General features: G+C 40.0%; 2 protein-coding genes across 6 annotated transcripts in view; one reads left to right on the forward strand and one right to left on the reverse strand.

Annotated features, from left to right (window-relative positions):
* The first annotated feature begins 4,226 nt into the window (after positions 1–4,226).
* LOC122840763 (2-lysophosphatidate phosphatase PLPPR4-like) lies at positions 4,227–40,911 on the forward strand. Its single transcript, XM_044133384.1, has 11 exons — positions 4,227–4,871; positions 11,379–11,564; positions 13,784–13,913; positions 14,139–14,334; positions 15,628–15,685; positions 15,796–15,969; positions 20,166–20,301; positions 26,379–26,607; positions 26,854–27,469; positions 29,848–29,983; positions 30,186–40,911. Exons 1-11 carry the CDS (start codon positions 4,788–4,790, stop codon positions 31,085–31,087), a joined length of 2,847 nt encoding a protein of 948 aa, XP_043989319.1. The 5' UTR covers positions 4,227–4,787; the 3' UTR covers positions 31,088–40,911.
* Positions 40,912–48,686: 7,775 nt separating this feature from the next.
* The window catches only part of asph (aspartate beta-hydroxylase), a 35,771-nt gene continuing 12,368 nt past the window's right edge, over positions 48,687–72,089 (reverse strand). For 3 of the 5 annotated variants that reach the window (XM_044133387.1, XM_044133389.1, XM_044133386.1), the window contains exons 2-11: positions 71,210–71,371; positions 69,339–69,383; positions 67,587–67,655; positions 55,472–55,561; positions 54,700–54,792; positions 54,122–54,198; positions 53,428–53,496; positions 52,059–52,812; positions 51,896–51,919; positions 48,687–50,985 (exon numbers count right to left, since the gene is read on the reverse strand). In XM_044133387.1, coding sequence (XP_043989322.1) covers positions 50,975–50,985; positions 51,896–51,919; positions 52,059–52,812; positions 53,428–53,496; positions 54,122–54,198; positions 54,700–54,792; positions 55,472–55,561; positions 67,587–67,655; positions 69,339–69,383; positions 71,210–71,371 — 1,394 coding nt within the window. In that variant the 3' untranslated portion in view covers positions 48,687–50,974. The remainder of the gene's footprint in view (positions 50,986–51,895; positions 51,920–52,058; positions 52,813–53,427; positions 53,497–54,121; positions 54,199–54,699; positions 54,793–55,471; positions 55,562–67,586; positions 67,656–69,338; positions 69,384–71,209; positions 71,372–72,089) is intronic. The other 2 variants (XM_044133390.1, XM_044133388.1) reach the window with 1 other exon arrangement.

Raw genomic sequence — 72,089 nt, forward strand, 5'->3', positions numbered from 1 at the left:
TGCAGTCCTTTTGTTGTTCCTGTAACATTAGTTTCTTATGTACATGTTAGAAGTAGAGCAAGTAGTTTATTGTCACTAATTGATGTAATGAAATGAGTCTTTGTTTATCCTGAGAGGGCTGACATTTTGGACCCTGTTTTCTGCTGTAGAAGTTCAATGTATTGAAAACAGTACTGTAAAGACAATACTCTGAGTATTTTGTCTACTGACCTTGCTGTCAGAGGTACACGGTTTATTAAGACATGATTTATTCCAACATTAATGACTTCATAAACAGAAACATTTTCTCATTCATGCCCTGCTGCTGACGCCAGATGGCAGCCTCGAGTCAGATTCTGAGCAGAAGCTTTCATCTCTCCTCAGAGCTTTCAGAAGCAGGATTTGATAAGATGAGTTTATATGGAAATAAAACATTTCAAATTTCTTTAGCAGGTAATTTATGGAATTATTCTAACTGAGCGCAGCATTGATTACTGATTGAAAACTAATATCTTTGACATCATTTGGTTGTATTCATTGTTGCTTCTGCTTTGCAGTCCATTAGGTTTGTTCAATAAGAGCTATTATTGTTTGGAGCACAAACATTTGATGTGACATCAAAAATGTTCACTGTTGTATTTATGTGACACACAGAGTTGTATATTTCAAGCAATTATTTTGTTAACTTTGGCCTCAGAATTTTCTTCAGATTAGAAGATCACATTAGCTTTTTCATGTGCTGCTCTGCCTTTCCTGCAGTTGTCTTTCTTCCCAATGTTGAGTGGAATAGAGTGGTAGTGGTCTGTCACAGCATAGATGGCATATTGCAGGCTCTTTCCTGAGGGCGGACCTTCTCCTGAGAGCCTGTCCCACATATTATTACAAACATGATTCTGTTGTTCTACAAGTGGGGCATTTGTAGTCATGTATGCTAACCTTTAACAGTAGGTTATTATGACAAGTTTATTGAACCTTGCATCAATAAATTACACCTTACACCGCACGATGAAATATCTTACAAGGTTGTTTACATTTTTGAATTGAGGTTCTGTCAACTTATTGGTACCTTTGTGTCCCATGCCATGTTTATAGTTGGCAAAGACCCAACAGCTAAAGTATAATAAAAAAATAAAGAACCTTCAGAAATGGTTGGATGAAAAATGAAATATAGAACATGTGAACATGTCCAAAAAATCCATACAGAGGGCATGGATTTTAATATGGCACCACTTCTGTGGTGCCATAGTAACTTGTTGGGACTGTAGCTGTTTCTAAGTTGTCCCCACATCCTGTTCAGGTCCTGTCTGGACCTCTGTTTTAAAAAAATAAAAAATAAATCAACATCTTCTTACGTACCTCCTGCCTGGAAAGGCAATCCAGCTCTTAGCTGAAGAGGATGGTGCCACCAGCAGCTGGAGCACCATCCTCTTTGCCCCTGATTTTCATTGAAACTTCCAACTTCAAGGGTTGAGAACAGATACAATTTCTTTTCGCCTGTTTGTTTTTCCCCAAAGCCTGCTGTGTTTGCTTCAGATTAAAAATAGTTTTACTGCCATATGAATGCACAAACAAAGATAAATGTTACACAAGACCCCGATGACAAACGGCAACTTTGGATTTTGTGTTTCCTCACCTGGATGCTGGTTACCGGGGCCCCAGTCTGGAGCCAGGCCTGGAGGGCTCCCAGTGGCTGGGCTTTTTACCATGGAGCCCGGCCGGGCTCAGCCTGAAGAGGAAACATGCCCCCCCCCACCCTCGGGTGCAGAAGCTGGCTATTGGGACGTGGAAGGTCACCTCTCTGGTGACGTTGGGGTTTACCCCGGTGAACGAGAGGGTAGCCTCCCTCCGCCTACGGGTTGGGGGACGGGTCCTGACTGTCGTTTGTGCTTACGGGCCGACCGACAGCTCAGGTTACCCACCCTTTTTAGGAGTCCCTAGAGGGGGTACTGGAGAGTGCTCCACCTGAACTGGCCCACAAGTTGTCAATGGGTTTTAGGTCTGGTGAGGAAGGGAACCACTTCATTATTCTTTCATTTTTAAGGCCTTTACTAACTGCAATCGGGTTCTGCTTCACTCCACTGTACCAGGCCGGCCCAAGTAACCCCTCGACTGCGTTGTGTAGATTTTTTGAATGAAGACAAGGAGTTTCTGGCTGGTCAGCCAGTTTATTTCCTGAATGAGAACATATCAGGGTTTGAATCAGTGCAACGGCTCAGCTTCATTCAGCACACTACAACAGATCATTATATTAGCTTTTAACTTTAGCACATATAGTATTAAAGAAAGTAAAAGTACAAAAATTGGTGCACATCTAGACAATATTAATTACACTCTGTTTACCTAAATTCATAAAAAAAAATGGTGTTTTATGTGTTGCTAGCACTTTTCTGTGCTTTGTGCTGAAGAATGCAACTGATCTCTATTGCAGCTTTTACAGACTGGCACTGAGTACAGGGACCAGCAACATGTAAGCCACAAAGAGAGGGGGCGCTATTTCCCTATTGCAGTGATACATAAAAAGCAAGTGGGATTCTACAACCTAAACACTATTACATAACTGGCCACATAGTTGAGTTGATGCTTGTTGGAGCATAAAAATCATGGTTTTCATGAAAGATGCAGACTTTTCCCTGTATCATTGCTTGAAGAAAGTGTTTCCTAAAAACTGGCTGTAGGTTCAGGAGTTGATTTTGAATCCATCTTCAACCCAAAAAATCTTTAGAACACCAGTCCATACCAGTACCCTACTGTGTGCCCATTACCCATCCAGCCATGGGCCCGTCCATCTGGTCCATCAAGAGTCACTCTCATCTCATCAGTGCTTAAAGCCTTTGAAAACTCTGTCTTCAGGTCTGTGTTGGCCCAGCCTTGGGGTCTCAACGTATGTGTCTTGTTCAGTGGTGGTCAGGTTGAAACCTGACCACCTTGGCCTTGGTTCCTTACCTTGGCCATGTCTCTACACTCTGAACAGCTTGTCCTTCTGGGATCTCCAGGGAGGCTGCTGTTCTGGGATATAGCAGCAAGATGATGGGTTCCTGTAGCTTCATGTTTGATTCTTTTTAAAACTTTGATAGTTAATTTACATCTTTTTTTTGCAACACATTTCTTGCAACCCTGTTGACTATTAGCAGCAAAAAGGTTTGATGGTTCTGTGATCAGGCCCCAATATCTTAGCAATTTCAAGAGTGCTGCATCCCTCTGAAAGACATTTTACAATTTTGTACATTTCAGAGTCAGCTAAAGCTCTTTTTTGGCCAATTTTGCCTGAGGAAAAGAAGCTGCCTAATAATGATGCACACTTTAATATAGAGTGTTGATCTCCTTAGGACCCACTGTCCCTCATTAAGCAAATATAAATGAGAAGATATGTTTATAAACATATTATTATTATTGCTGCTGCTTGTTGAATATAAGAATTCTATAAGGATTCAAGTTTATACATCTTGGAGTTGGAAAATATGCATAAAAATATTGATGTGGTCAAAGCTAAAACTTGTCTAATAATTGTGCACACAGTGTAGACCTCGTGATGTGCATAAACTCTTGTGTCATGTAATTGTGTTCTCTGGACTTCTATTCAAAAGGGAGAGTACTTTATGCCTTTTTTATCAGTGGTTTGTGTTGGCAGATCTGAGTATCTCAGAAAATGTTGATCTTCTGAAAAGAGAAAATAATACTGTAGCATACCAAGACATTTTTGACAATCTCTGCTCAAGGTGGAAACAGCTTCACAAAGTGAGGGCCGTTAGTGACGCTGGCTTAGATCAGTGGTCTCCAAACTTTGAGGGCCAAAATAAAAGCATTTGGTAGAAGCGGGCCGGGAGGCACATTTTAAAAAATGTATCTTTTCTTTTCAATAATGAACTAATGTGAAAGATTGTACTGAAACTAACTAAATAGACCTTTGTAGAAAATGGATCTGTAAATCATTTAGAAATTTTAGAGGGTCTTGAACAGATGTGTTTAGAATTTAGCCTGGTCAGCAATAAGAATGGGACATGGGTCACTTATACAAAGTGCATGCATATTAAGGGGTGAGTGATTATTAAGAAGAATGCAGAAGCCTGGATAAAAAGTTCAAAGTATTTTTTTATTGAGTTTAAAGGACAGATTTGCTTTATTCTAAAATTGTGTTGAGGCCACACAAAATCACTTAGAGAACCAAAAATGGATACCTCTGGTTCAGATGGACCTGACTGGCCTATATCCTATTCTCTCTCTCTCTCTTTTATCGGTATATAGATGTATTGAATCGAATTGAACTCAACATGGGTGGTAATAGGTGCTGTGCGTCATACGTTGCGCAGCCCGCTGCGCTGCTCTCTGTGTTTTTTGTGCTTAAGACAGACGGTGGAGGAGAAGCTGATTTTGAAATCCTCGGCAGGATTTGTGTCTTGTTTTGGCTGAGGTAGAGCGGTCCACCTGCTGCAGCCGAAGGAGGCAGACCTGGTGACTGAATGACCGGAGCTGCGGTGGGACTTCAACTCTGCTCTGCTTCGAAGACGCCGCACGTTTCTGAACGAGACAATTTTTCCTCTGACATGTGTGGAGGACACAGCGACTGGATTCCTGCGCTGACGCTTTCTTTATCGAAGAGCAGAAACTGAGCCGGAGGTGCGACAGCGGACACATCAGCGACCCTTCATGTCCACCCCGTCAGGTGATGGAGGCTGGCCTGTAAGGATCTAATTCCACTCGGTCCAGGTGTGGGCGGACAGGGATTTGGCAGGAATTTCGCCAAAATTACGACGGGAATCAAGTACAGTTCACTGTCTCCCGGTACCGGGGGAGACCATCGGCCGCTCGTCATGTCTCGCGTCAAGGAGCGACTGAAAGCCGGGAAGGAGACGAAGGACAGTGTCACTCTGCTGCCGTGCTTTTATTTTGTGGAGGTAATCTATCTATCTATCTATCTATCTATCTATCTATCTATCTATCTATCTATCTATCTATCTATCTATCTATCTATCTATCTATCTATCTATCTATCTATCTATCTATCTATCTATCTATCTATCTATCTATCTATCTATCTATCTATCTATCTATCTATCTATCTATCTATCTATCTATCAATCATCAGGTGAGCTCAGTGGTGTGTAGGAGCTGCTGATGCTTTCCATCCCATCCCCCTCTGTAGTTATTCTGTAGTTATTCTGTAGTTATTCTGTAGTTATTCTGTAGTTATTCTGTAGTTATTCTGTAGTTATTCTGTAGTTATTCTGTAGTTATTCTGATTGTCACCAGAATAACTGACTGCTGCGGGTTGGAAGTTGTGCACTTTGATGCTCATTCCTCTTGTTTTGGCTGCCAGTGACTCTGCAGTCTTTTCCACGATATTGTTATTCATCCAGCATCCAGCAGTTTGGTGAGGCAGGGCCCAAAAATTCTGAGGCAAATATTTTGATTGGCATTTAACAGTGAAGAGTTCACACCAAGCATATAAGACAGTCCTAATGCACTAATGCACTTTAGGGCCTGGTTCCATTTAATCATGGTATTGAACATTCATGCTCACAGTTTAGGGTTTAGCCATTTTTCTAGCAAATCACTGACTTTCAGTGTAATTGTTTTTTCCTCTTGGACTCAAGCCTGCAGTCATGTTGCATTTGGTTCACCGCCTCCAGACTGTTGAGCAGCCCTCCAGCATGCTCACTAGTTCTCTCTTCTGGCTGGAGATTCTAAGTTTTCCTTGCTGACATCCCAATTTGCATAATCACACGATGGTTATTGTTGTTGTTAAATAAAACTATAAAATGAAATGCATCATGCTGTAACTATTCTGCTTTATTACATAGAAGTCTTCAGAATGAAAGCAAACAAAATTAACAAACAGCTGAAAATGTGTTTCCACTCAGAAAATATAGAAATAAACTTTGAAATAAACTCATTTATTTCTACTAAATTAGAAAATTCATTCGCATATTCAGACTGATACGAGTCTGAATGGGTAACTTTGGCTCAGTGGAAAGGGTTAGGGTTAGTTGTCCTGCAATAGAAAAGTTGTTCAAGTTTCCTTCTGACTGTGAGTATGTGGCTCTATTGTGAAATAATTTGATCTGGTGGTATGGCTAGTGCTACAAAGGATTCAGTCTATTTACGATTTAGTGTCTCATTAGCAGCGGCGCCGCCGGGTCTTAGGAGGCTGCATCTGTTCCTGCAGAAATGCTGGCCAACCTGCCGGCCCCTCGGACAATCTGTTCATTTCACATAAAGGCATACAGAGTTATCTTCTTCAGTCAATACTACTTCAGTCTATTTTTGACATTTGACTGACCTGGACCATAAAACTGGGTAGAATCTACTATCGAAGGGAAAAGACATCAGACAACTTTAGTCACTACTAGCATTATCAAAATAATAAATATCCTAATAAATAGACACTAGAAACATGAATCATTTGAAGATACTCATTTGCGTCAAATTCATTATAAATTTAAACTCTAACATGTCAAATATATCTGGAAAAAAACACATTCTATCGAACAGACAGCATAAAAAAAAAAAAAAAAATCGGTCATCTGCTATTTTTACCGGTCAAATTTTAATCATATTAACATATACTATTTTTAGTTAATATTCACCTAGTTGAACTGTGACCCAGATCCCATCACACATAAAGAAGATGAATGCATCTGCCTTTCTCTCTGGAGTGACAAAACCACTGACTGTGGCCCCAATAACTTAGAATAACTGAAATGAAACGACTCCACTTAAATTACCAGCACTTCACCTACTGGGGTCTGAACACACAGCTTCACTAATTCCTCCTGGTCCACATCTGCAGAGAAATCTGCGCTGGTTCATCAGTCAGTTGGATCTGTCTGATCCAAAGCGATCAATTGAACTCTGCCAGCTTTTTACCCTGTGGGCGGTCCGGCCGTGCGCTTTTACCAGGATCTTTGTGTGTGGTTTCAATTCTAACAAAAACAGAGACAAACAGTCGGTGGGATACTCTTCTTCCCCGCATTGCAGATTTAATAGTTGCTAAAAGTCTACAACTAATCAACCTCTATCCGAGATGCTAAAATTATCATCATCATAGCGTTGAATTGCACTATAGCCTCTAATTCTGAATTATAGTGATATTTGCCACACAGTTTAACCTCAAAAACAAAAAATCCCTGGAAAATCTGCCTTCCTAGAGTATGTTATGTGGTTGTGACTTACTCAGGTCCGTTGAATAAAATATACATCCTATTGTAGGACTTGCCTGGATGTAGATCCATAAGAAAAGTGATTATACAACAAACTTTAGTTTTCTTGCTGGTGAGAGAAGTCCAGTGAAGTTGCAATCCACAAACCTAGACTCATAGAAAAATGATAATTATTTTCTGACACATTTTCTGTTGGTTTCCTTCCAATAAAACACATTGAGATTTGTGGTTTCAATCTGAGACCACAGGACACCAATACTGTGCAACTGTACTCAAGTTCTTTTTGAATTAGAAGCACATTACTTTGTCTTGGTACTGTGGCTTTATAGTATTTTTCTGTTTACTTTCTGCCTGAGGCCTTTATGTCTGTTTTAAAGCAACTCTTTCTAGCAGTGTGCCTACAGCTCGCTGAAATGTGGCTTAGAATAGATTGACTAGACTGCAGATGACTGAGGTGTTGCTGACTTATTGCTGAATTGATATGTTCATGGAAATATGGCTGTTTTCTGTTCTGTCTGATCTGAATGGTAGGGGAGGTTCAGTATAACTTTGGGTTAACTATCACAAGTGCAAGTTTCTCTGTTTGCTTCCTTCTGTCCACAGCAAAGCTGTGCTTGTATCTCACACACTGCCACACTGATACCCACTTGCTGGCTGCTAGGCAACATGGCCTTCTGAATGGGGTGTATTTTTATATCCGTGTGCTCAGGGCTATGGACGTTATGAGGAAGACAACATTCTTACTGCAGCCTGTTTCCTGCTGCATGCTCAATAGAAAGCCTTTGGTTCTATTATCATTATGCATTATCTTCAGATCAGTTTTATGTTCTTAACAACAGAAGATTTGACTATATTTTCTTTCCAACTAAATTTAGATAACTGTTGTTTCTATGTGTGTCTGTGCTGGGGAATCTGCCTGCATAGTGTATCCTCCCTTGGAAACTTCAGCATGTGAGTTGAATTAGGGCAGTAAATTAGGGCAAGAGCCTCATTGCAATGCAGCACAGTGTCTTCTGGCAGCAGTGGGAGTATTTTACTGTAGAGAGTATGACATCATAATCTGATGAGCATTTGATTAGTTATAAATGAATGTGAGGATAATGCTGACTAAAAAATAAAAAATAAATACCCAGTGGAAATGGTTCAATTTGGAAATTCAATTCTCCAACCACTGGGCTGCGGACCGGTACCAGGCCGCGCAAGAAATAATTCAATATGTCCATCCTATGTATTGAGTCTGGAGGAGCTTTTATTTTTCCTAAACTGGATGCTGTTGGTTACGACATGCAGCAGAATGAGTAAGAAACAACGTCGGTCTCGATCCTTATAACCCCCGGTCCGCAGAAAGTTTACGAACGGTTGACCAGTTTACTAGTTTAGTCCACTTCCATAGAATTGTTATATTTAGTGAAAGCAAGTTGTGTGACTTGATTATCTTTAAAATCTTTTTTTTTTTATTGCAGAGTGATTAATTACTTAAATTATTCCATAAATCTAATTTACTCAATCTGTTCTTCAGGTTCTTCAATCATCAGATTGGAGTAAAGTGTTATTTTATCCATTCATTCAGCTTTTCAGTGTTTCAGAATCTCCTGATGATTCATGGAACTTGTTTAGAAATGTGAACAGTGGACGCTGACATTAGCATTGGGACATCTGTACTGCTGCTACATGTTTTTAGCATTGAGATACTATTTTAGGCTTGAATAGCTTCACTTACAAGCTAACTCCTTATAGCACAACTTGGTGGTGTTTTATTAGCTTCCCATCAGATCATTTTTTAATCAGAAATGAACCCCCACTGGGCTGTCACTGTTGTTAGCGAATGTTGCTTGTACGTCAGATTTAAGGTTGTACCAGAAACAAAACACAAAGATTCTGGCTCAGGATTTTTGTATGTATGAAAAGTGATTAATTGTGTAAGAAATGTTATTGTCTTAAAATCTGTATATTCAATTAATAATCAAAATTGACGCGTTAAAGTATCAGCACTAGTTAAAATGTATTGCAATCGAAGCAGTTCATTGCACACTGATATTTTGGTGTACAGTAATACTGCAATAACAATGTACTTGGTGTACATTGTGCAGTCTTAGAAAGTTGTATCCTGGACATTTTTTTCTTTGTGTTGGTTTTTGGAGCCTCTTTATCTTAGAGTAGTTGCTAATTTGGCCAGCAGGAACTAATTTGGTTGATTGGAATCAAGAGATGTACTGGTGAGACTTTAGGGCAAATGGAAAATTAAAAAAACTACACAATCTAAAGAACATTGTCTGTATCTGAACTGGTTCCCCTGTGTCGGCCTTGGCCAGCAGGTTATCTCAGATCTCCTGGATGATATGTAAACAAGACTCTCTTTCTCATCTCGTTCTCTTCCTGAAGACATCGAGGCAACTGCGGAGCAGAGTGCTCCCAAGGACTGGCTCCTAGATAAGACCACCGTATCAGAGACTGTTGCCTGGGAATGCTGGCTGCATGGGGTTCACGGACTTACTGCACACATATCTCAAGACTAAAGATACACACTCCCTGATTTCACTGCTTTTTTTTGCTGGCTGCATGTCTGAATGTTGCTATGTGTGCTGGGATTCTTTACATATCCTTCCTGATGTTGTCATTTCATCACCTGTCTGTCTTTTTATTTCATTATGAATTGTGGAGTACGTATTACTTAAGACCTACATTTAGCTTTATCATTTTAATAATGGAGCGAGACCTAGAGAAATTTGTGTTTATAAGTTTTTAAATTATTCCTATTATCCCAGAACAAGAATCAAACATGGAGAACCAACATTTAACTGTATTCTTTACTAACTTAGAATTCTTTTTCTTTTATTGTGCTTGTGTTGTTTTTGTTTTTCTTCTAATTAATGTGAAGCATTTTGAACTGCCTTGTTGCTGAAAAAGTGCTAGATTAATAAAACTTGTTGAGTTCAGCAATCAGACCGCAGTCGCTGAGTTCTGTTCTCCTCCAGTTACATTATGCAAACCTCCAGTTTTTTTCTAGAAGGAGAACCTTTTGGTTGATTTAACATTTAAAAACATTAAGTAAATAATTAGAGACCAAATACAGCAACTGGATTTTCAATTTGACCTCAGAAAATATTTTTCTACCATTTAAAAGATCTTTAAACTGTGATCTACCTTCTTCTTCCTCCTTACTCTTCTCTTCCCTCCAATCTCCTCCATACTTTGGATTTGTTAGTTTTGTCGTGTTCTGTGTTTTTTCTGTGGTTATTTTGAGTTTCCTGTGTTTCTGAGTCTCTGTGTTGTCCTGTCTCCCTTTGATTAGTTCCCAGGTGTCTCGTCCTCTGATTACCTCGTGTATTTAGTGTCACCCGTGTCTCTGTGTCTTTGTCGGATCCTCGTCGCACTTGGTGTCCTGTTCCCTGTCTTCCTGGTTATCATTAAATTCATCATTTTACACTCAGATCTGGGTTTTTCAGTGTCTGCCTCTCCTCCACCACCGCAATTCATGACAAGTTTCTAAATACTCCAAACTAAGTTACTTAATACATTTGGTCATTTGAATAAAACGGGTATTTTATTCAAATTGCTTCTTAACTTCCATTGATAATGTACATCAAATAATTCTAATGTGTACTTTATCTCACTTAATAAACCCGATAGTTTTCGTGGGACCTGAGGGTTAGGGACCCAGCTGCAGACCAATCACTTTGTCTATTGCAGTGTTAGTGATGAGTGATCTACATTTCTCTCTGTTTGTTTATTGATTTTCAGTAAAGATAGATTATTACTGAAACAGCTGATATTTATTTGATAAGGTTCAGAATGTCTTTCTGATCACTGGTGGATTTTAACGGCTCTCTTGGCTTCCCATGCTGTTTTCCACTTCCCTTTGTATGTCTTCAGTATTTTTCCTTGTCATTTCACATTATTACACAACTTCATTTCTGAACTTGTTTGTTTTGGTATTTTTCTATGTATGGATTATTTGGGTTGTTACCAACAATGTCATTATCACCTTTATCACCAATATTGATAAAAGTGATATCACCTTTATCATAGTAAACATCACATGTTTACGATGACAAACTGCGATGTGTTCAACACTTCTTTTACTTTCTGTATATGGCTGAATAAATATTAAGACCCAGATCAAACAGGAGGGGTGTCCACACCTCTACTTATTATGGTGGTGATGATATGCTTCAGTGATCATGTTCGCCTGGTTTTAAGGCTTTTCTCTGAGGTTTTGTTCTGATCTTCTCTGTGTTGCAGCTCCCCATCCTGGCCTCCTCTGTTGTCAGTCTTTATTTTCTGGAGCTGACTGATATTTTCCAGCCGGTGCATTCTGGGTATACTTGTAATGACCGCAGCTTGTCGTTGCCCTACATCCCGCCCAGACAGGAAGTGTGTCCACTCTCTTTGCTCTTCAGCTTGGCCTTTGCAGCTCCAACAGTCACAGTAAGTTTTACAGAAATCACAATTTAACATTTTGTTAATGAATTTCAGATGCTGAAATTGAATCTAGTCTTATTAATGAACTATCAAAACAGATTTACTGAAATTCTTATCTGAGGGCTTAAGCAACACATCAGTCAGGTGAATTTATCACAGTTGAAAAAGTACAGGCCATTTATAAATTGTGAGATGAATATCATATTAGCTTGGGTATGTAAGTTAAGTTGCTTTTAGTTCCTAATGTCAGTGTGATTATGTAATTAGCCATTCAGTTACACATCACTTTCCATTTTCATATTGTTTATTTCAATCAATCAATATTTTTTCTAATGATCCTCTAGCAGTAATCTTTCCCTTATTTTTATATCCTAAATACCAATAGAATTTTAATCAGTATTTTTATTTTTCTTCAATGCTAAAATTGAAAAAAGAAATCTGTTATTAAATTCAGAATTAATGAAAACATTAAGCTTTAAGAAAGAGCGGGAACCTGCCAGTGTTGGGAAAATGCTTGATCTAAATGATGGTAGGTTCTGTTCACCAGCAAAGAAATTATGATTTTTTTTTTAAATGGTGCATAAAGCAAATATATAACATACAAACACACTAAATTTCTGATGCATATGAATGGATTTATAGTTTTTCCAGCACTTTATCACAGATATCAATTAATTTGTCAGCAATTTATATTGTCTGCCATCTTTTGAAGTTAGTTGTTAAATGATAAGAGAAAAACAGTTCCAAAAATCTGTCACATTCTAAAAAAATACATTTCATCCTAGATTCGCCATTCCTGTTTCCACCTCACTGGAGCTTTTATGTTTAGAACATGATGGGGATTCTTGTTTTGTCTGGAAATGTGTCTCACTGTCAGATGTTCTACTGGCTGTGTTTCTATTGCAAACATGAACTGTCTATTTGTCTATTTGTCTATTTGTCTATTTGTCTATTTCCTGCAAATATTGAAAAACCACAATTTTGCAATTGGGTTGTTTTCATTAAATAAGAAATGAAATTAAAATCACACGTGAGTAAGCTTGTTCATGAGATGAGTCATTAAAAATCATGGCACCATTGGATGTAAACAGTTACATGATATATATTCATAATTCAGTCCTGGCGTTCGTCATCATCCATCAGAGGAGTCGTTGCCGTCTCATTCAGGCGTTGGAGCGCTACGTGTGTGGCATTTTGGGAAATTGTATTTGGTGAATTTACAGAAGAGCTATGGATTGTTGAGAATAAATAATTCTGTGTTTTCCTTTTATCTCTTTTAGTTAGTTGCTAAGCTAAAGCCAGAGGAAAGGGCATGTTAGGAAAAGCCCTCAAAGCTAAGATTACAGGACACTAGGAGGTAGGTAACGCCCTCTTTGGGGCAGAGCTCAGAGAGAGGGTTACAAAGGGAATGGGAAACTCTTGTGGGAGGCCATTTTGACTGTTAGCTCTTAAAGGTAGCAGGTCATAATGGTCCAGCTGTATTTTGGTGTTAATAAATGGAATTCATGAATTCAACTCGCTGACTCTTGTGTAACCTCATACATCAAGAACTCAGCATGGAGAACAGATAATTCTCCACAGGATTCAACATGTTCAGATGACATAACGTTTTATGAACGGTGTGATGCTGTGAGAGCTCTGGTGTTTTCAGCTGCACATTGTCTGAAAAAAACAAAAACAAGCCATCTTCCTCCTATGACTTCCTGCTGTCTTCTTTGTGGTTTTCCTCAGTAGTAACAGCCAGTTGTTGTTCATGTGACTCGTGTGATGCTATAAATTGTTTCCATTGTAGTTCTGCAAAATACACCTATTTCAATATGGCTGACAAAAACCTCATCCTAGTGCAAAAAACTTTTTATTGAAAAAGTTTTTGTTTTTATAATTGCCATGTTCGCATTAAGCAAATTTATTTTTGTAATTTCAATTTCTGCAATTTTATTATTAATGGAAATGCAACTACTGGTAACTATTATTTGTTTGTTAAACTATTTAAGTAGTCATTTATAATAGTTTTTCAAATGAGTCTGAAGTATTGGTGGATTTCAGCAAATCATGGGTGGTTGTGAAATACATGAAGGTCCATGCATTCCTAAAAACAAAAAAATATTGACATCTCCAATCAAATGTCTTACACTACTCAGGGTTTCTTTTATTTTTTCTTATCTTAGCAGTTTAGTTAGTCAGCAACTATAAAAGTCTGGTTTGCCAACTCTTTTGTGCTGTAGATCCTGATAGGAGAAGCCATCCTGTACTGCTATCTGTCCAGGAGGTCGTCAACCACTCAGACTGAAGCTAACATCAACGCCGCAGGCTGTAATTTCAACTCCTACATTCGCAGAGCTGTCCGCTTTATAGGTGGGAGAATATATGCCTTATACCACAACAGATTAGAAACATCTCCATAGTGTCTGTAAGAACATAAAACCTGCAGAGCTGTTTTCCAGAATGAGATGATATAATGGCAAACAAAACAACTGAAGAAAGCAAAATATGTGCATTAATCTGCAGGTAGGTGTAGAAGCTGTACATTATCGTATGATTATTAACACAAGCATGCTTTGAATGCGCTCTGTTGCACAGGCGTCCATATCTTTGGCCTGTGTGTGACGGCTCTAATAACGGACATCCTCCAGCTGTCCACTGGGCAGCATACGCCCTACTGGCTGGATGTGTGCAAACCCAACTTGACCCACATTAATATGTCGAGCTGTGATGAAGCCTTCATTCTGGAGGATATCTGTTCTGGACCGGACCTGGGACTCATCAATGCTGGGAGGTGAGGCTCAATGAGCCACTCAGGATGTCAGAGGATGCTTGTGGGAGTGTGGGGGTTTTTGTCGGTTTTGGTAGTCGCACTGACTCACATAGGGTTCAATTTTTTCATCACAGTTTTTGGTGGCTTCTTTGTTCTCAGTTCACTAATGGCCATGTAAAGAAAGTTCTAAATCAAATAAACTGTCCTGTTCCACACTATATACTATATATGTACGTATACATTGAATAGAGATACCAAAGACAATTTTCTCCCGCATCAGTTTTCCTCAGTCGATGCCAAAACAAGAGATGGTAGTAAGGATTCATGCAGTGACAATACATTCAGATGTGATAAGTCTATTCATTTTGATCTGTCAGCCAGACTGGATGGGTGGTCATAAGGATTTTCTTAGAATCAAGAATCTTCTCTAAGCTGAATTGAAAATCAGCTGCTCATCACCGTTGTTTTCAGGTTAGGGTCTTGGGTAAACATTTAATTGAAAGTCATTCTGTAACACCAGAAGGGCTGGTCTTGATATTCCTTTGGTTCTAATGAGAAGCTGATTTCAGTGTCTTCACAGAAGCCACGTTAGAAGCTCCACTAGAGGAAAAACATCTTGCACAAATCTTGCTACCCTGATTACACACTGCTCTTAGTAGCACATCCCAGCTGGCATGGACGTAAATTCTCATTTTATTCATTTAGTGTTGGGTAGGTTAGTTTAAACGTATCACAATAAAATGGTACTATTACATTTCGAATTTAATAGGAGTGTAAATATTTCAGTTACTTTAACAAAATAACTAGTTTTAACATTCTTGGATCTGTCATCTTTTCTATATTTAGATATTTTTAAAAAGCTAGTCGGTTTATTTTTGGGAGTAGGAACATTCAAATGACTTGTTGATCTGGATAGATGTGAGATACTTTTTGGTAGATATTTGTTCAATTAAATTGAATTATTCTTTTTATAATGTAGCACCAATCTACAACAGATGTTGTCTCAAGACACTTCATAGAAAAAAAGGTCATTTCAATCCAATTATTGAAATGATAATTGGACTATCATCCAATTATCTAAGAGACATCGCACGTCTCTTAGATGTGAGGACAAAACCAAATCCTCACATAATGTGGCCTTCATTGTTATTCTTTTACATGCTGCTGGTGCAGTGTTTCCACTGTGCACATACACATAACTCATCCAAGTTTCTTTAAAAGTCACATTCCTCTTTTAGATAAATATTCAGCGTTGTCCTTGGCTGTGTGAACATGGTGCAGAACTCTCAGCTTTCCTTGCTTTTTGTCTTTTAGGAAGTCTTTCCCATCCCAGCATGCCACACTGGCTGCCTTTGCTGCTGTCTACATCTCCGTAAGTAGTCTTTGCACTTTTGTATGTCCAGAGTGAAGCATGGAAATGCTGAACTCTGTCATTATTGTTAAAAAAATAATAATTGGTACACTTGTAACTGTGTCTCTTAGATGTACTTCAACACAGTGCTGACAGACTCAGCCAAGCTACTGAAGCCTCTGCTGGTCTTCTCTTTCGTCATGCTGGCCATCCTGGCCGGATTGATCCGGATCATTCAGTTCAGAAACCACCCTGTGGATGTGTACTGTGGCTGGTTACTGGGAGCTGCCATCGCTGTTTATTTGGTAAAACCCATGTTTCAGTATTGAGAGAATATATTTTAAGTTAATAGAAGGGAGTCAGTCAATAACACACACCACAAAGCTGCCAGTAGGACTGGTACTCTGTTGTCTTTGTTGCTCTAGTTACAGCTGATTTCAGTAGTAAATCTGAATGTGAATAATATGCTGAGGTAACATATCTCAAAATGAATCTTTTGATTCACTTCCTGACTGATGGTTTTTGGTTCAGTTCACCTTTATTTACACTTGTTTCGTCAAAACTAGCAAGATAATAAATATCAACTTAAGGAGGTTAGGGAGAGCTAACTGCTGGCTACAATCTTTGTACAATAACACGACTGCTGATCCATCCCTCTGCCCATTTAGAAGGGCGAACTGAAACTGGGAGCTGGGTCCACAGTGGAGCACAGGTTGGTGCTTTCTGTACATTACTTTGTCTTTCCATTGTAAAAAGTGACCTATGCTGCTCCATTCCTGGACTCCCTTCAGCTGCAGCTCCATAACACAACGGTACTGGACAGTTAGAGTGGAGCTCTGGGGGTCACACAACACAGTTCATTGATTGGGAGACAGCATGAGACATTTTCTGAGTGTAACGCTTCATTAGACATTTAGGTTTAACCCTAACCTGCCCAACTGGCAGTAGAAATGCTCGCCCGAAGACGGTGGACCATACATTAGTGTTGGCCTTTTGTAAATTACTCTTTTAATATTCTATCAATTACTCTGATGATTCATCAAGTAATTGAATAAAAAAACATTTATGAAATAAAATGTTGGTAAATATTTTCACCGTATTTTATTGGTAAAATATTATAGTACCAATATCAGATATCAACAGTGGCCCAATTGGTAATATTTGAGCATCCCTAACAATTACCTTTTTGTAGTTTAGAGCATTAAAATGTAACAACAGTAGTTCACCTTTTAAGTTAACCTGGACAATTTGAAATTATATTTTATTTAATAATAAAGCAACAGATTCATAAAGACACTTCTAAAAAAATGTCTACACCAGTTTTAAGTTTATGTATTCATCTTTAGTTAATATAATAACTGGACTCTCACTTTGCACAGCCATTTATGGCTTCTTTGTTTATGTCTATCTGTGTATCTATACAGGTGAGTCTCTGCTTCACCTGTATAGATACACCTGCCACACTCTTCGCTACTGTTTGCTCCAAACTGGTCACAAAGCAGCAGGTCTGGAGGAAAAAGTCTGTTGTATTCCAGGCATCATGCCACTCATTTTAAGGATGCCTATTGGTCCTTCCATAAACGATAAAAACCCGGACATTATCATCTGTCAACAAACTTCTCTTGGATTGAACTTGAAAATTGGATGCTACACTGATAGCACTTAGCATTCATGAACCACTCATAGGTAGAAGTGAGAGTGTAGTATGATACAAATAATAATCACCGGCCAGAACACGGTGCACTAAACAGCAAAACATAATTTAAGGAAGCATCAAGGCAGATAAGTGTTGGTGCGTAGCAAGCTCTGTCACCAGTTAAGCACTGGAACCAGTTTCCCTCAAACAGTTGTTTCCAATTGTTCCAATTTTTGTACATGAACCCTTTCGCCCTCAACATACTTGTATTTAAATTTGATATGACATTGATAGGTTTTCTATCTATTATCACACCTACAGCCACGCTCACTCACCCCGGTAGCATCACTTGAAAGTTGGTGATCTCTACAAGTAGCAGCAGGAAAGTTGGCTTACTTTTAACATTGGAGCTTTATCAGGGCAAACAAAAATCTTCTGTATGAAGAATTTCTGCAAAGTCAACGACACCAAGCAGGTGATTGCTACGTAACTTGATGCAATCAGCTGGATTTCCTTATATAGAAACTTTAAACTAATTTGAACGATGAACTGAAACTGATGCACTTTTTGAAATCTAGGATCAGTTGGAATGTTTGTCTGATTGAAATGATTTTAAACCTTACACTTTTCATTTTTTTATGTTTGTGTTGTTTGAACAGTTTTGTTTGTATTCATTTGAATTGTACTGAATGTTTGTTACATTATATGCAACCAAAAAAAAACCTTAAATAACAGTATCCTGGTCGTTTGATTGCTTTTACATCACAACATCCTGGCATTTTAACAGAAGTGTGGGACATTACTAACTACAAACTGTTTGTCTGTGTGTCTGTGTATTTTCTTGAAAATGTAGGTTCTTACCACTAAACATCCAAAAGACTACTAATATTTTCAAATCTAGTATGTTGAATTTCAGTGAATGTGGAAATAGATGGGCTGTCAGTCTTCCTCACATGGTAGCAGCTTGCAGAGCACAGAGGGCTGTTGCTTATGTTGTGTTCAAGAAATGAACAAAGAAAAAAACCCTGTGTAGGTAGGATGTACAGGCTTCACATCATGAGACCTGCACATGAGCTACAAGAACAGAAAAATGATCAAATCCAGCAAACACTTGGGACTCCCTCTATGATGCCTTTAACTTTCTATTTTAATAGTTCAGTTACCAAATATACCTTAAAATGCATTAATAGTTTCAGTAGAAACCATCTTTTTATTACAGTTGAAGCAAACATTTACGATCATTTTGATGTCCCTCGTGGAAGTACAATCAATCAGCACCAAGAAAAAAATGATTGCTGTTCCTGCATTGGCTGCTTTGCAAATACAAGCAATAGTGCAGCTTTCCAACCTGCATTTTCTTTTATATATTTCAGACATGCCTTATAGAAAAATCTAGTCTACTGTACTTTGTTCTTGTAGTGTCAAGAAACAAAATAGTCTGTTTTTGTGGAGCATTTTGTCTTGACTGTCATGATGTGGGAACAACGAGACGCATGCCTGCTGCTCAACCTGCAGTTTGTATTCAGAGCATCAAATCAGGGAGTTTTTGTTCCAGGAGTTTTTGGTATCAAATAATTTAAGTGATTTGATTATTCATCTCATCCTAAATCTGAGTATGATCCCCATCACTTCAGCCTGTTCTCTCACTTCATTTATCACTCTGAACGCAGCCATCTGGACCAACCTGCAGGGGTCTCTGCAGTTGTGGGTTGTGTGAATAGTAGACAGGTGGCTGGTGACCCTGCTGAGTTATTTATTTGAATATATCCTAATGTTGGAAAAAGAAAAGAAGGCATTCGTTATTAAATTCATGAGTAGAGTGAGCATTATAACATCAAAATATTACACCAGCAGTCTTATCGGTTTTTATAGTATACTTTAATAGTGTTTAGCATCTAGTTACTCAGCTATCAAAGTTGCTTAATAAATAGTCAAACTAATATAACATATGATACATGTTATTTAGATGTAAGATTCTTAGAGCCAAGCTTCTGACTGAGAGGAAATCCTGATATGTAGGAACTGCATGGTTGATACTCATATAGTATAATACCTCCTACACACCATAACCCTCAGCCCACTCTCTGCTTTAGACACTTTCAGACTTTCTGCTGAAGCATTGACAGATCTACACATTCTAACACTTCTCTCTGCAGCTACCCACGTTTTTTGTTGTTCTGGTTTGTCCTGCAGGATGAAACTCTGCCAGCAGATATGCCTGGTTGTGTTGAGAAATGTTTAATCAGAATCAAAATCTGATTTTATAACTACTCTCTTCTCTCCTACAGAGTTGAGGTCACTATAATGCCATCAGTAGTGGGTCAGCTCCCAAAACATTGAATTCACATGCCCCAATAACTTACAAGTACAGGTGTATACAATTCGGCAGCTTGGCCTGCAGACTGCTTCTGTTTGATTCAGTTTATTTATAGCACCAATTCACAACACGTTGTTTTATAGTACATTAGGTAACTGTCCAATCGTACAGTCAGATAAGATATGCAGTCAGTTACATGCTTTCCAAATTGATTCTGGTTACTAAATGATGAGGCCAAGTTTAGTTTATTATTCAAATTGGTATAAATTATTTTTCTGCCTAAGGAAACTCAGCAGATTGCATTGAGTCATTGACTTGCAGCACTCACTCCTCCTGAACGAACATATAGAGATACTGGACAGTTGCTTGCATTGTTGTTGTCTGATAATCCCTCATGGTTTTGACATCCCTTCTGGTTATTACATTGTTTTATTTGACTCTACTGTGGCTGATCTTATGACAGATCTATTTGACATCTAACGTCATGACACATCTCTATTTTCTGCTGCTAGCCTGGGTCTTTGTCTGCTTGGGTTTTGTTTGTACAGGGTGTATACGCAGTAAGCAACTTCAAGCCAAGTGAAGATCGCTGCAGAAGTCAACTGAATCCTCCCGTTCTTAGAGAGCGATCCCTCTCTTCCCTCCCCAATGTCAGCCAATCAGCAACCAGCAACAGCCACCAAGGTAAAATCCTGTGCCTTTTGAAATGTGTTAAAAGATTCCTTGATCACACATTGTACTTTCACATTAAAGATTCCCACATATTAAGACACACTGTGCATATACTGTTAGCTGCACAAACTTTGCAGACGCTTGAATTTTATAGTCAAGTATACTGATTGCTAAGCCTGTCACAATAAATCAATCAATCCACAATAAATGAAAACTACAGATGTAATTTTAATTATCGGCATTATCATCTCTTCTGGCCTTTTTCTCTTTCTGTTGATGACACTGAATGAAAAAAAGGTTCAACTCCGCTGCTCTCCACTGACCCTCCCTTCCTCATATTCTTAGTGTAATGTCCAGTTCACACTACACCATCTTAGAGCTGTCTGCCGATTGTCGGCCCATTTTCAAAACCTGAGAGACCAAACATTAGCCGACAGAACTCCTAGGTATAACGGTTCCATCATGCTGTGTGGTGTCCAACAATGGGCACAAAATAATGGCTACAAGTCCAGTGGACTAATTTTAAAACCAGGCATTAATCAATGCTTTACTACAATCTACCTGCAGTGCATGTGGTTCTAGTGTCAGTGTAACGTCCTGACTGAATGAAAATCATTAGAACCTATTTATGTCACGTTAATGAAGAACAGCTGAAAAGTTACCGGGTTCATCAACTGGTAGCAATTTCTCTCCAACTCCTCCCCTCATCATTTCTATGTTCTTTGCATAAAATGTTTTATAAACATTAATGTTGTTTCCACATATCATCTCCAATGTCCGCTGGACTTCAGGTTGCTCCGTGTCAGCTGTTTGGGATTCCCCTCTGTAATTTCCCCTCAGAAAGCAGGAGGAGAATCCGGCTTTCTGATTGGCTGCCTGTCACATTCAACAGGCTGCTTAAGCTCCCAGGGGGGAAAACCCCTGATTTAGATCAGAGCACCACAATGATCTACCGTAACACACACACACACTACAGGATGATCGGTTATGAAACCACAAGAGACAATCTTAGAACATCAACGTTCTCAGATTGTCTTAAGGGGAAAATGTAGGTGTGAACTAACGTGTAGTGTGAACTATTGCATCAGGTAGTCGATGTTCCATCTTCTCTATTTAAATCTAATAATTACTGAAGGCCAATATAGTATACAGACTTCATAATCTGCACTCTTTTGGTTGAATCCAGTATTTATTTACACTTTGGTTTTTCTTTTCAAGTACATTTTTGTTAATGGAGACTGAGAATCCATTTTATTTTTATTTTTTGTTGTTTTGTTTATTTTATCAGTTCCAGTGTTAAATGTTCTTTTGAAAATAAAGTCTATCTATCTTTGGCAGGAAATCACATGTATTATTATGTCACTTTCATTAAATTAGTGTACAAATGTTTTCAAACAATATTATCGTTTATGGCAATAATTTTTGAGACAATTAATTGCTCAGCAAAACTTGCTATCGTGACAGGCCTACTGATTGCCTACATTTCTTGTGACAAGTTTCTTAACTTCTCACAATCTTTCCGAATTGATACTAGTTACCAAATGATGAAGCCTAGTTCACTTTGTTATTCAAATGAGTAAACAAACCCAGCAGATTGCTAGCTAGTTTGCTGAGCCAGCTGGGCACCTAGTCCCGTTTCTGCTTCACCAGGGAAACCACTGCACACCTGTCAGTGTGGCACAAAGTAGCAGTCTAATGCACTTTCTAGCAACTGATTGCACTGACTCTCAGCCTTATCAGCTCAGTGTTGCTAATCAAACAGTTCGATGTGAACACAGTTTCCACTGAAACACTGAACATATGCATATATGGCTGTAAAAATGTACCTTTGAACAGATGTGTCCAGCAGACATAATGTGGAGTGAGGTACACCAGAGTGTGTGGGGGCATTAAGATACACACCAAACAGAGACAGAACACACTGAGACAGTTTTAGGTTTTTTGTTTATTAGACAAAAATAAACAAAAAAGGATGAAAGTGAAAACCTTCATCCTCCTCACTCTCACAAATAACAATATTTTTGCTTACAGCGCCACCAATTGGCCTGGCATACCTTTTACAGCATTTTCAGTGGTACTGCATCCTGTTGTGTGGATGCACATTTTCTATTAATTTTACAAATATGTATAAAGCTGCGACAGACTGGCGACCTGTCCAAGTGACCCTGCCTCTTGCCCGGAACGTTAGCTGGAGAGGAAGCAACCCTCCGGATCCCATTAGGGACAACGGTGAACAGAAAATGGATGGATGGATGGATGGATGATGGATGGATGGATGGATGGATGGATGGATGGATGGATGGATGGATGGAGGATGGATGGATGGATGATGGATGGATGGATGGATGGATGGATGGATGATTGATGGATGGATGGATGGATGGATGGATGGATGGATGATTGATGGATGGATGGATGGATGATGGATGGATGGATGGATGGATGGATGGATGGATGAATGGATGGATGGATGGATGATTGATGGATGGATGATGGATGGATGGATGGATGATGGATGGATGGATGGATGGATGATGGATGGATGGATGGATGGATGGATGGATGGATGGATGGATGGATGGATGGATGGATGATGGATGGATGGATGGATGGATGATGGATGGATGGATGGATGGATGGATGATGGATGGATGGATGGATGGATGGATGGATGGATGGATGGATGGATGGATGGATGGATGGATGGATGGATGATGGATGGATGGATGGATGGATGGATGGATGGATGGATGGATGATGGATGGATGGACGGATGGATGGATGATGGACGACGATTTGACGGATTTGACGGATTTGACGGACGACGGATTGACGGATTTGACGGACGATTGATGGATTTGACGGATTTGACGGACTTTGATTTGACGGACGGATTTTGATTTGACGGACGGATTGACGATGGACGGACGATTGACGGACGGATTTGATTTGACGGATTGACGGACGGATCTGATTTGACGGATTGATTGACGGACGGACGACGGACGATTTGATGGATGATTGACGGATTGACGGACGGACGGACGATGGACGGATTGACGATTGACGGATTTGGATGACGACGGATTTGACGGATGACGACGATTTGACGGACGGATGGATTGATGACGGATTTGACGGACGGACGGACGGACTGGATTTGACGGATTTGGACGGACGGACGGACGGATTTGACGGACGGATTTGATTGACGGACGGACGGACGGATTTGACGGATGGATTGACGGACGGACGGACGACGATTGACGACGGATTTGACGGACGGATTGATTGATGGACGGACGGATTGATGACGGATTTGATGATGGATGACGGACGATGGACGGACGGATGGATTTGATGGATTGACGGACGGATTTTGATGGAGACGACTTGATTTGATGGATGGATTTGATGGACGGATTTGGATTTGACGATTGACGGATTTGATTGATGATGGACGGACGGATTTGACGGATGATTGACGGATTTGATGGACGGATTTGATGGATGGACGATTTGGATGGACGACGGATGGATGGATTTGACGATGATTTGGATTTGGATTTGACGATGGATGGATTTGATGGATTTGACGGATGGACGGATTTGACGGATGGATTGATTTGGATGGATGGATGGATGACGGATGGATTTGACGGATGGACGATTGATTTGACGGATGGACGGACGATGGATTGGATGGATTTGATTGATGGATGGATTGGACGGTTGATGGATGGACGGACGGACGGATTTGGACGGATTTGATGGATGGATGTTGACGGATGGACGGATTTGACGGACGTCGGACGATGACTTGACGGATGGATTTGACGGACGGATGGATGGATTTGACGGATGGATGGATGATTGACGGATTTGGATGGATGGACGGATGGACGTTGGATGGATGGACGTTTGGATGGACGTTGACGGATGGATTGACGACGGACGGACGGATTGATGGATTTGGACGCTGGATGGATGGGACGGACGGATTTGACGGACGGACGGACGGACGTTGGACGGACGGACGGACGACGGATGACGATGGATTGACGGACGGACGACGGACGACGGATTTGGACGTTGGATGGACGGACGTCGGATTGACGGACGTTGGATGACGGACGGACGGACGTTGACGGACGGACGGACGGACGTTGATGGACGGATTTGACGGATTGGACGGACGGATTTGACGTTGACGGACGGACGTTTGACGGACGGACGGATTTGACGTTGATGGACGGACGATTTGACGGACGGACGCTGGATTTGACGGACGGACGGATTTGGATTTGGACGGACGGATTTGACGGACGGATGGACGGACGGATTTGATTTGACGGACGGACGGACGGACGGATTTGATTTGATTGACGGATTGACGGATTTGGACGTTGGACGGACGGATTTGACGGATTTGACGTTGGACGGACGGACGTTTGATGGACGGACGTTGACGGATTTGACGGATTTGATGACGACGGACGTTGATGGACGGATTGACGACGTTGGATGGATTTGGACGGATTGGATTTGACGGACGGATGCTGACGGACGGATGGACGGACGGACGGATTTGACGGATGATGGACGGACGTTGGACGGATTTGATTTGATTTGACGTGGACGTTTGACGGACGTTGATTTGACGACGGATTGGATTGACGGACGGATTGACGGACTGGACGTTTGGACGGACGGATTTGACGGACGTTGGATTGACGGACGGACGGACGTTTGACGGACGGACGGACGGACGTTGGATTTGATTGGACGGACGGACGTTTGACGGACGGACGGATGGATGTTGACGACGGACGGATTTGGACGTTGGACGGACGGACGGACGTTGACGGACGTGGATGACGGACGTTGATGGACGGATGTGGATTGACGGACGGATGACGTTGATTGGACGGACGTTGATTTGACGGACGTTGACGGACGTTGGACGGACGACGGATTTGATGACGGACGTTTGATTTGGACGGATTTGACGGACGGACGGACGGATTTTGATTGATGACGGATGACGTTGACGGATGGATTTGACGATGACGTTGACGGACGGATGACGGATTTGACGTTGACGGATGGATTGATTTGGATGCTGACGGACGGATGGACGACGTTGACGGACGGACGGACGGATTGATGGATTGATTTGACGGACGGACGGATGGATGGATTTGGACGGACGGACGCTGATTTGGACGGATTTGGATGGAGATGTTGACGACGGACGGATTGACGGACGGATGATTGGATTTGACGGATTTGGATGACGGATGGATGGATGGATGTTGGATGGATGGATGGATGGATGTTGGATGGATGGATGGATGGATGGATGGATGTTGGATGGATGGATGGATGGATGTTGGATGGATGGATGGATGTTGGATGGATGGATGGATGGATGTTGGATGGATGGATGGATGGATGGATGGATGGATGGATGGATGTTGGATGGATGGATGGATGGATGGATGGATGGATGGATGGATGGATGGATGGATGTTGGATGGATGGATGGATGTTGGATGGATGGATGGATGGATGTTGGATGGATGGATGGATGGATGGATGTTGGATGGATGGATGGATGGATGTTGGATGGATGGATGGATGGATGTTGGATGGATGGATGGATTGTTTAAATTGTTTACTTTGCAAAACTTTTGGTCAAAACAATTTAGGATTCATTTTGATTGAATTGTCAGTGTTGTAAGAAATAGATTGCTAATCAATATATCTTTTTACCCATAATCCTTATAATGAGGGGATTATGTATCATATCTGGATATTTTTCTTTCCTTGTCCATTTTGAGATATTATCCACCAGGAACCGCTCTGACAGTCCACCATAGAAAAACTACAAATGCTTCACATTTTGTTCAGTCTCTAGCAAGTTATTATTAAAGTCAAACTGTATTAAAGCTCTGGGAATTCCATCAGTTTTGATGTGGTCCACATATGACGATCTGAATTAAATTCACCCTTTAATCAAATGTCCTAATTGCCTCAGATTTAACCCAGCAGTAAGAGTTTAACTCCTTTTTTGCTGTCTTTGATAGTCCACCACACCCTGGCCCCCAGCCCACCAAAGCCCATCATTACAAGGACCTCCTCCCACACTTTGGCCCCTGACCATCCAGTACCCATCCTAACCCGAAGCTCCTCCTATCGGGAGCCATCCATGAGCAATCTGAAGAGAGCCAGTGCTGATGTGGAGGTGATCACTCAGTCCAGTCCACCTGGAAACCGTGACAACATGATGACCTTCAGCAGCAGCACACTGCCAAGGTAGCAGTTTGTTTCACACCAAACGCATTTAGTCACCAATGTTGAAGGTTCTAGTGAAGTTTTAAAGCACCAGGTACTTTAATTACTCTTTTACAGTGGTTTTGATCTCTGGCCTTTCAGAGGGTCTCTCAGTTCTTTTTTAAAAGTATCTTTTTGTGGAACAACTTTATTTGAGAGATTTGTCCCTACATAGGGACCTTTGCCCCAGTCTTCTTCTGTTATGTATTTCATGTCAACATTCTCCAGGTCCCATGGAGGCTCCTCTGTGGAGGAAGGCCGTATCCCACGACGACATGCCTCCATCCACACCTCCATGGACTCCACCAGATCCAAGCAGCTGCTCAGCCAATGGAAGAACAAGAATGATAACAGGAAGCTGTCGATGCAGGTGATGGATGGAATAAGGCCGCTTCCTTCCTCTTCTCCGCAGAGGAACATGGAGTTCCGTTGCTCCTCCGAGCCGTGTGCAATGGGCCTGGAGGCGGAGCTCCGGGCTGGAGCCCACATACCTTCATCCTCAAGCCAGGAAGTGGAGATGCGTGCTGGGGCCCATATCCCGGCGCAGTACATGAAATTAGCAGCAAGCTCTGTCCCTATTAGCAATCATAATCACCTGGCACATAATGGCAGCACCGGAATGGCCGGTGGGGCCAGAGTCTCCATGCAGCCTCGTCCTGGATCCTCCCAGCTGGTTCACATTCCTGAGGAGGAAAATCCTAACAGCAAGGATCAGGAGAGTGAATCAGAGGACAGCATGATGGACGGCGGAGGGTCAGTGAGAGAAAAATGGCTGAGAGTGGCTGAGAAGACCACCCTTCCTTGCAGACCACTGAGTGCTGGAGGACAGCCTCGTCTAATGCAGGTTGAACTTCTTTTACTTTCTAATTCACAGATATTTCCAAGTTAGGGTATTATGGAAACAAAACATTTCTCTTAGCTTCATATCATACTATAATGTCATTCCCTCATCAAAAACATTTCTGGAGTGTTGCTCTGATTCTTTCATGCATGTTTGAGAGGCACCTAAACACCTGCACCTCCACCCCCGTCCTCAAAGCTCCCACTTAGAGCTGCAGTCTTCAGCAGAGCTTCTGCTTCACAGAGCAGCCCTCCACCCTGCCTGGTCCTAGCCCTTCAGACTAGTGGCAGCAGCAATTAGCAAACAGCTGGTGGAACTGGAGTCTGCTGAACTCATCATGAGAACGTCTTTTCATCCAACACTCCTAGGAACACTTGTAAATGGAATTATGGAGAAACACTGTTGTGACAATTTTGTGAAGAAGGAATGTTGGAAAAAGCAGGAGCTTTTGAAAGAGACATAGGCCCAATTTCATGGCATTAAATTGTGATGTCAATTTCTTTTAAGTTATATTTGATATAAACAACATTATTATAAAAACTAAAGGTAACATACTTTCTTGATTGTGCTACAAAATGGCATTATGTGCCTGACAAAACTTATAGTGCCACCATGACTGGTGAGGCACACACTCCACCAAAATCAGATCTACAAATTCCAAATCCAATACAGAACCTATATTTTAATTTTGACCGTAAATAATTATAACAATATAATAGCAATAAAGACAAATAATATTTAATAAGGTCACAATTTTTAATTTGAATATTTTCTTTGGATGACTTCTCTTTCCTGGTTAAAATTGAAAATCTGGAAAATGTATGATCTTACATTTATTTTACTGTACATGATTTCCATGCACCTATCCCTCTCCATGAATGGAGAGATCCTTGCTTATCATTTTCCTTTAATTTTCTAAAATCTGTCAGCCTAACACAATGGTCTGCATTCCCCCAACCCAACTGATCTAATTCTCTTGGATGTGTAGAAGAAGAGCACCTGTTGCTCATTATGTCTGTAGGGCTCACTCAGCACTGCCCTCTAACAGTGAAGCACGGTACTTTCTGCTTCAGCCACACATTTTCACTGCACATCCATGGTCGAATAGAATAATGAAATATGTCACACACATTCATTAAATATATCATACAGGTTGTGGAACATAAAAAAATGTAGAAAATGGGTAGTTAAACAAGCACATTAGCAATATAGTCTAGAGACAGACAGCAATAGGCAAGCGCCAATTGCATGCTTCATTCTCTTGTCTGACACAGCGCCCCCAGAGGTAAGGCACAGAACTGCACCCCCTCACCCTGGTCTTACTTCATGTACAGGCAATGCATAAATTCAGCGAGTTTGACCATAAAAATGTTGAAATTAGCAATATAAACTATAGAAAGTGGACAAACTGATTTTCTCTCATCATTGTTAACATGTATATTAATTTTCTTGGCATATGTTTACATATGTGCTTCCTCTGACAGCATGTCACTGAATGCCTCCCCTTTAAAAACATATTTTTAAAAGATTTACTCTACTGCAAATCAATTTTGTTCATTTTTACCAGAATGACATAATTGGAATCGAAGAGGTTCGTCCTCTGTAGATCTTCTATATTCATGTTTACAATAATTCAACTTACAGGCTCTATGTGATGTTTTTAGAAGCTTTCCTTTACAGTTGTATTTGGGCTCATATCAGTGTGCAAATTCAAAATGAAATATTTTGAATTTGCACACTACTTAAAAGACAAAGTCACCGAACTGTGGCAGGAGGATGATGTTATGTTTGGAACCCGAGCTTCGGGGATCAGTGGCCATCCATGGAGAATGAAGTGAAAGCAAAGCCCCCAGCTTCAATTTGAGTTCATAAAGTGAAGATTAATGTGGCAAGATACCAGAGGGGAGGAGGATGTCTGACAGAAGTAGCTTGGAGACTCAAACAAACCAAACAGTTTGCTACCCACTGATGTAAACAAACTCTGTGGTAAGTAAGTCTACTCTGCCTGTAATTCACCAGGCTGCCATACTGTCAATACTTTCAAAAACACAAATTCAGCCTGTATTCAGGAAGGTGTTGCAATTGCTGCTCTGCTTCTGATCAACAATGCTGTTCTGACACCCATATGGGTCAGCACTAGAATGCTTTATATCGCTTAGCCATGCAGTCATTATAAAGCATTTTTATCCAGTGGTTCTTAACTCTGGTCCTCCGGGCTGCTGTCTTTTGCTTTAGATGTCTAACTAGGAATTCTTTTCCTAGACTTCTATATGTAGCACTGCTACTTCACATTCAGCTGGAAAGTTAGGCATTTTTTGGTATGGTTTTCTGGCAGCAGTGTTTGGAATTGGCCTTCGTTTATTACCTCTTTCTTTTTCCAGGTCATAGCCTTGTCCAAACAGCAAGGTCTCCTTCACTCTCCTCGTTCTGAAGATGGTGGATCTATTCGGTACAGAGCGCTGACAGATCAAGATCCATCTCCTCCGGCCTCTACCACTGGGGCAATAGGAGTTGGAGGTACCTGCGCACTTTTCTTTGGCAGTATGAATCTTGCCGTAATCATGTCAAGGTATTTTTTGTTTCAGAAGTCTTTAGAAGCACATACAGTAGATGTGAAAAGACAAATTCCGGAAATGGACTTCAGACAGTTCTATGCCATGCCACCAACTGCTGTTGTATGACGTACAATAGATAGTTGTTTCTTTGGTCTGTTTTCTAGGAAGTGGTTTGGAAAGAAGTGGCAGCATAGTTCGTGTAGAAGCTCATCCTGAATCCAGACAAAAGCCTGTGGTGAAACCTCCAAGCACAGATGGCAGTGGATCATGGCGATGGAAACCGCCGGAACAAAGAGCATCCCTGCGACAGTCAACGTTTGCCCTGAATGACCTAAACAGACACACAGACAGCTGCGACTCCCTGAGAGATGGAGGTTCAGTGGATGGAAGGAGGAGCGTGACAGGGACTGAATCAGAGAGTGAAGGTGGGGGGGATGTAGGGAGTGGAGTTGGAGGTGCATACTCCAATCATCCACGTGTGATGCACCCTTTGCACCCCTTACACCAAAATAATCCTAATAACTACCAGCATCACAATTTTAACCCCAACAATCCCAATAATCCAAACTTTAACAATGTTCATCCAAATTTTAACCCCAGCTCCAACAACTCCAACATGTCTTTTCCTTCCACCGTCACCTTTGCTCCTCCCTTCCACCCTCACCCCCAAGCCGTCACCACTATCAGGGTGACCCCCGTGGAGACGACAACTGCTAGCAGTGACGGAGGTTCAGACAGCCAGTCAGTGGCCTCGTCCAGCCGGGAGTCCACTCTTCGAAGAAAGGGCAGCACCAATGTTGTTCATGTCCAAGACCGAGGGCCCACCCCGGATCTCCATAACAACCACCGCCCCAGTGATGACAGCAACCGCCTTGACAATGAGAGCAGTAACCGTTTCCATGAAAACCTTCGAAATTTTCAAGAAAATCCAATCCAGCCTAATTTCCCCAACAGGCAGATGCAGGTCGTGTTTGGTCGTCCAAGCCCAACTCCTCCCCCTACTCTGCCCCGCCCCCTCCTGACTCATACTCCACCTCCTACTCTGGGGCTGGCCTATAAAGAATGAGTCATCCATCTGTACCTGTGTTTCAAACAATGTGACCCGTTTGCGACTGCTGTTGAGACCAAAACTTGTAAGAGTGTGGAATCGTATCTATCCACTGTCCGGGATCAAGACTGGGAATGTTTCCCTCTCCCACAACAGTGAGTATTCAACCAGTTCCAACCAACTCCATCAGTTGTGAATTTTATAGCCTGGGCTCTATGTGTAAGAGTTTGAGCCCATTCTTCATTGTGCTATTATTATTATTTAACTTTATACTTAAATCAATGCCTGTTGGAGAGACTGGATAACTTTTGCCAAACAGTGACTTCATAGGCACATACACAATGGGCTGAACAAACTGAGTGATGCTAGTGTACGAGGGAACCCAGATCTCCAGCCGCTCTCCTCCTTTTACACCTGTGAGTTTGACGCTGACTGGATTCACATACAATCATTTACAAATTTATCAGCTTTTATACTCTTACTAAACAAACCAACAACTTGTGAACATTACAGAGTGAGCAAATGATCTACATCCTACGGCCACCCCTGTGATGTTTTTGTGTGTGAATCTGCAGCCTGAAATGAATCTTCAGTGTGAGTAGGCTGCAGTCCTGAGTGCAGTCAGAGCAGTAACAGTATCTTATAGGTGACTGTGGTATTGTGTTTGTGGTGGCAGAGATCAATAAGTTACATATTGTGTTAAATATACAGTAAAACATGCTCTCTTCATTCTTTTTAGATGCAACATTTTAATTTTGTGAATATGATTTGCTGCTGATCTTAGTGTTGTTGGTGCTTTGACATGTGGAGTGTGAATGATCTAAATCCACTGAAACAACAACCAGGCCAAAGACTAAACCCAAGACGTAGAGATACAAATTACACATTATGATTCAGAAAGATTCATTTATTGTAAAAATCTACATATAGTTTAGGGGACATAGTATTATGGGAAATGTAATTTTATTTTTTTAAAATTATATAATTTTTCAATATGATTTTAAAACTAACAATCCATAACACATCAGAATTCCTGTTCAAAATGATAATTAAACAGTAATTATAGGCAGCAATTTCTTTACCTGTCTATAATTTTGGATCCATAACAAGCTTTTGATGTTAATGTGTTTATAGCACCAAAATGAATACGACAGTTTATCTTTAATGTAAAAGTCAACTTGTTAGTTGTTTTTAGTGAATTTTACACACCTAGACCTTTTTTGCTATTTCAACATCATTACAATTAATACTAATAATTACTATGTAGTTGTACATATATTAATATCAAAAATGTTCAGTATGGCTCTGTTGGTTCTCTACTCACTAGGACTGCACAATATATCACAACTGTATTATCATCAAAATATCAGTGTGCTCAATATTCGTATCACAAAAAAATGTTTGGACAGCAGTAATTGTTGGGTAATATATTTTACAAGTTGTATTTTTTATGTTAATTCATTATTTTGCCAGTAGGACAAAGTCTGGTCAGCAAAAGGTCAAACCAGACAAAGAGATCACAGAGTAAGCACAGATTTGAAAGAGAGGAAAGAAGAAAACAGGCACCTGATATCATCATCACAATATTTACCAAAATTCAAATGATTGCCATCAGTAGATTTTATAATATTGTGCAGCCCTTGTACTCAAACCCACCTAGTCCTGTTTTAAACCTGAAGAACCAAAATGTGAAACTTTGTTAGTAACACGAGAGACGATGAACAGACCAGATCAACAGTCTGCTGCAGAACATTATGGTTTATGAAAAACGCTTCAAGCTTTATGTTGCCATCATTCAACAGTGAGGCATTATGTAGCTGGTTCTACATCAATCATATCCTCCCTTCCTTTTATCGTTTTTCCTTCTTTCTTTTCTTTGTTGCTTCCTTCCTTCTTTCCTATAGTCACAGATCTCATGTGATATTATTGCAGTATTTACTGATATCATCCTATCACAACATTTTCTAGTATTGTGCAACCCTAATGTGAACTCCATGCAGAAAATACCCAGGTAGGGGTTTGAACCCAGAAGCTTCTTGCTGTGAGGCAACAGTGCAGCTCCAGCAGTGATCACATCAGTACAGCCTTTTAATTTTAATGGTAGGATAAATTCAGCAGGTATAAATCCTTCAATGATTTTTTTTTCTTTTTGCTGGTAAGCCAGCTTGTCCACAGACATGATCTGTTTTCACACTCCTGTTTTACTTCCTGCCAAAGTGCCATCAAAGAAGGCTTGTACAGTCAGTGCAGTATGTTCATCGTTTTATTGAAACGTCCTTGGAAACAGAAATGCTGTCATGTTTGGGTTGTTTGATATTTTAGAAAACACAGTTGAAAGAGCTGCTTATGTATAAAAATACAATCTCCTTCTCTCACAGTCTGACATTTATTCAGATAAAAGGGTTCTTGGTCACTTAGGATCACTATAAAGACTGAGATGCTTTAGTTTTGATTTTTTTTAAACATATTTTACATTGAAAGGCTTTGATATATTTCCTCAGTATTGAGTAGAATTCTCTGTTAGGTTTTTTTGATGTGGGTCAAAAGTTTCTGGTAACTTTTCTCAGTCTCAGACTGGTTTGCCTTTACAGTCCATTCTCTCTGACAAACTGGAGCTGAGTCATGTTTGTAGGCTGCCTTGCTCCACACAGCTTTATGGTTCTGCCCAGTAATATTTTGGAGTTCATTTGTCTCTTTGGGTCACTGTGTGTTTGGAAGACCCATATCTACCCAAGTTTTAACTTCCTGGTTGATCTTTTGAGATGTTGCTTCAATATTTCCCCACAGCAGTTTTTGTTCATCATCAGTTATTTTGAACAGTGCACCTGCAGAATAACAATCACACAGCATGACACTGCCACTCCCATACCTCAAAGTTGGCTTACAAACTTCCACCTTTTTACTTCAGATGTTACAATGGTCATTATGGTCAAATACATCAACTCTAGTTTGATCAGACCTGAACATGTTGCCAGAACCTAAAGCGTTTATCCCAGAATGCATCTGCAAACCGAAATATCATCAGCCATCGCCAGCATCTTCACCAGATCTCCTACTTTTGTTCTGGGGTTGATGCACACATTTCACACCAGGTCCTTCCTGACTGGTGTTCAGACTCATCAATGATAGTTTAAATAAATGAACCTGGCACCTTCAAGCCATGGATGAACCAGATTTTCAGTTGGCTGATTTCTTTGGATTTCCCCATGAAAACACACATTAAACAGTTTGTTTGAGACGCAACTCAGATGTTGTGAATTAACCTTTAAATCAATAGCCTTTAAAAGCACAGCCTCATCAAATGTTATGGTTAGACAAATTCTTATGTATAGAAACTTTGAACATGAGGCTAGATAGAATTTCTCTAAAGAAGCCTTTCTCATTACTCTGGAGTTCAGCAAATAGAAATAATTTTGTCTGATTTAATGTCAGTGAGAAAATGACTTTAATGTTTTATATAGTATGCAAGTATCAGGTGTTGGCTGTGACAGATAATAGACAGAATACAGTAGATATGTATAATTGCTGATTTGTATATTATGATTTTTATAGGCTTTTGCTGAGATGTTAGTTTGCTTATTATGAAATTTTAGCTGTTATGATGAGACTTATATGATGATAATGCGCTGTCAGTATGTGTTGATGTATTTTTAACTTCATCCAAAAGAGTTAAAGGAAAAAATATTTCATCTTTTATTACATAGTGGGCATTATTTTAGAAGCATGGCTGAATGTGTTTTAGCAGCTACACAGCTTGAGTCTAGTCAGTGAAGGATGGGCTTCAAATATCCTGAGCACTCAACAAAAAAGCACATTGTTGTGCTAACCTTTGACCTGTCTGATGTTTTGCAGTTGTTAGATTATACAAAGGATTTTATATAAAACTGGTTCTATTGTCCTGAATCAAAACATGATCATCATGTGATGAAAGGAGTTGGAGCCCCTAAACTCTGAAAACGGAAAGGAGGAAAGAAAAGAGTGATGGCAGTCTATCATTATCCAACTGGGAGGATGGAGAAGCTGGGGGGCAGCGATCCATAGTCCGGGTGGAGCCAGAGGCAGCGCATGGTCCAGGTTCTAATGGAAGGAAACATGAATGATGTTTAATGAAGTGAGATGGAAACATGTTGTAGTCCTCTTAAGAGCATGTGGAGGTGGGTGGTGGTTGAGAACTCTTTTTTTATTGTTTTAATTTAATTTTTCAAATATTTTTAGGCTCTAGTGAACTTTATTGATTAATACAGGAACTAGGGAGGAGACAGAAGGGCAAGACAAGCAGCAACAGGTCTGAGATAAGGAATGGAAGCAGGGACAACTGCATCAAGCACCACAACCTCTGGTCATGGTGCACACTCCTCCCTGACACCAGAACCACCCTGAGCCACCAGAACCACCCTGAGCCACCAGAACCACCCTGAACCATCAGAACCACCCTGAGCCACCAGAACCACCCTGAACCATCAGAACCACCCTGAACCACCAGAACCACCCTGAGCCACCAGAACCACCCTGAACCATCAGAACCACCCTGAACCACCAGAACCACCCTGAGCCACCAGAACCACCCTGAACCATCAGAACCACCCTGAACCATCAGAACCACCCTGAACCACCAGAACCACCCTGAACCATCAGAACCACCCTGAACCATCAGAACCACCCTGAACCATCAGAACCACCCTGAACCATCAGAACCACCCTGAACCATCAGAACCACCCTGAACCATCAGAACCACCCTGAACCACCAGAACCACCCTGAACCACCAGAACCACCCTGAACCACCAGAACCACCCTGAGCCACCAGAACCACCCTGAACCATCAGAACCACCCTGAACCATCAGAACCACCCTGAACCACCAGAACCACCCTGAACCACCAGAACCACCCTGAGCCACCAGAACCACCCTGAGCCACCAGAACCACCCTGAACCATCAGAACCACCCTGAACCATCAGAACCACCCTGAACCACCCTGAACCATCAGAACCACCCTGAACCACCAGAACCACCCTGAACCATCAGAACCACCCTGAACCACCAGAACCACCCTGAACCACCAGAACCACCCTGAACCACCAGAACCACCAGTTAGCCAGGATCTTCTATAGTAAAGCAGTCAGAGAGTCATGTCAGGTCACTGACCCGAACATAGGAATGTTCAGGAATACACTGATCATCTTTAAAGAATTTAGAGCGTCTGGGAAGTAGAAAACAGCAGAAAAAACTTCTTTGCAAACTACTAGCAGCACATCAGCATCATGGGGAAGATTTAGCTCATTCACTGGAATCCATCAGTTCTGATAGTTCATGTGGAGCGTCTTCATCCAGTGTGATGCAGGTCTTAACAGAACCAGTATTCATTTTCTAATGCTTGAACACTAATATAGAGAAAGGAAGTTATTATACAGAATGTCAAAAGGAAGCATTTATCTTAAAATATATAGAACTTAAAAGTGTTCAAGTTTGTTTACAAATCAAGATGTATTTTAATAAGTTTAAAAATATTGATATTTTCTTTTATGCTTATTTAGCTAAAAAAAAATTCTATTAGAGATAATACATAGATTGTTGGAGTGCCCTACAAGACCAGCACTCTGTCTAGAAGGTCCAGTTTTATTTAGGATCTATAATGAATGTTAGCAGCATACAATCCTGGTGAAGATGAACGACTCCAGTTTGCTAGTTTGAAATATTTCTCAAAAAGTGCAATTTTTTCAAACATGTAATTCTAACATTTTGAAGTTTAGTTTTTCACAGTTGCATTTACGTATTTTTACATTAATATTATATGTGATAATGGGCAAAAACTACTTCTGGTGCTGTCTCCAAACTGTGCCGTTAAAACCACTGCAAAAAAAGAGCAAACCAAGAGTACCTTTTTGTTGTTTTTGCAAATCTTTATAAATAAGAGAATAACTGCTTTATCAGTCATAATTGGAGGGCATACCACAAATCCAATGTTTCTCACTCTTCAGAACACTCACTCGACATCACATGGAGTGTAATTTTGTTTAACTTGTATAGTTCTGAGATTGAAAATAAAAGTGAGTTTATGTGTACACATCCCACACAGTTCAAATCTCTTTTAGACAGACTCTGAAGTACATTTGAGCTATTTGCAGGTAGCTGTGGTCCATAACTTCCAGCAATACTGGGGACACTGTACCCTATGCATACGTTTATCCTTCTGTATGGTTCTGCAGAAAGGAAAGAATATTTTGATAAATGTTAGTAAATGTGATTTCTAATCAAGCCATGATGTGATCTAGTCATTTATAACCCGACACATGAATCCCTCAGAGTATTTGATTATATTTGATATTTGCTTGAGTTTCAGGTTGTACCTGTAGTTGTAATTATTTATGCTTTCAGCAGGATGTTGTTGAAAATCTCCTTGCTTATCAACTACTGTTCAATGTAAATGTAAAGAAATTTGAATTCAAAGCCTAAAGTTATTTGTCAATGGAAACTTATGTCCATTTATTTGATGTTGTGAAATGTTATTGACCTTATGTACCATTTCTTTTTCTGGAATATAACATTTAAAGTCAGACTGTACTGGCACAAGTCTGAACAATCTGGAAGCACAACTTAGATCCACACAAGAAGTGAGTCGACCCCAAAACATTCCAACAAATCTCACTTATTGACTGGAAATTCATTGAGCTGTCCTTGACTTAAAAATGGATTGAGTTTGCCGTTTAAAATGTTGATCAATTTCCAACTTTATGACATGAGAAGCATTTTAAAGAGCTGATTACATGTCTGTGGCCCATCCTTGAGTCTGAACTGCTTTCCATGTCGTTGCTATGGAGCTGCATTATTAATATCAAACGTGTAAGTAGTTTTATCAAATGTTTACAGTTCATTTCTTAATTTCATCTTTCTCTCTTTCAAACCACGGTGAGAGCTTTTCTGTAGGAACCTTTGGTGTCCTGGACGGTTCCGCACAAACATACATACTTCATACTACCTATTGTTCCAAAGTAAATGACACTGAAAGTGAATGGTTCAGAGAAAATGATTTAAATACTGCGTATTTCTAATACGTTGTGTTTTTTCTTTCAATGGCTTGTAGTATTAAACAGTACGTAGATATTTCTCTTAGTGTATTGCTTTTATTTACTCTGGCTAAATGTGAATATTTGCCATAGCAACTATACAGTGTTGCTATGTCAGGGTGGGGACCGGCTCTCCGGTCAGGCCTGTAGTGAGCTATGAAGGGATTGCTGTAACCGTCTGAGAGCATCAGGTCCTTCTAACACCAACATTAGTTCATCAGCAGAGCTCTGTGGAATCTGACTGCATGCAGCTGAACCATTTCAGCGTGTAGGACAAGGGACACATGTAAAGGTTTCAGGACACGGCCCTTAAAAAGACTGCAGTTCCTAGTTGCTGCATATTTCATCTTTGAGGTTTTTACATTCGATTGGATGCCAAATCGAATTCGGTGGGTCTTGGCCTTAACAGTATGTCTCAGTAGATTTGATGTTACTGAATTGTGTCTTCTAGTGAAAATGTTTTTATTGCGCTTGGATGCTTGAAATAAAGAGAGTTCCATTGCTATTTGTTCTACTTTAGGCACATGTAGCAAAATGGCACTGGGTTTCAGATTTGAACCTTGAACATGATCCCAGGTCCAAGTTCCACATTCTGAAGCAAAGGAAGTAAATCATATGAAATGCGACAAACTAGCAAATGCTTAGGTTTTTTTGTGTATTAAATAAGAGGTTGCTGAGCTACCAAACTGTACGACCCATAAACAGCACGAGGGCTTTTCCTAAATAAGATGTTTTTCTCACAGAGCTGCTGCAGTGCTCCCTTTATCTAGGGTCTGCCTCTAGACCAGAGGTCACCAACCTTTTAGAGACTGGGAGCTGCTTCACAGGTCCAGAGCAACATGAAGGGCTATTTGTTTGATACAGAGATCAATTTTCTTGGCTCAGCCTTTATAACAATAGTATATATAAGTATTTATATAATTACATGCTGCCTGATCATATTAATGTTATGGACTACTGACAACAGTTATCAGTAATGGTTTACCATGGCAGATATGGTTAATTGATATTATGTGATCAGACGTTCTTAGTTCACAGAATTTAAGTTTGATTCCCTTTTGGAGCTTTTCTGTCTGATTCTAAATTACCCTCAAGAGACTGAGAGTCTGGATTGTTGCAGTAACACTTGCAGCTGCACACGCTGTACGCACTGAGATTTTCCTTTAAATAAAAAAAAGAAAAGTTATTGTTTTATTATCTAACCCTCTTTACTATTAGCAAAAATGTGGAGAAAAAATATCTTTTGTGTCAAAAGATATTGTACACACAGCTGTGTACGGTCTGTGAGGCGTGAAGTGGGGCACTTCAAAGCCTAAATCTTATTGGTCAGTTTGCTTTTGTTTATTTCATGGATTGGCATTTTTTTTAAAATGAATGAGTGGAGTTTGAACCTCCCGTAGTTCTAAGATCCCGCCTGAACGTTTTACAGTGTGCGGTTCTGGCGGGTCGCCTGTTTATAAGGGTTTTTTTATGGTTTCGCGAACTGAACAGCTGACGGGTCACCCGCTGGCTGACACCAGCAGATGTCGAAAAAAAAAAGGTCTGACAGGTCAGAGGGTAGCACAAAACTATCACTGCACCTGACCTGCAGGAGCACAACCTCCTCCCCAATGCGCAAAAATCAGCACAAACCTAAACCACAAGAGACTTTTTTCTTTTATCAGACGATGCTAAATAATAAAAACATGGAAGCAAAACCTACCTGTGTGGTTCATGGAAAGAGGAGAGTGTTGATGGCAGGTTCAGGTGGTGTCAGACATCCAGAGGATGAGAAGGTGAAGCAACATATTTGCTTCATTTCTACTCTACTTTGGATAGATTAAATTCGACTAGATTAAATTGTTTATCACGCAGTCTTAGCACAACGCTCAGGAAGAGCAGCCGACAGGTGACCCATCAACTCTCCAGTTCGGGAAACTTCAAAGAAGTTCATAAACCGACGACCCGTCAGAACCGCAAACGGGAAAAAGATCTGCTGGGATCCAAACCGCTCTTAGAATTACGAGAGGTTCAAACTCCTGTCATTCATTTTTATCTTACAGAAAAAGCCCCAAGCTGGCAAATAAAAGTAAACTGACCAAAGAGATTTAGGCTTTGGGTGCCCTTTGACCCCAGAGACTCATACAGATGTATGCTTCGTACAAGATGGGTTTTTTTCTCCACAATTTTGTTAATAGTAAAGAGGGTTAAATAATAAAAAATCCAGAAATTATTCTTTTCTTTTTTTAATTAATGGAAAATCTCAAGGTTCACAGAATATGTACAGCTATACAGCCGTACAGCTGCAGGCGCTGCTGCCCTCCGATAAAATCCTGCAGGCGTCTGCGCAGTTCTGAACTTTAACCATAGAAAAGAGTTTTATACATAAAGAAATTTATTTGAAACATTTTTATTATTTTTTTTTTTTTAATTCTAAATATAAACAAATGTTATTAATTCAATGTAAAAAGATTCAATTAAATAATTTCTTTGGCAGTGCTCCCTAATGACAATGACTATTTTTAGAACTTGCTCTGCGGGCGACTGACAAGGTCCCCTCGGGCAACCGAGGGCCCACGGGGACCGTGTTGTTGACCCCTGGTCTAGACTGTTGAAGACAAATGTCCAAGAATGTCTCACACATGGTCCAGATTAGCATTTCTAAAATGTTGCTGCTGTAAAATGTTTTTGAAGGTTTAGTGTGGTTTTAGCTTGTATTTTTTCTTTGAAATATGCTTATTAATGTGAGCTTTGCTGTTTCTATTGCTGAAAAAATAAATGTTTATATCTTTTTACTTATCCCTGTAATGTGTTCATGAGCTCTAGAAGCCCAGGTGTCGGCCTGGTTCTCCTGGTTCTCCTGGTTCTCCTGGTTCCATGTAGGTTTGCTCATTGTTCCAAAGTGTTTGCCAGCCTGCTGATTCTGACATCAGCAGGTATTTTGGAAAGAACAGACATTTGGAATCTGTTTCTAAACTCATACAGGTTTCACTATAAGTGTGCTGACTCTGTAGCTATAAGTACATCAAAACATAAAGATCATGAAGAAGTTCAATTCAATCCAGTTTATTCATATAGCACCAAAATACATAACAAGTCTTGTCTCAAAGGACTTTACAAAACCATCATTTCAGTTCAATCACACACATTCCAATTGATTCTAGTTATCAAACAGTACAGTACAGGCAACTAATTATTCAAAGTAGCTTAAAAAGTTTCTAAGTAAACCCTGCAGAACATCAAGTTATTGACTTGCAGCAATCCCTCATACTGAGCATGCATATAGTGAAAGTGGAAAGGAGAAAATCCCCTTTAACAGGAAGAATCCTGCAGCAGAACCAGAACCAGAACCAGAACCTGGCTCAGTACAAGCACCCATCTTCCACACCATGTTCAAAGTTTATTTTTGTCATTCATTTCAGAAAGTGAAACTCACATCAATAGATTAATCACATAGAGGGAAATATTGTTGTAATTTTGATGAGAATGGCTCACAGATATTGAACACCTAAAATTTAATGTCTCGGAAAATGTGAATATTACAAAAAGGACAATATGAGAATCTCATGGTGAAACTGACACCATAAGAAGTGAATTAACCTGCAAACAGCTGAAGGTTTCCTGAACGCTCTCTCACTCTGGGTCAGTCGGCTACACAATCTGCTGACTGGACATCCGGCCAGCAAGAGGGGAAGACACAGCAAGGCAATGCTGAAGAAGCTGGTTGTTGCATCCAAGCATATTCCAAGAAAATTGAGTGGAAGGAAGAAGTGTGGTAACAGAAACAGGGAGGACTGGCCTGACCTTTAGCCCCACACACAATCTGTGAGATGTTGAGGCCCCAAACCCAACAAGGCAGCTATCAAAGCTACCAGGACTTTATTACATCTGAGCAGAACCACAGGCTGATCCATGATCCATGATCCATGATCCATGATCCATGATCCATGATCCATGATCCATGCTGCGCTGTGTTGATGCAGTAATTCTTGCTAAAGGAGCCACAACCAAGAACTGAGTGCAGAGAAATGAACCGACTTTTCAGCAGCCTCATATTTGTGTTTAAAACATCCTGTTTCATTCATCTAATGTCATTTTCTGAGACGCTGCTTTTTTGGTTGTTATTATCTGTAAACTGTAAGCAGCAAACCTTAAGGACTTGAACTATTTCACTTTCTATGTGTAAAATGTCTGTTATGACAAGAAATAATCAACTGTTTCACAATATTCAGATTTTGTGAAGTATGTCAATGTTTTCGAGGGCAGTGTATCATATACCGGTCATGTATTTTCCGCCTTATGCTATTAACTCAAAACAATAAACATTTCAGATTGTCTTTATATAGAGAAGCATAAAGCCTTCAGAGATGGAAAAATTTTTTTTTATTTTTTAATATGACAGTTACAGTGATTAATCACTGTAGCACAAGATGTTTTTTTTTTGCTGCATCACTGAGTAAATCCCTCTCAGATGAAGAGATTGTGTCAAACTGAGATTTTTCTCAGCCTGTTTCGTGCTTTCACATCATCTCTGCTGTTTTTTGCCAACATGCAGAGTAAAACAGTGTTTTAACAGTTAACGTTGAAACTGGGATCAAAGTTAAACAAGGGAAACGGGTGAGGGTTGCTCTTGAGCTGACACTATAAGGTGGCTTCCACATTCAAAGTGTCACATGAAGACAAGCACTGGCTTGCTTAGAGGAAACAGAAAGGTTTCTACATGCAGTGCAATCCAGACTAACTTGATGTGATGAAGAGAATTAACTGTTACTGTACCGTCACTGATAAGTTCAGAGTACCGATACTGACAAATATCAAAGTTTCTGTTTTGCAGTGGTGTTTCTGTAACACAATAAAGGTTTGATATCAAAATGATACTGTCAGAAAAAATTTTCTTTGATCTGCATTTATTGGAACAGAAACTGTATTTTGTTTCTACAGAAAGACACTAAGCAGAAATCCATTCTAGTTGCTGACAATCCATTGCTAGAAGGAGTGAGACATTTCAAAAAAGGAGCAACACCCTCTAATAGTTCTGACACTTTGTGTTGAGAAAATTGTGCAATAGGGAAGTTTCCCCTTACCAGAAGTAAGGGGAGGATTTAAACCTGTTAGAGCTACAATTCACGGGTTGTGAATAAGACTGTCATAACACCATCATGACCATGACATAACACCATCATAACCATAACATAACACCATCATAACCATGACATAACACCATCATAACCATGACATAACACCATCATAACCATGACATAACACCGCCATAAACATGTCATAACACCGTCATAAACATGTCATAACACCGTCATAAATATGTTATAACACTGTCATAATCATGATATAACACTGTCATAACCATGACATAACACCATCATAACATGACATAACACCATCATAACCATGATATAACACCATCATAACATGACATAATACTGTCATAAACATGTCATAACACCATCATAAACATGTCATGACACCGTCATAATCATGATATAACACTGTCATAACCATGCCATAACACTGTCATAAACATGTCATAACACCGTCATAACATGACACAACACCGTCATAAACATGACATAACACCATCATAACAATGTCATAACACCGTCATAAATATGTCATAACACCGTCATAAACATGACACAACACCATCATAAACATGAGTAAGTCTTCATGAATATTTATGACTGTTGTGATAAAGTGTCATTTGGTAAATCATGACACTTTTAATACAAAGTTGACATTATTCAAAATGTCTTTACTGATTACACTGTAGCTTTAATAACATAAAGCTACACAATTTTTAAAGTTGAATCACTAATACTTTTGTAACAAATTTATGTCAGATCATGATTTATTGGTTAATGTCAAGTTGTCTTAACAAAGACATTTTGAATAATGTCAACTTTGTATGAAAAGTGTCATGATTTACCAAAGGACACTTTATGACAACAGTCAGTTTTTTAAAATTGAAAGTTAATAAATATATAAATAAACGTTTCCTTAGCAGTTTCTCAAATGTATATACACTGAATATTTTTGTGGTTATGTTTTTGCTTTCAGGTTGCAAAGTAAATGTTTTGGTTTTTTTTTTTCTTAAAGAAATGTTACAAAATGTGAATGTTCAGGGCTGCCACCTGCCCAGGGAACTGGTGAACTGGTGACCCTCTGATGGTCCCAGTAGTGACCCCACTGGTGACCCTGCAAAGAGAAGTGTGTTAGGTAACACATGGATGGAGGGGTGAATGTTCCATTATAGTAAAGTTGATGATTTTTTTTTTTAAAAGGTCAATCAAACATACAGCTGGGTAGTAACTAGTTACATTTCCTCAGTTACATTTACTTCAGAAACTTTGCAAAAAAACAAAACAAAACAACATCACAGTTTTAGGAGTAGCTTTACTACAATGTTTTTATTACTTTTACTTGAGTAATATAAATAGGAAGTATTGCTACTCTTAATTGAGTAAACTTCTGAAATATTCCCCACGGAATAAAAACCAAGCTTGTTTTAACCCAAACCTTGAGATACAGAACACTCCTTCAGTTTATGTTAAAGTCAGACCTCCTGTTTATACACAAGCTTTGTTAGTTTCAATTTATACATCATTTTCCTTTCAATCGTGCTCTACTTTGTGTTGTTCTGTCACATAAAATTCCATTTAAAATGTGTAAAAAAAAAAAGTTCAAGGACTCAAGAACGCTTGCAAAACACTAAGTGAGATCATTGCTATGAAAAGCTTGGATTTCTGCAGCCATTGCTTCTTATCAAAGTGATGATCAGATTGCCAGCTCACATGATCATCACTGGAGGAAGGGGATGTGTAAATGGAAGTGTTCCCTGCTATTAATAGTTAACTGAGTGACGGTGATTAGGGCCAACGTGGAACATTATAAGGTACTGAAATCTGGATTGGTTTGAGTCAGGAGAGGGAAAGAGAAGCACAGCAGTGTTTAGTGCCTGTTAAAGTGGGCTGAGCTTTTCAAGGAAAGCTTTTTCAACCCCTCAGTAAGAGGGGGGTGGAGACAGCAGGGACAGAGCTGCTGACCTGATTTCTGTCCAGATCCAGGACTGATGTGGGAATGATGACCTCCACATTACATTATTAGGTGTTTAATTAAAAAATATACAAAAGCATCCCTTCTGTCTTCCTTGTTCCCTGGTTTCCACCGGATCTCCTCTCTGCAGCTGCAACCCTGCAATTTCAGCTGAGTTTCCATGGCAATAAGAGGAGGGAGCTCTGGGAAACCAAACAAACCGGGGGCGGGTGCAGAGACACCAGAGACATTTTGGTATAGAAATGCAATTTCTTCATGTCTTTATGTAGTATGAGCTTTACATAACCATGTGTGTACACATTTACACAAACACACACACACGTGACAGTTATACTGCTGTGTAAGCTTTGATTGGCTGGTCAAAAATTCACCATGGCAACAATGCCAAGGCGCTCACTTCAACACAGTGTTGCACACAAACACACTGCAAAAAAAGAAGACTCCATGTCTCCGTGAGGCAGGCCAGACCTGACTGAGGCTGCAGAGGAGTGTGTTTTACGGGGCCAGCATCATTCATCTGGGGCCCCTGGGCAGAACCAGCACTGCTTTTTGATGACAGCTAAGGGTCAGTTTTATTTCACAAAGTTTGCATTAATGCATTTTTTCTTTTCTGATGTGGAGGCAGCCTCAGCAAGCTCTGAGAAGAACAGAGTGTCAACACCTGAAGCGATTCTCTAGGATGACACAGGATGAACTCTGCGTCTGTCTTATGGTTTCCCTCATAGTTTAGGTTTTTAGTGTGTTGATGGATGGAGTCACTTTTCCAGTTAAGCTGACCACTCAGTTACACACATTTATCCATTTGCATTTACAAATCAAATCACATCAAAGGTTGTAGGTTTTCCTATTTCTATCAACTGGTTCTCACCAGGCTGCTTCAGTTTATGTTCTGCTTGGACTGTTTTGGTACTTTTGTTTTAAAATGAATACAGAAACGTTTTTGACTGCCATCATGATGAGTTTAGCAGCTAATTAGCTCTGATCCCCAGTCGTCCTCCAGAAGACTTTGATCCAGAAAAGGTGACTCAGTACCATGAAGGTGAGAGCTGCAACTAGAAATCCAGGGTGTTCTTACCAACAAAATTAGACATTTTCATGAGTTTTCGTTCTTCTTTTAAAGTTGATCCTTCCTTGGGGCGTGCTGTGGTGGCGCAGGGGGTTAATACGCCCCACGTTGGAGGCCGTAGTCCTCCACGCGGACGTCGCGGCTTCGACTCCCGGTCCCAACGACCTTTGCTGCATGTCCTCACCCTGTCGCAAAAATATGAGCTACTAACGCCGCAAAAACTCTTCGGAGAAAAAAAAAAAAAGTTGGTCCTTCACTTTTTTTATTCCGAAATACTGACCCGTCTTTATATTTGGATTTTTTAAAAATACATGTTTTGGAGCCCCATTAAATAATGACTGATTAAAAAGCACAGAAGAAACAACACTGTAGTAAAGATCAGCTTTCTCCGACTAAAGAAACAAACATGGAGAAATTGTTGGACAAGGTTAGAAAACAAACTGAGACTGAATGTGATCAGCTGATAGAAAATGAACCACATTTATGCTACGAGATGGAGACGAAATCTAAGAGCCCTAAACGAGAGAGCTAGGATGACACCTTCTGGCCAAAGTTGGTACGACAATAGAACGCAGAGTGAAATATTTTGGATTTTTCTGTTTTACAGCTCATAACATCCTACAATGTGTTTCTCAGAATATTAGAATACAACATGAGATAAAAAATTAAAAAAAGAATCTTTATCCCAGATGATGTTTTTTTTTTAATTGTGTCTCCATGTACATTATATGATGTGCTTAATGAAGGGGACTAAAACGATTTGAAGGAACAAATGCACTCTGAGTGCACCCTCAAAATGCATTCATTGCATTGAGTTTGTACTGAATGCAAACCCATTTTGCATTCAGTACACGAGTCCCCAAATCCTCACTGAACTTGTCTCTTCAGGTCCAATGTGAAGTTCACATTGGACCTGAAGAAGCCTGGATTCTGTGCATCTCCACTGTTCCTCCACATTGATTTCAAAATAAAATACTAACATTACTTTCATCTGAAAGAGACTTTGGATCACTGAGAAACTGTGCAGGTCTTGGATTTAAGTTCTCAGGTTCAGAGGTGTCTTGACCCGAGGTTGTTGCCCGTCTCCCAAAAGCATCTGACTGTGGTGGTTTTTGAAGTGGTGACTTCCTCCTCATTCCACTCTTTCTGGGTCTCTGCTAGATTCTGAAATCTTCTCTGTTTGATAATACTTTAAAGCCCACAGTCATATCTTTTACTGGTGCATCTTCTCCTGCCACATTTTTTCCTTCCACTAGACTTTCCATTGAGAGGTTTGGACACAGCTCTCTGTCAACAGCCCTCCTTAGCTATGAACTTTGGAGGCTATCAATGATGGTCTTCTGATGATGATGGCCAGTTGGGTCTGCATTCTTCCCCGTAATTTAAAGCAGTGTAATGATACCTAGTGACAACCTGTGCAGGTGCTTTTAGTTTAGATGATTAATGTGTCAAACTCAGTTGACAACGTCCATCCCCTGTAAAAATCAATATTCTTTGCACCTGCATACTCTGCATTTAACGACTGGATAAAATTATATTTCAGTTTCAAGTGCACCGTTTTTCTCATAAGGGTCATAAGGGTTATGTCTGCATATAACCCTAACCCCATCCATACATCTATGACTATGTTTGTGCCATATATGCATGTACACGAATATGCCCCTTATTATTTATTATTGTTGTTATTTTTTTATTTTATTATTATTATTATTTTGCTTTGATTGCCATCTACTTAAATTAAGGGTTAATTAAGCCCACCACGTCTTAAAATTGTAAGTCATACTTTTAAAAAAACTTTCTTTTACCATTTTTCTGTACTTTTTAAAATACAAGAGCTTTGTCTGATTAATTGCTCTATTGTTTTATTCTTTTTGTAGGTTTCTGTAAAGTGCAGTGAATGGGAATGTTTTGTTATTGATCCTCACTGTTCCTAGGAAGGAGAAATGTCAGTTTGTCTGCAGTAACACTGGAATACTGTGACACTGTATTAAAAGTCCTTGGGGAAACATTTTTCACATTTCCTCTAAAGTACAAGGCTTCACCTCATGGACAATAGACTTCTGACTGTTCTGACAGTCAGAAATGTTTACAGATCTATGTCTGTTTTTCTAGATAAAATGTAATAATGCCATTATTTTCACATTATTGGCATTGCCTGCCAATAAATTTGTGTTTGGTAGGAGTGAATGGTATGTTATGATGTAGTGCATGAATTAACATTACTCCCAAACCTTTGATTCAATATAAAAACAGAAATGCACATATAGAGCCACATTCAGATGATAGTTGAAATGGAGACAGTTTGTTCGCCTGCGGGTGTGTGACCCAAACCTCTTCGGCTCAAACTACAAGAGTTTGAACCTTTATACTCTGACGATAGGCTTGACATTAATGATAGTGTATGTTACCAAAAGACAGAAAAATGCTGGACACATTAATGTGTTGTCCCAAACATTTTATTGTAGCTCCCAGAACAGTTTTTACAGAAAACTATGCCACTTCAAAAATCAAAAACAAACCATGGTGGCATGACAATAATTTATTCCCCACAATCACTGTGCAGAGTAGAGCAGCAGGTCTGCAGACTGAAACAGAGAACACAGACAGAGGCAGCCAGTCAGCCTGATGCTGAGGCGGGTCAGGCTGGGAATGTCTTCATCATTAGTGCTGAAGATCTGGTTCACAGGGATTCTCTGGTGTGACCTGGCTGCTCTGTGCCTTTAACTTTTTGCTCTACTGTTTATTTCATAACACACTGAAAGTGGCCTGGTCCCTTCAACCTGCCGGTCACACAGCTTATGGCTTTAGAACAGAACGCTTCTTAAAACAGGCTTTATGCCGTTTCTCTTGACGTTTAGAAAGGTTCATTTTACAAATCTAGAAGCTCTTTTAGTAAAGTTTGTAATGTTCAACACTAAAAAGGTCTTTCAGTTCACAGCCACTTACAAAGGATGAGGAAGTTAAAAAAAAACAACTAAACAGTTACAGGACAGCTCAGGTCCCCAACAATGTGACGGGTTAGAGACACCAATGCGGCGCTGCAGGGACTGGACCGTTTCATCACTGTCTCTGATTGGTGGCGTGTCAGTGGATTTCAGCAGAAGCTTAGTGATGGATGCTCAGTTTACAAGCCAGCTTCTGCAGTATTCAGAATACAGTTCTGTATATGGACATTAAAATCAATCATGGTTGGATTTGGAGGAAAATATTTAATCAGGTTTGTATGTCATGAAGGTAAAAGAAAATGGTGGAATAATAAAAAGTTATCCCTTTAAGACAGAACGGGGAATTAAACAACACAATTCGACTCACAGCTAGTTGAAGCTAAGGGTGTCCCGATCCGGTATCAGAAACTGGTCCGATAGATGAGCATCAGATTATATCGGCCTGCATTTAAAACCTCTGGAAGAAGCACACTGATATTTAGCATTCTGAGCATTTAGCACTATCTCCATCCACAGGCAGTCACATTTAACAATAAATGGGTCGGTTGTCCTCATACATGTTTTGACTACTGGAGTAAAATCACTTGATCAAGCCTTTTCAAACACTGCACACTACAAAATAAGTAATAAAAGTCTCTTTAATTTGTGCTGACATTGCATCTGGTTAATATCAGCATTAGCCAAAACTGATAAAGTTGTATTGGGACACTCCTGGCTGAAGTTTCCTCAAAAATATAATGGCTGATCTATTTGACACACCATGAGTCAGAAGGATTGGATGTGATGGAGTGAAAATGCTTCAGTGCAGCCTGAAGCCACAGTTCACACTTCAGGACTGAAGCTTCACTTTAAAACTTCTGACAACTTGTTTTCTGTTCAGGTGATGATACCAGAGAAACAGAACTTACAGAACAAATAGTCAGTCAGTCACACTGACAGGAGGAAGAAGAGGTAAAGTCTCAAACCAAGACATCCTGATTACAAGGGCTCAGAAAAAACTGATTGGATAAACGCTCAACAGACAACTCAATCTCACTCACACACACACACACACACCCACACACACACACAGAGTTTTCTGTCAGAGTGCAGGTCCTAGCATATGGCTCATCCAGGAGTGGTCATTCATCTGGCCTGGAGCGGGCAGAGGGAGGTGTGGGGGTGGTGAGGTGAGGTGAATGCTGCCTCACCTTTGCATAGGATCAGAAGTGGCCAGAGCTGACCTCAACATTTACATGAAAGAAGGAGCAGAGCCGACTGGACTGACTGCATGAACACAGAACCAGGTTCTAGTCAGGAGACAGGAAAAGTGCTCTGGCTGCTTTCAGACCAACGTTTCAGATTAAAGTTTGACTTCATCACTAACGTTAATTAAACTGCAGCAGAATCTGGCTCTAAAACAAAATTATTACACAGAAAAACTCAAAAATGAAGCTAAGAAATAGTTTGATATTGCAGGTAGACACACACATATCCCAAACATTCCCAAACTCCGAGCAACTTATGTTGCTGAAACCCCCCCCCCAAAAAACCCCCCAACAACAAACAGAAAGGAATGATGAAAATACAGGATGGGGAAAAACAAACAGCAATACCGTTGTAGCAAACAATTTATCCAAAGTCTCACATTTTTACTAAAGGAACATTTTAAAAAGAGGAAGTGAAGATGGGGGTGGGGTTGTCATGGAGATTTCTCTGTACGTGGAGAAATGCATGACTCTGAGCGAGCTCAGATCGCGCTGATCCATCAGCGGCTCCATCAGCACAGTGAGCGCTGCTGCCTCTACGTTTCTGCTGGAAGGAAGAAACACAGATAGCAAATTCCTTCTGGTATCTCTTGTTTGGCATCTGAACACAGTAAATACTGGCCAAGATTTATTGCAAGCCTTCATATACATTCAAAGTTATGGTAATGATTTAGCAAAACAGCAGTCTTTACAAGTAGTGAGAATGTTTGGTCTGCTGCTTCTCCAGGTCCAGGTTTGTGATCTGAACCAGGTGTGTGTGCATGAGAGCAGCTGAAACACTGAGCATTACATGTTAGGAGGGTCCAACCACAGCACAGAACTTATGAAGAGGGAGGACAGCGTTTCTCTGAATTTTATCTGCACATGAATAAAGTGAAGCAGCACTGATGTTCAGTTTGGAGCCAAATCCAGACAAAGTTATGACAACATTTCATTTCTGGAAAAAGTCTTTTTGTAATGAATTTGAATTGAAAATAGTGTTGATGTGCAGTGCAAGTTTTAAAGTTCTACTTTGGTTTCCTCTCACCAGAGAGCACCATAAATGTTTCCATCATGGTCTTCTGTTGAAAGCAAGGTGCATATAGAGTCTTAAGGAATTGGATCAGGAGGTTTTCACCAAGAGAGAACAAATGGGCAGATTTCTTATAGAGCTGAGTTGTGTAGATTGAATGATTATCTCTATTATTACAGCTTATCACAGCTTCTATATTGTTTGCTGCGGTTCTTTTACAGACTTGTGGCAAACCTCTTCCCTATCTTCCAGAAAGGCCAGCTTGTGCCATGCATGTCTAACAGCTGCTGGTGTGTGCGCCCACACACACACACACACACACACACACACACACACACACACACACACACACACACACCCAGGCCCACACTCACACACACACAGTGTGAGAAGTGAGCCCAGGAGGACCATTCACATGAGAAGAACATGTCCAAAGAGTACCCACCTTCCTCTGCTTCCTCTCCTTTATCTGTAGATTAACAGGGAAACAGAAAGTATGAAGAGAATGGTGCTTAAAGTGCAGGAAGGTTGATCAACACATATTTGAACACCAGAACCAAACTACTTGAACTTAAGCTTGAGGTTTTTTTTCCAAGTTCTATTCTCACCTGGAACTGATTGATCCTCCTCTAATTCTTCAGGAATTTCCTCCAGAGCAGCGGCATTTGTGGCTTCTTCAACCTCCCTCACGTCCTCTACAGGCTCCTCCTCCTCTGCAGGCTCCTCCTCCTCTAGAGGCTCCTCCTCCTCTGCAGGCTCCTCCTCCTCTAGAGGCTCCTCCTCCTCTGCAGGCTCCTCCTCCTCTGCAGGCTCCTCCTCCTCTAGAGGCTCCTCCTCCTCTAGAGGCTCCTCCTCCTCTACAGGCTCCTCCTCCTCTGCAGGCTCCTCCTCCTCTGCAGGCTCCTCCTCCTCTGCAGGCTCCTCCTCCTCTGCAGGCTCCTTCTTGTCATCAGCTATGGTTGGTTCTTCTGAGAAAGTTTCCTTTTCCTCCACAGCTGCTTCTTGTTTTTCTACAACAGCTTCCTCTGGGGGCTCTGTCTCCTCCTCAGCTACATCCTCTGAGTGTCCAGCTTCTTCTTCTGCAGGCCCCTCCCCATCAGGCTCCTCTGAAGGAGCTTCTCCTATTTCCTCCACAGGTTCTTCCTCTTCTTCTGTGGTAGCTACGCTCTCCACAGCTTCTTCTGCGAAGGTCTCCTCTGCCTCTTCCTCAGCGGGAGCATCCTCCTCCTCCTCGTCCTCCTGCTGGTGAACTGGCTCCTCCAGAACTCCAGCAGGAGGTTTCTCCTCCTCTGTGGGCTGATCAGAGTTCTCGGTGTGTTCTGCATCCCTGGCCTCCTCAGTTTCCTCCTCAGCTGCCTCCTCCTGAGGCAGAAATACTTCACTTACTGAAAAACACACCTACACTTCCTGTTTACAGCTACAGCTGCAGCTCAAGGAAGTAGAACAGCAAGAAATGTTCAGTCATTTTAGTAATTCAAAAGAAAACTGAGGTCCATTCATTAAACACAGAATAATGTATTTACCGTAAGCTGTTATTTCTGAGATCAATTCTAGCTATAAGCCTCAACCCTCTGAATATTTTAATTTTCTGAGAAACTGAATTTCAGGTTTTCCTTTGCTGCAATAAATTCATCAAACATGACAGAAGTAAATGCCTGAGATGGAGCCGTTTGTTAAATCTGTATGTGTTTTTATTCCAGAAATCCACATGAGTTTCAGTTTTAGAGCTGAATACAAACAACAATCCTTGTTATGCTATTTTAATCTGTAGATATGGAATTCTATAAGGTGCTTTATGTAATAGGTAGATTTCAAAAGCAGGATTTTTCACCCTAGTATTAAATGCATAGCTGCACACCTGGACCTAGTTAAGATACTTTTATTTACTTTATTCCACATCCAAACTTCCAGTAGTAATAGTAGCATTAAAAAGCAGTTATTACCACCGTGATGTAACAGAATGATCATGTGACAGACCTCCACAGGTGTGTCCTCCTGTGCAGCAGGAAGCTCCTCCTCAAGCACCTCTGGATCCTCCTCTATCACCTAAAACATCACATGGAAATGTTACCCACTTGAAATCAAACATTTAACTAAACTGATAAGAACAGTTCTGAACTGGAAGGAAGACTAATATGTATTGTATTACATATATGTAACCTGCATTAAGGACTATTATTCTGTGAATATGGGATGAACTGTTTATCCTCAATGAATGCACAGAAAAGGGAAATACGCCGGCTCCAGTCTTAAGGTTTTACTTCAGTAATGGAGAATCCCACCCACTCTTGTGAAGCTGACTGGGATTAATGCCCAGCTGGTGAGTACAGGATGTGTGGACAGGAGGAGCTGATGAAGCTCAGTGTCCAGCATGTAAAGGGCTTTGAGGCTGCAGTTTTAATGTGTGCAAAGTTCTGGCCGTGGCCAGCTAAGATCGTTTCTGATGGCTTTCTTGGAACTAATTTGGGTCAGTTGTAGAATAAAACTCCAGCACGTCAGCTAATAAGCTCCAACTAGCTGACCAACCAGACTGTCTACGACCCATAATTCCTTTGGTTTCTGGTCAACCAATCAATAAACGACAAAACATTTCAGTTTCAACATGTAAGCAGACCGAAAACATCCCAAAATAAAAAGTGAGCTGGAGATTAACTTGCTGGACTGTTCTAACCTCAGGAATCTTCTTGGGTTCTGGTTCTGGTTCTGGTTCCACCATCTTAGGGTCAGCAGGTACTTCAGGTTCAGCTTCTAGGACAGAGAAGCAGAGAAGTGTTCTATGTCCATGAAGCTTTCTGAGTCGGTCAGAACCCCCTCACAGCTCAGACCCACACCTGGATCATTAGAACCTGCTGTATATGGTCCACATTCTGCCAGTGGTGCTGATGTGAGACCACAGATTTCTGTTGGCTGAATGTTCTACTACTATCAGCCCAGGGCAGGAGGTCAAACTTATTTGTATTTCAGGTCACATGAAGACCATGTGTTTAGATCATGAGTGATCTAGAAACAGCTGGTTGTAGCAGAACCTATTGATCAAACAACCCATTAATGAACTGTTCAAAAAATGGACAAATAGCTGCTTTTCAGTAGTATTTGAAAGTTCTAATTGGAGGCCACATAAATAACTATTGTGGTCTGGATGTGGCCTGCAGGCCTCCAGTTTGACACTGGCATAGACAATCACTGACATCCCTGCTAACAATGAAGAGATCTACACTTATTATAATAATACCATTTGCAGACAGTCACCTAGTGAGGGCGCTGCAGTCTCCTCTACCACAGCAGCTTCAATCTCATCCTCAGTCAGATCTTCCACAGGCTCTGGGTCCGGTTCAACTATGGCTGAGCAAAGATCAGGACATAAAGAGAGTTATACTTCAGCACCAAAGAGCTGCTGTCTGAAAACCTACGATAAGTCACATGCATCTGCTTATGGATGAGGTAAATACTGCTAATGTCAAGCTTAAACATTGATAATTCGAATGGTTTAGGAATGACATATTTGGTGTAATGCACTAGTTTTAAATTTGAAAGTTGTTATCTTTGGCTTTCTCTGTAGATCCAACTAATGAAGTGGAACCCAACACCACCCATGTTAGGACTGAGAACCGAGTGTTCAGGATCCAATTCTAAACATTTTTATGTTGTCCATAATGTAATAACCCTGTTTCATCCCCTTCATGTAGAAATTTACACTGGAGTAAAACCAAGAGATGCAAATCTAAAAACAAAATATTCAATTTGCAACAGCAAAAATAAGATCTGAAAATAGGTAGAACAGGACTGAAAATGAATAAAAAGGAAAAGTCAAGTCCAAATATAAAAAGTACCCATGTGGTTATAATCAAAATTAATTTGAGAGCCAAACTGTTACCAGTTCTGAAATGTATCAATACCTTGTTTCAGACAACAATAATCTTAATCTGCTAAACTTGAAATCCTGTGAGGAGCGGTCCTGCTGAGGCGTCAGTTCAGCCTGACCTGACCTGCTGAGGAGGGTCAAACCTGGAACATGTGGTACCTTCTGGTGTCGGTTCCGGTTCCTCAGCATCCACAGCAGGAGCAGAATCCTCACTACGGGTGAAGGCGTCAGCAGCCTTTTCTTTCAGTCCTATATTAAATAATGCACAGATTGTTGGTAGGTCGCATGTAAGAGTGAAGAACAGATGAAGAGTGCACAGGTTTGTGTAATACTGTCATGTATGTAGAGCTTTTCAGAGGTATTCACATCCTGTCACTTTTACCCATCATGACCAGAAACTTCTAGATTTCTACACACCACAGCAAATTGTGAAGTAAAAGGTTTGTTTAATATTATATGGTGACTTAAAAAGGTCTTTAAAAAAAGAGAGACTTTGTTAATGAATGAATAATTGATTTTAAAATACTGATCACCGATTACCCAAATCGGGGCTGATTCATTAGTGGTCCTGTTAGGTAAATTGTATATATTATTATCAAATATTTGTTGTTTCATGTAGCCTTTAGTTTTACCTATATAATGTTCTTGACTTATATACCTTTAAAGTTTTATTTTAGCCTAAAGAATGTTTGTGTTGTTGTTTTGCTCTGTTTCTTTCCTCCAGAAAGTCTCTGAAGAAAAGCAGTGACGACCAGGTCCAACCGGGTTCATCGCTCAGCAGAAACCTCGGCCTTCCTGACCTGTTAGATCGCTGTAAAACTGTCGCAGTGAAGACGTACAACTTGCTGTTTTACTCTGTGTCTGGAACAGAAGAATCTAGTGTGTAGATAACATGTGTCTAGATAGTGACTAACATTTGCTTTGAGAAAATGCAACGCTCTGTGTGACAGGGATCCTAACAGCAATAAAAAGGGAGAACGGACACATATGTTTTCAGAAACGGAGATTTGTAACTGAAAACATTTCTCTGGCTCTTTCTCCTCACGAGTACAAAAGAATCTAACTCTCTTGTCTTTCTTGTGTTTGTTTAATTTGTCTTTAATAGGTGTTAAACCTGACAGGTCCACTCATCTGTTTTAACGACCAGCAGCTCGTCATCTAGAGTGTTCTGGATTTACCTCCATCATTCTTCTCATTCGGTTTGACCAGCCCCCCCCCCCCGGCCCTGCTGAAGAAAGATGCTGCCATTTCATGGTGCAGTGGGTGTGTTCAGAGTGTCGGTCTTCCAGCACTCATCGCCTTTGGTTTACCATCTCCGAGAGGTTTAAACCTTGGAGTCTTGTTTTATGACTGAATCCAGTTTTAAACCCCTACATTCAGTTCCCTGCTGTGTTCCTTGGACTTCATGTGTTTATTCACTAAAATCCAATAAGCTGCATTTCAGTGCATTCTTTGCAATAAACCTTTGGGTATTTACAGACTTCATTCCCACTATGTCTTTCTGATCAACTTGTTTTAATGGTTTAGGTTTCCTTTGCAGTCAGCAGCCTCTCCCAGCATTTCAACATTCTAGTATTGCTAAAATATGGCTAATTAAAAACACGCTTTTGTAACTTTGTCAATTTACTAATATTTTTTTACAGTAGATTTGAACTGCATTATGTTTGTCCATTTTCTTCACTGTTAACCAACGTGGCTAAGTACAATCCAGGATTTCACACAAACGTCTTTGTGTTAAAATGTATAACTACAGATGCTACCCCAAAATAATGTCGACAGAGCTGTGTATAGAAAATGAAATTGTAAGGAAAACAGTGAAGACCTAAAGCTGCTGTTACAGTTTCCCGTGACAACAAGTCAAAACGTGAGGACATGGAACAGAATATGAGAAACATCAAGTGCCATAATGTGTATGAAGCATATGTGTTGTTTCTCATGCACTTCTGCTCTGAATAGATTGGGGTGTCAAACTCCAAACCTGAAGGACTAGAGTTTGACACCTGTGGACTAGAGAGTGTATACTGAGACCAATCCAGTGGAATTCAATGTTCTGCTGAATCCTGAATGGATATGAAACCGGATTAAATGTGCAGAAATGCTGCATAGGAGTGTTATTATCTTATGGCATCAAGTCTTCCAACTTCATTGAAATCAAATGCTGATACATAATTTACTTGTGAAGAATACAAAGAACACAAAACAAAAACAAAAAATTTAGTAGTTTTAAACAAGTTACAAGGATGAACGATCTTTATTGGCAAGAGAAAAATCAATTTATTTCATCTTACAAGCTAGGTCCACTAGGTTCTTCAGTCTAGTCAAATATGAATATTGCTCTGATATGCTGTGTGTTAGGGATCATAGATAATGAAAAATTGTACCTAATTTAAGGTACTGTTTTTCATTTTCCATCTATTATTTTAAATAATTTTCACCATAAACGCTACATTAATGGATCTGTAAATGTGGTAACACTTTATTTGATGGGTTGTGAATAAGACTGTCATGAACATGAATAAATCTCCATGAATATTTATGACTGTTGTCATAAAATGTCATTTGGTAAATCATGACACTTTTCATACAAAGTTGACATTATTCAAAATGTCTTTAAGACAACTTGACATCAGATCAATAAATCATGATCTGACATAAATTTGTTACAAAAGTATTACCGATTAAACTTTAAAAATTGTGTAGCTTTATGTTATTAAAGCTACAGTGTAATCAGTAAAGACATTTTACTGACAGTAAAGACATTCATTTGGTAAAGTGATTTACCAAATGACACTTTATCACAACAGTCATAAATATTCATGGAGACTTACTCATGATTATGACGGTGTTATGTCATGTTTATGACAGTGTTATAACATGTTTATGACGGTGTTATAACATGTTTATGACAGTGTTATGTCATGTTTATGACGGTGTTATAACATGTTTATGACGGTGTTATGTCATGTTTATGACGGTGTTATAACATGTTTATGACAGTGTTATAACATGTTTATGACGGTGTTGTCATGTTTATGACGGTGTTATAACATGTTTATGACGGTGTTATGTCATGTTTATGACGGTGTTATGTCATGTTTATGACGGTGTTATAACATGTTTATGACGGTGTTGTCATGTTTATGACGGTGTTGTCATGTTTATGACAGTGTTATAACATGTTTATGACGGTGTTATGTCATGTTTATGACGGTGTTATAACATGTTTATGACGGTGTTGTCATGTTTATGACGGTGTTGTCATGTTTATGACGGTGTTGTCATGTTTATGACGGTGTTATAACATGTTTATGACGGTGTTATAACATGTTTATGACGGTGTTATAACATGTTTATGACAGTGTTATAACATGTTTATGACGGTGTTATAACATGTTTATGACGGTGTTATGTCATGTTTATGACGGTGTTATGTCATGTTTATGACGGTGTTATGTCATGTTTATGACGGTGTTATAACATGTTTATGACGGTGTTATAACATGTTTATGACGGTGTTGTCATGTTTATGACGGTGTTGTCATGTTTATGACAGTGTTATAACATGTTTATGACGGTGTTATGTCATGTTTATGACGGTGTTATGTCATGTTTATGAAGGTGTTATGACATTTTTGTGACGGTGTTTTGTCATGGATAAGACTGTGATGACAGTCATCAGTGTCATCACAGTCTTATTCACAACCCGTCAAATGAAGTGTTACCATAAATGTTAAGCTTCAGAACATAAAAATGAAGACTTTTTTTTTTTCCCCCACCAGGGGGTCCTTTTTGTGGGCTCTAGTGTCCCTTATACCACAGCAGGCTGACAGGAAAGGGGGGGAAGACATTGGGTCCGGGAATCAAACCTGCGACGGCCGCGTCGAGGACTGAAGGCCTCCAAACATGGGGCGCGCTAACCTCCACGCCACCGGAGAATGCCCCAAAAATGAAGACATTTTTAATAGAGAATTTTTTTTATTCTGTGAAAACATTATTTATGGCTTGATTTTTGCCAGTCTGATTAATTTTTCTGGGAAATTCTGTAGAAAGAGTCGACACTTTTGTGGATATTAATATTTTACACTCAGACATTTAAAAATCTATTGAGCAATTAGATTTTTTTTTAATTCACCAAAAAAGAACAAAAACAGATAATAAGAGATGTTATTGAGGTGTGACTTCATGACTCTTTGCTCTGATAGGCTGCATCAGACTCATCACAACAGTGCAAATGGAAGGACTGGTTTCCATACAAAGATCAGCTGATTGCATTGCCTCCATTTAAAGAATCATATTTAAACAAAAGAGGAATCACAGATATAACAGGTCAGGACCTATAGTCCAATCATTTAGAGGTTCTGTTATTTATTACACAGGTAATGACTATTCAGTATAAGATATATTGACTACCAGCCCACCAATCAAAAATGGCTGTGACTGGGATTGCCCTTCTTATAAACTGTACAGAGCTCTGAGTTTATTTTTTGCCTCCTTTAACAGATTTCTCAGCTCTAATTTTCTTCCATTTTTCTTTGAGAGTCAATTTCACCTTTTCTTCATTTTTTATTTCTTTTCCTTGCACTTTTTCCTTTCTTTTCTTTGGTTTCTTTTCCCCTCCCTTATTTTTGGTCTCTTCCTTTTCCTCGCCGTTTTGTTTAAACTTTTCCTTTCGCACTTTTTCCAGGGCCTTTTCTATTTCTTCTTTCTCCATCTTTTCCTCCTCCTCCTTTAGTCTGCTGGCCACTCTCTCCTTCACCCTGGCAGTTATTTCCTTCCTGCCCAGGTCCAGCTCCTTTTCCTCCTCTTCTTTAGCCAGCAGCTGCCTGACTTCAGCCAGAGCCAGCTTAGCCATCTTCTTGGCCTCCACACGTTCATGGATGATTGCCAGCTGCTGCTTCAGAGCCTCCCGAAGCTTTAAGCCAACATCTCTGGGTGAAGGGGATTCTGGGACAGAACCATCAACAACACTGTTTGGTGCTGCACCAATCAGAGGAAGGATGAGCAGCAACACCATGCTCAGGTTCACAGCAGGCAGCCTGGGAAAGTTGGTTTAAATTCAGGATGTCCTTCCACAGCAAATACAGTTGACACCAGAAGTTTACATACACTGAATAAAAAGACACATTTTTTTCCTCACCGTCTCAAGTTAAACCAGACCAAACTTCTTTTGTTTTAGGTCAATTTGAGTTACAAAAATTATTTCTATTTTCCAAATGCCACAATAATGAGAGAAAGCCTATGAAACATATTTATTAAAATCTCAAGTTTACATACTTTCTCCGTATTTGGCAGCTATACCTGGTCCATTCCATCAGACAGAACTGCTGGAACCGAGTCAGGTTTGTAGGCCCTCATTCTCTCATTCTCTCCAGGGAATGAGAGAATGAGAGACCAGGCATCCTCATGACCACTTCTAAACCTAAACACCTAAACCCTACTTTGTAGTCATTATGTAACCTGGCTATATCTTAGGGTCATTATCCATCTACGAGACAAATTTACTATCAGAGTTTAACTTCCTTTCAACAGAAGAACGCAGCAGCTTCAAGCATCAGTAAATGGTTCCCAGGATGAACCAGACTGGAGCAGCTTCATGATACTCTTCCTGATATGTTGGCTCATTTCTGTTGGCCTTCCCATCGTGTCAAAGCAGAAAGCGGTGTGTTCCACGGCCTTGAAATACATCCTCAGGTGTGAATAAGGTTAACTCAAATATGTCAGGGAACCAATCAGAGGTTTCCAAAGCCATGACATCATCATCTGGACATTTCCTCATTGTTTATAGAGACAGTAAACATACAGTAAGCTTCTGATTTTGAAGACATCCATAAATAAATCTGACATATTCTTTCATGCATCAATTCATTTATCAAGTCGTCATTCTGACTTAAAGCAAGATAAGTTTGGTCTGATTCCGTTCAAACCATGAAGTGTTCTGTGTATGTAAACTTGTGGTTTCAATTTTAATCTGTAAATCTCAACAAACCAGTAAACTGAGAATTCATTCAAATGAAAACCAAGTACAGTCACACTTTGTTTAGTCCAAGACCAAAACCATGTAGAAGAGGATTATACTGCATTCATTAGTTCATGCTACACTTGAACACAACACGTCTTCATGCTGCGGCTGTTGCAACTATACCTTTATTAGCTCCTCTGCATACCCCTTCTGCAGGTTTATCATCTGATGTTGCATAAAACAAGATAAGGATTAAAAAAAACTGCTCCTATTCATCTAATATTTACTCGTCAGCTTTGCTTCCTTCATGTTTCCTTCTCTCCTTAGCTGAACACACGCAAAGTGGAAGACGGAGGAAAACGAACCAAACTAGCCATAGCAATAAATCATTTGATACTAGATGTAGAAAAACACACAACAGGTGTTGATTACTGACATTTTCTGAATTTAGTGAGTCAAAACAATTCCAGTCCTGAACAATCCTCTGATCCCCTCATGTTTTTATTCTACACCTTTAAAAGTTCAGAACTCAAAAGCAACAATGACAAACATTAAATATGAAGATATAAATTTTAGTTGAGGAAAAGCATCAGCCACTCCCCTGAATCATTGCTAAACTGTAACATAAAATAACTGCCAAGTCAACTACAAAAACGCCACGCATAAGATATCTGGTGTAACTAGGGGTGTAAAGAGATCTTGTCATATGAGACATTAAAACTAGAACTGCACAATGTACCGTCAATCGTCATGAAAGTGTGTGCAATATTCATCTTACAAAGGACTTTTGGGAGTGCAGTAATTGTTGGCTGATATATTTCAAGGGTTAGGCACTTTTATTTTCCATTCAAATGTAATGTTTAGTCACCTGGACAGTCTGAAAATGTTCACACCGATGTGTAGCAGAGGCAGAAATATAAGCCTTGTGCTTCTAAATGTTCCTCTTCAATTAAGCTGTTTAAATTGCTGTAATGTTTAAGTGTTCATAAATTATTTGATGACCAAAACAAAACAAAAAAAAAACAAAAAAATCAATAAAGCTGATTGTTCAGTTTTGTTTTTCTGATTTTTCTGCTTTGAAGGTTTGTGAACAAGTCACAGCCACAGACGGTTCATTTCACATCAAGAAAAGCCTGTTTTTAAAAATCAGGTGTAAGCCAAGCATTCCTGACTATTCTAGGAGTTCACTGCAAACTGTGACTCAGACAAACACACCCTTCACATTCACTGAATACACCTGCAGCAGATTTCAGCTCAGTAAGTCTGTAACTGTCACTGACAGTGCTGAGACAGGAACTGGCATTCAGAAAATCTGTAGAGGGGAACAAATACTTATCTAATCTGCAGCTTAACAGTGTCTGAAAATCAGTTATGATCCAGTGTTTTAGATAAACGCAGCCAGCTAGATGAGGCACACAGAGAAGATGGAACTGTCAGTGCATATTGTTCAGAGAGAAGAGATCTAGTGAGATCTAGTGAGATCTAGTGAACTTGCTGTGTGACTAAATCTCAATATGTGAAATACTAATTAAAAACACGGCTAGTAACATGATATGGGAAATACAGTGTCTTCTATCACAGAAGAGAAAAATGTGGTAATTTGTCATTGGTAATAAAATGGTCACTATTGGCACAAAACCAATAGTGACCATTTTATTACCAATGACAGATTAGGGGGAATAATAAATACTAGGTTCATGTTTAAAAACATGAACGAATGGAATCATTATTTTTGCGTGGCTAAAAGGTAGAGCTGTACTAACAAGTCAGTGTAATGAAATCTATTTGAACAGCTGGTTTCACTAAGAAATGAGAGGCTATAAGTCCAAAAGATTTAAATAAATTTTAGATCCAGGTTTGTTATGAAAGTAGTTACAACCACAAACTATTGCAGTAAATTTGAGCTTGATATTCCCCATCACAAATGTTAATAATCTGTAATTTGAGTAAATCTCATTAGATTCCCTTCAGCACAATAATCCGGCTTTCTTTGGGGAATAAATGTCTGACATAAAATCCTTTCATAAATCTGATAATATTTCACAGTTTAGTATGAAGTTGAGATACATCACACATCGCCAGAGGAAGCACCTCCAGGTGTGGTTTCCACATTCCTACTGCATTCTGGGTACTAACCATTCATGTACTAGAACATTTTCATTTGTTTTATTCCAAATACAAAAGGTTTATTCTTATCAGTGAAGAAAATTTGCTCAATATAAAACTAAATTGTTCTAAACTTGAAAGTGGCATAAAAAAGGCAGAAATGCATTTAAACTGTACAAATGTGTAGCAGCTGATTTCAGCTCAGGTTTCTGACATGCAGCGGAGCCTCAACACATTTCAGGATTTTTACAGTGTTACTGGCTGTTGTCAACAGGCTTGTGCAGAAAATATACATTGACTGGCCAAAAAAAAATTTAATTAAAATAAAAAAATTGCCACCAAAATGGTCACTGACATTTGTTCTGACCGCCCTTAGCTCTCCGCTGTGGACTTGCTTCAATAAGCTTCTGCAATGCCACCAGACTTATTTCCATCCAATGTTGCATTAACTTTTTGTCAAGACCTTCTTGTATTGATGATGGGAGAGTCTGACCACTGTCCACACAGAACAAATCAAAGAGTGTCAGTGGGGTTCAGGTCTGAACGCTGGAGGACGATCAGCAGCACAACGCTTCAGTGATCAGCCATCATTCATTTCTTCTGGCCACATTTCTTCCTAAAAGACAACGCTTCCTCACTTTCCCTTCAACTGATTAGGAAACCTTGGCCGTTCATAACCCAGTCATTTCTGCATCTCTTTAGTCTGTTTCAAAAAGGCTCAAATTATTACACCAAGCAGAGAAAACATCTAACATCTTTTACACAATGACAGGATGCATCTTTCCACATGGTTTAAGACAAGAGAAGCTAAATATTAAATAACTTGTCGGAGAGAAAGTGAGAGCAGAGTTCCTGAGGATCCTCTCCATACCAAGGCTAAGGAGCTGACATCATAGGAAAAGATCTGCTGATGCAGGAATCCAGTCAGTAAAGTTTGAGATCCAGCTTTCCATCAGTGTTCATCCTCTCACCCCCAGACTACAGCAGCAGACGGCTGGACAAGTCTGCCAGGGGCCCAGTCAGTCTGCTCTGATCGATTGGAACTGGATCACAGTTCCAATCTGGACGGAATCACTGGCCTGAACCTGAATGGGACTGGTGAGACCAAAGTGAAGGGTATGGGTTTGTACAGAATGGAGCTGTCCTTCACAAAGGAACTAAATTCCACTGAGAAAAGAGGCTGGGATTGCAAAACCCTGGCTTGGAGACGTTGGCATCTATAAAAAGTTTGAAATGATAAAAGACAGAACTTGCTAAAGCAGGTAGGGAGAACGCCCTGCACTGTTCTGATCAGCTGCTGCCATTCCTACTGGTTATGGAGGCCCACTATGATGATCTTCTGACCCTTATTTCCATCGTCTTTAGCACCTCTTTGTCTGACTTCTTCCTCATCGTCTTCCTCCTCATCCTCCTGCTGAGCATTCATGAGTCCTGAGGTGCCATGATCCTCCTCGTCCTCCAGGGGCTCTAGTGGGTTTATCACACCGAACAGGAAAGTGAAGAAACTGTTTAACCAATCAGAGCCACCTTCCTCCACTTCTTCTAACCAATCCAGAACCTGGGCTTCCCCCTGACCGCAGCCCAAACTGGTCAGGCCTACGCAGACAAGAGGGTGAGGGGTTGGGGAAGGTGGAGGGGAGATTCAGGGACCAAATGTGTGGAGGTGATAACCAAAAACAGTGAACAACAAACATAAGGTGGAAAAAAAGAAAGTTTGATCAAATGAAAGAAAAAGATGTGCTGAGGAGGGAAGAGAGGATGGGGGAGAGGAGAGAGAAGGAGAGGGAGAAACAAACGGAGAAGGTAAGAGAAGTTTAAAACGAAGGTTAGGTGGCGAGGGAACTGTTTACACCACTAGAACCAGTCAGACCATCTGCACAGGATCCACTGGGAGCGCTGCCTGGGGCTAAAGCTAGGCTAGCAGAAAGAGGGATGCCTATGGAGAAAAGAATTACACTGATCACTATGTGCAGACAGCCATGGACACACAGTACACTGAAAGCTGAAGGAAAACTAAGGCTGGGTTTACTGTGACCTCGCAAGGATACCAAATAATAAATCAAATTATTTGCTAAAAATGTAAATCTAATCTGTTACATGGGCAGTGGATCTGATTCATGAATACATGTCTATCATGTAATGCATGTGTAAAAAACCCTAATATGTATATTTTTTAACACATCTAAAAAGGATAAAGAGCCAATCTAACATTCCATTTCTGATGGGCTGTGCGCCGTCGGAGGGGGTCACAAAGGAGAACATTTAGACATGGTTACCCTGCTCCTTTATAATTTGCTAAATTTCTGCTAAACATAATTTATGATGTCAAGCCAGGTGCAACAATTGCTACGTAAAGTTGCACTGATTGCTGAACCCAGTGGCTGGCAGATTTGGGACTGCCAGCCAGTTCCAAATTCAGAGGCAATCGTCTCCTGGTCCATCAACGCAGCAGAGTGAGGTAATGATCAAATGTAGCAGCTAAAAGACAGCCAACACTACGAACTGGGTCTGACGGGTCTCATCAACAGTTTAAGCTGTTGGATTTCTGAAAAGACAAATGTGACTTTAAGGTTTGAAATCAACATGCAGCCGTTCTGCTGCTGAGCTACAGTGACAGGCTGCATAAGGTAAACCAGCAGGGCTTTGATCACAATTATATATATATATATATATATATATATATAAAAAACAATCAACTAATTGAATCAAAACATAATCATAATGTCATCATTTTAAGTTCTCGAAATGAACATTTTCCTAAAACTACTACAGTCTCATCATAACTCCCTGATGAGACGCACTATCAACCCTTTTGGAGGGAGAGACATCTGGACACTCCGTTTTATTATGAACCACAGCAGCAAAGCACAGGAGACTGGGGCTAAGGCTCAGTAGAGGAGTTAATGTGAATATTTAACCGAATCAAACTTTAAACACAAAATCCAAAATGAATACAGATACCAAATAAAATATCATTTTAAAGTTTGAGTTTCTGGCCCCATTTGGTGGTTTTTGACATGCATTTTTTCAGGTGGTAATAGTAACACGCCTCATATTAAACTGTCACAACATAGTGACAGTTTCAAAAATGTAAACAAAAAATAGTTTCTAGAAAAGTTGCGTACTGCAGCTTTAATGGCATATAGCAGCAAGACGTTCCTCTGTTAAAGTAAATGCCTCAGAGTGTTTCTATATATTCACACTGGTTTATCTTTATGACTGACTAGTTTAGCAAAATATCAGCGATGTAAAAGAAACGCTTTAACTGCATCTCGTAGCTTCTTATTGGAAAGAGATCTACATATTGATCAATTCAACAACCTGGTTTAGTGAAAAACAAAATGACTTCTAATTGTAAATAGAATGATATTCACAGAAAAGTTTGAAAGCACAGCATGTGAGCCAGCTTGTCAGTCAGTCTAGTTTAGGATTCATTTTATTCTGAAGCTTGTTAGAAGTGCTGTAATCAGTGAAACATTAATCAACAATATGATGGCACTTGACAAAATGATTCATTTGTTGACTGTGTGTTCTGTGACTTTGTACGTTTGTGTTTTTTATGATGTGAAGCACTTGTTGCTAAATGTACTTGATTGGATTTTGCTACAGAGAAAAGAAGGAACAGGAAGAATGAGCTTCTAGTTGAACATCTGAGCCAAGTTATGAGTTGAAATATCATCTAATCATCATTTAAGGCCGTTTCAAGGTTTTGATGAGAACAAATCGCATATCATCATCACCAGGCTCCATACGAACAACATAGAAATGACATAAGGGTACAGAGGCTTCCCTTTCCATTTGGTCAGAGAATGCTTGATGGAGTATTTAAAGTCACAGAGCTCAGAGAAGCTGCTGCAGAGAACATTGAATATTATGAGTTACAAAAACATTTAATTTGCCTGTGGGATCAATAAAGTATTTTTCAAATGAATAGATTATCTTGTAATGTTGAGACTTTCAGCCCCAGACCCCAACATTGCTTACAGTATGTTAAAAAGCCCCCAAAACTTTCTGATGTCCAGATAATTTAGACATTTATTCAAATGTTATCAGACTGTTGGCAAATACATTTTAGTGCACTTAGCTAATTGAAAGTGGATACCAGATAGCATGCTACTAGCATTCTACTAAAAATCCTCTAGATTCTGGTTCCCTTGTCAGCAGCTCAGATGAATGCAGTGCTGGTTAAAAAGAAATAAATCCACTTGCCTAGAAGCACCTTAGCGTCCTCCACATCAAAGTCGCCATCGCCATCAGTGTCGTACGCCGCCAGTTTACCTACAGAAGCCACAAACATACGGAGCCATCCAGAAACAGAATTACTGCATCTGTCTAGACATCACATAACATTCTACATTCCTACTGAAGCTCAGAAAATGTTATCCAATTGGACTAGGCAAAGAAATTAAGTTAGTCCTGCAAGTTCATCATCATGTTATCACTGTTCAGTATTTCTAGCAGGAGTTTAGCATCTAACAGCCAGGTGTGTGTAAAGTCTTGGAAATTATATGTTATGAATAACTTTTAGAATACTGCTGTCAGCTGGGTGACTGATTCAGCCCCACATTTAGATCCTAGGGGGAGGGGCCAGACACCTGGACATAAAGAGGAAGACCCCATTTATAAAATGATGCTAGAAAATATTCTGGTCAAAGGAGAACAGGTCCATCCAGAAAATTCCGGCATTGTCTAAAAGTGTAATATTTCTTACCAGTCATTTCCAAAAGTGAAACATTCATTTATAGAAATTTATTATACAGAGTCAAAGATTTCAAGCTTTTATTCTTTGCATTTTGAATTATTACGACTTACAGATAATAACAACCAAAAACGCAGCGTCTCAGAAAATGACATTAGATGAATGAAACAGGATGTTTTAAACACAAATATGAGGCTGCTGAAAAGTGGGTTCATTTCTCTGCACTCAGTTCTTGGTTGTGGCTCCTTTAGCATGAATTACTGCATCAACACAGCGCAGCATGGATCATGGATCATGGATCATGGATCATGGATCATGGATCATGGATCATGGATCATGGATCATGGATCATGGATCAGCCTGTGGTTCTGCTCAGATGTAATAAAGTCCTGGTAGCTTTGATAGCTGCCTTGTTGGGTTTGGGGCCTCAACATCTCACAGATTGTGTGTGGGGCTAAAGGTCAGGCCAGTCCTTCCTGTTTCTGTTACCACACTTCTTCCTTCCACTCAATTTTCTTGGAATATGCTTGGATGCAACAACCAGCTTCTTCAGCATTGCCTTGCTGTGTCTACCCCTCTTGCTGGCCGGATGTCCAGTCAGCAGATTGTGTAGCCGACTGACCCAGAGTGAGAGAGCGTTCAGGAAACCTTCAGCTGTTTGCAGGTTAATTCACTTCTTATGGGGTCAGTTTCACCATGAGAGTCCATTACTGAGCTTTTTCACTGTAGCAGAATTTTCAGAGAAACTGAATTTTGAGTTTTTGTTTTCTGTAAGCTATGATCATCAAAATGACAAGAAACAAAAGACTTTGAATCAATCACTGTGATGATTCTGTGGAATGTATGGGTTCCAGTTTCTGAGATGACTGGTAAGAAACATTGCACTTATGCAACATTCCAATTTGTTGATGTACTAGTATTTCAACATAACTTCTTAAAAAGCTGCTGTTACCTAAAAATCAAACACAAACAAATCAACAACAACAACAACAAAAACAAAAACTAGATTCTGATCTGAAAGGAAATGTTTTGCAGTCATGTTTGACTTACAATTCCACTTTATTGCACTAGATGTTCTAGTTAGGGGTGTGCTTGGGGTGCAGGTCAGGACTGCATACTGATCTAATCCAGGCAGAATGAACTTTGGCTTGGTAAACATGTTTGAGCAATACTGAGCATTCTAGAATAATAATCTGTAGAGTACAAAAACAACTAATAAAAATATCCATAACAACAAGAAAAACATGTCTAGTGTTCTTTACCTTGCAATGTTTCAGACAGGTTAATCTGTATGCCCTTAGCCTTGTCTGCATGCAAAACAAGAAATTTGGAAGAACAGCAAGATTAGCAAAGGAAGCAAAGGAGATTGACAAGGCATACACTAATCAAAGATACATACCACAGACAAGAATGTATCATTTTTTATTAGCATGCAGATTAATCAGAAGACACTGATCCAACAATCAGACATGCATTTAAAAATACAACAGGATCAGGTTTAAAAATCAAGTTTCTCACAAACATTTTCTTCCTTTATAAATCCAGCACTAAATTCCAGATTCCATCTTTAGAATGTGATGCTTCAGTCTGATTTGCACAGAGTGATTCCAAGCTGGATCACAGCAGAGGAAAAATATCAACCTCAAAGGAAGAGATGAGTTTAAAAACGAGAAAGATCTCTGGAAGGATTTTTAAACCTGCAACATCATGAAAAGCAGCAAAAGAAAGCTTTGCAGTAAAATATTGAGAAAATATTTCAAATATAGAATTAGATGAAACTGATCTTTTGAGGGCCCTGAGATTTTCTGTCTCCCCTTTTCATGTAAATGTTACACTTTATTTTAAAATGCAGCACCTAAGTCCTAAATCAAGCGTTACGATTGCAGATCAAGCTCAGAAATCAATCTGAGTTTAATTCAGAAATAAAAAGGACTGAAAACAGTGGGTAGTTATTACCGACTGTCCTGTCAGTGGCTGTTAGCTTGACTTGTCTATGCTGACTCTAAACAGGGATGGTACAGAACGCCGTTTAATGCAGGTAAGATGCTAACTCTTTCTATGCTCATTATAAAAACAAGCTATAAATGAAATTAAATAATTAGATTTATGTAAAATAAAAACATTGTCTTAAAGCTAAAACTGCTATTGCTTGCCAGTACCAAGTGCAGTTCTGTTAAAAAGCTTTAAGCAGTCAGTATCTTCCCTGCAGTGGCAGGGAAGATACTTCTCAATCAAAGCTGATTCAAAGTCCCCACAGATTCCGGGGCAGCAGTAAGACAGAGAACCCTAACATGAGAGGTCATCGTTACAACCTGCAGCGTACCATGGTCTATGACATAAAATTACTAGGATAGGTTTTGAAAGTAAAGTGGTTTTAAGATGTAGTGACTAGCTTCTGCGTGGAAAATATTTGTGAATTGGTTGCACTTTTCTGGCTGATCACCTGTCTTTAAAAAGCTTGACATATGATTTGTTTTTGTCTGCAAAGTTGCTAATTATAGCAACAAGCAGTGGGGTGACATTTGCAGACATTATCTGGTAGGCAGGTCCGTCACTGTAGAGCAAAAGGAGACTGTTGCCGATTTTCAGACTTTCGGGGAGGGAGAGGAGGTCGGATTCTCCTGGAGGTATCGGCCGATCACCAGTCTCCCAAAATTAGGGAAATCAAGGTTGATTTTCCTAATTTTGGGAATTTTTGGTGCACTTCTAATGGAAAACTAATCTTTGTTTTAAAATGAAGATGCTAACAACATAGCATTAACGTGTCACAACCTGCTAACAAAATTTTAATTCAAAAATCTGAATTATCCCTTTAAAGTAGCTGGTGCATGCTTTGCCTTTTGTACTGAACTCACTGGACTGGTCAAGCCACAACCTATTTCACAGTGCTGCATCTGCACATCAGCATTTGGTTAAAATTACAGCTCATAGAAAAAGAGGCCAAACAACCAGGATAAGGTGCTGAAGGAGACATGTTTCATGAACTGCTATTTACCATGGATATAGTTAGTTCCTATCAATTCACTATCATTCACTTTGAAGGCAGCGAGCATTAAGGCCACAAATACATGAAGACAGCAACAGTATGAGTCTTAAGTGTTAGATGTGCATGTACGTTCCAACATCTGCCCACCTAGAACTCCTTGATAGTCGACCAAGTCAAAGTAGACCACAGCCACAGAGGTCCAGACACCGAGCAGGGCCAGCACGATGAACCAGGTGAAGAAACTGCTGCTGCTGGAACCAGAGTCCGGCTTCTTCCCGTTCTTACTAGATAACGGGATTTTACCTGCATCTGGAACAAAAACACGCAAAGCGTCAGGTTTAGGACCGTCAATTCATTTCATTAGCAAAGCCATTTAAATGATAACTTTAACTAAGGTCAGTGAATAATGCTTTTCCGAAAGCACCAGTTTACCTTGTCTCGCAAAACATATTCTTTATGTCAATGTTTGCAACAGCTGAGCAGTAAAAATTAGAAACATTTATTACCCACCAGTAAAAAGTAACTGTGTTAATTTAGCTTGATGAATATCTGAGGTTCAAAGAACAAGTCCAATAAGGTAGGTTTACTTATTTCTCCCCTCCTTAAGCTGCCACCTTATCGTGGTGGAGGGGTTTGAGGGCCCCAATGATCCTAGGAGCTATGCTATCTGGGGCTTCATCCCCCTGGTAGGGTCACTAAGGCAGACAGGCCCTAGGTCACGGGTGCCCAAAGTCGGTCCTCGAGGACCGGCGTCCTGCACGTTTTAGTTCTCTCCATGGTGGTAGTAACAACCAGTGTTACATCATGTCACTGTTCTTCTTAGGCCTTCTACTTGGATCCTGGTGCATTAAACCAAGGAGAGAACTAAAACATGAAGGATTCTGGTCCTCAAGGACCGACTCTGGGCATCCCTGCTCTAGGTTAGGAAGCAGACAAAGTGCAGCCTGAAGACCCCTAATGATGACTGACAGCATTGGATTCAGTGTTCCCTCACTCGGACGCAGAGCCCATCCTGGAGTCAGGCCAG

This window comes from Gambusia affinis, linkage group LG12 (assembly GCF_019740435.1).
Source record: "Gambusia affinis linkage group LG12, SWU_Gaff_1.0, whole genome shotgun sequence".
In the NCBI taxonomy this organism is placed as follows: Eukaryota; Metazoa; Chordata; class Actinopteri; order Cyprinodontiformes; family Poeciliidae; genus Gambusia; species Gambusia affinis.

Excerpts from the sequence above, each read along its gene's own strand:
- LOC122840763 (XM_044133384.1), top strand. The coding sequence starts at position 4,788 with ATGTCTCGCGTCAAGGAGCGACTGAAAGCCGGGAAGGAGACGAAGGAC. Across the intron at positions 14,335-15,627 it reads GGACTCATCAATGCTGGGAG|GAAGTCTTTCCCATCCCAGC; the intron begins GTGAGGCTCAAT and ends TTTGTCTTTTAG. Across the intron at positions 15,686-15,795 it reads TTGCTGCTGTCTACATCTCC|ATGTACTTCAACACAGTGCT; the intron begins GTAAGTAGTCTT and ends TGTGTCTCTTAG.